We start from the raw sequence: 72089 nt of genomic DNA, 5'->3' as shown, positions 1-72089 counted from the left end.
TCAACAACTAACACAACATAATCTATTAAAATTTCGCAACAAAATAGAAGCAACCTCTTGGTAAAGCTTCTTAGCAAGTGTTGATTTCAATGCAGCCTATTATTCGTTTCATGATACACTGAACCCGATACATGTAGTCAGTTTCCCTGAGGTACATGTCCAACAAAAGAGGAAAATACAGAAACCTTGGGTCACAACCCAAATAGGCAACAAAAATTACCTTTCAAATCTATTTATTAAAACCAATGACCCGAATATCTCTAAAAATATAAGAGAGCACGTTGTTCGGCAAGTCGGTCGAACATACTTAAACAAGGGAATTGCGTTAAAAAAGACACGACGAGAAGAGGAAATGCACGGCCGCAAACTCGCGACTGATTTTATTCAGAAAGAACACAAATATATATACCTTGATGCTTATCCAATCATTGCCTAAGCGCACATGCCAGGAAAGTTTTCTCTTTCTTATACAATTTGATAGTAGAATCGCTTGCGCATTCATCACCTGACTTATCGATGAAAAAAGCCTCTGAGAGTTCACGTGCTATCTGGTTACGACTGCGCCTTAAGATATTGTTTCCAGCCAGCAAAGGCTGGCATGTTTTATCAGGCGTAGCCAAAGGGCATGTGCCGCAATGTAAGGGCAAATTTGACCCTTTTCTGGTATTCACAGAAAGCTGATGTTCCCTTAGTCGTTCATTTATACAAAGGCCCGTTTAGCGGGTCAGTCTGCGTCAGTCATGACGCAGATTTTTAATTTGTCTTAGGCTGCCTTCCCTCGCAAAATTGGGATTTCACGTATAACCGTTGTTTATAAAAAGAAGGACAAAAATGAGATGAATTATCGTCCAATTTCTGTCTTGCCCATTTTGTCTAAGACTTCCGAGATGGTTATATCGAGCAGCTTTAGCTAATTTGAGCAAAAACATATTGATACGTGGCGAGGTTAGTCCACGAAGGTTAGTCCAGGATGACACAGCACAGGGCTCGACACCGCACGCTGTAACATGCTCAACCCTGCTGCTGAACGCCCCTTTCCTCAATCCCCGTCACCCGCTCGCGGTGGGGAGTGCGTGGTCAGTGACCGTGTGCTCGGCGCCGTAGTGGACGACACTCCGAACTTAGCCCGGATACTGTTGCTCCCCTGGCAACATAGCCCTTCATCGACGTCATCAGTCACCGGACCCACCCGCGCAGCATATATACCGCGATCTGCCGCCGATCACCTGGGGCTCGACACCGCACGCTGCAACATGCTCAACCCTCTGCTGACATTACAGGTTGGTTATATGAACAATTGCAGTGAATGTAAAACTAGCAACCGTTGTCTTGTAGCGGTGTCTTGCCCCTATGTGATCAAGTGGCATAGCGCTGTGCGAATATGCTGCGACTCTATATCCTTCCACCTGTTGTCCCAAATATTGCTGTATCTATCAAGGGACGTTGAGCTCAACCCAGGCCCGCCAACATCACTCGGCGATCCATCTGTTCTAAACGCACTCAAACGCCTCGAGGACGCGCAATCCGTCATATCTGCTGAACTAAAGGAACTTATGCTACGCAAGACAACCACTGAAAGCTAATATCGGAGCTAAACAACCGCATTTCTTTGTTGGAATTCGCTCACAAAAATGACCCGAACGATGTGAAAATAGACGAAACCAACAAAATAAAACGAGAGCTTGCAGTTCTTCATGCCGCCAATATCGATGCAAACAATCGCATGCGAAGGAACAACTTACTTTTTTTCAGCCTTAAAGACGTCGAAAAGAAAACTTGGGAACAGTCGGAAACAAAAGTTCGAGACCTGTGCTCCACTGAACTCGATGTTCATCTGGACGCAGGATGTATAGAACACGCACATCGACTAGGATCATTCTGCTCAGACAAACAGCGGCCAATCATCACTAGGCTAGCGCATTTCAAGACCAAGGAAAACATCCTGGCGTGTGGGCCCAAATTTAAAGACATGCCATACGCAATCAGAGAAGATTTTGCCCCTGAAACACGTCTTGCTCGCTCCAAACTTCTGAAGTTTATTCGCCCTCAAAAATGCGCCTTCAAACTGCGACTTGATATATTGTACGCTGGAAAAAAGTGTTATACTTACAACCATGTTACTGACTCGGTTACCGAATGCACTGTACGTGTTTCCAACGCCGATGTTAGCGAATGACGCGCAACAAATCATGCTCCCAACAGACGTCCTTCATCATACCTCGACATCCAAATCGCATTCACCACCCCGCCGGGGTGGCGCAGTGGTTACGACGCTCGACTACTGTTCCCAAGGACGCGGGATCGAATCCCGGCCTCGGCGGCAGCTTTTCGGTGGAGGCGAAAAGCAAGGCGTCCGTGTGCTGTGCGATGTCAGTGCACGTTAAAGAACCCCAGGTGGTCGAAATTTCCGGAGTCCTCCACTACGGCGTCTCTCATAGCCTGAGTTGCTTTGGGACGTTAAACCCCACAAACCAACCAACCAACCAAATCGCATTCACCAACCTAAGAAGCCTTATTCCAAAGTGTGACCAGCTCTTTAGCTTTGTCGACGACATTGAAGCTCACATTATCATTCTAACCGAAACGTGGTTAACTGAAGAAGTCCTTGATAACGAATTGCTTCCCACTAATCTGAACTTCATCATTTATCCTTGAGACCGCAGTGGCCTTCGAGGGGGCGGCGTACTCATAGCTGTAAGAAATACACTATCATCATCCTTAGTTTGCCACGACGACGTACTCGGACTATCGTGGATTTGTGTATATACTTCAACTGCGAAAGCTGTATTTGGCATTTGTTACAGGCCACCCGAACATGGTCCATCTTTTAGCAACTCACTGTACAATAGTCTAACATATATCAGGGACAACTTCCCCAACTCACCTATTTTTCTATTTGGTGACTAATTTTCCCCAGATTAACTGGCCTCTACTCAGCGTACCTGGCAATTCACAATCCAGTGAGCCCAAGCAATATATCGATCTAACTCTTGATTTCAATCTTCATCAGTCCATATCACTTCCGACGAGAGGGAATAACACTCTTGATCGTTTACTGACGAGCAGTCCTGACGACATTAAAAACGTAACGATTCTCCCTGGAATCAGTGACCACGCTCTCCTACACATTTCCATATCACTGCTACTAAAAGTAAGATCAGCATCTCAAAAGATAATCTTCGACTATAAAAAAGGGAACTTTGAAGCTATGAATAACGAACTTCCACAGTTTCACACGTACTTTCTCGAGTCCCACTTGTCGAGAACGGTTAATCACAACGGGGAAATATATAAAACAACATTAATAAACATAAGAAACAAATAAATACCTAAAATAAATATATACGATCCGATCATACCAATTACTGGTTTACCGTAAGTATAAAATGTCTCCTAAACAGGAAAAAACGCCTTTATCGATCAGCAAAGTCATCTAACAGCCGTGCTACGTGGGACCGATATCACTAGTCTGCAAAAACATATATTGAAAGCGTAGCTGCCGCAAAGCATAAATTCTTTTCAGTCGATCTACTTGGAACCTTGCAATCGAACCCCAACCAATTCGGGCGTATTCTATCCCCCAGGTCTCGGCCGAACCAAATAGCCCTCATGGGAACGGATGGTGAACCAGTGGAAACAGAACAGTGTGCCGCCGTCTTGAACCGTTATTTCATTTCGGGTTTCACCCTCGCACACAACTGTTCGACCCAGCCTCCATCAGAGTCACCACCAGTCACGATGCCTGAGGTACAGATTAATGCAGACGGTATCCGTAACCTATTGATACTCTAAAATTGTCTTCATCGGCAGGCTCTGACCATTTCAATAGCAAACTACTGAAAAACACATCGGAAACCTCGTCACAAATATTACAATTAATCTTCATCCAGTCTTTCCAATCGGAGTAAATACCGGACGATTGGAACATCGCTAAAATCGTTCCAGTCTTCAAAACAGGTGACCGCAAATCAGAATCCAACTACCGTCCTATCTCTCTAACCAGTGTCCCATCCAAAATTCTCGAACACATTATATCCACGAACCTAATGGCACACCTCGAATCTAACGACTTCTTTTATCCTCAACACCATGGTTTTAGAAAACATCTCTCATGTGAAACACAGCTTGCTGAGTTCATACATGACTTACTAGAATCCATGGACAATAACCTTCAAATAGATGCTATATTCCTCGATTACTCCAAAGCATTTTATCGCGTTCCCCACAGTCATTTACTTCAGAAACTCTCATCCTTAGGAATTCCCGCCAACCTAATCCGCTGGATTGAAAATTTTCTTTCAGGACGCAAGCAGTTCACTTCCGCAAATGATAGCCACTCACTTCTCACCAATGTAACATCGGGAGTCCCACAAGGCGCCGGACTGTCACCGCTACTATTCCTAATTTACATTAATGATCTCCCTTGTAATATAAAATCAAATTTACAACTTTTTGCGGATGACTTCGTTATATACAGAGAGATTAGGGCGACCAACGACTCATGTTAGCTTCAATCTGATCTTAATACACTCGCCTCTTGGTCTGATAAAATCCTCCTTCCCTTAAACGTTAGCAAGTGCAAATCCATGACTTTCACGAGGAAACGCACTGTGAATCAGCATCAACATAGTATTGGCTCGCTTTTCATTACCCCCGCATTATCCTACAAATATTTTTGCCTCCACCTAACACCATCACTATTATGGGTAACCCACATTCAAAACATTTGCGCTGAAGCCTCACGCACACTCGGTTATCTGCGACGTAACTTGAAGGCCGCATCCCCGGAAATAAAGCAACTAGCCTATATAACTTTCATTCGCCCCAAACTAGAATATGCGTTTGACACCCATCACAAGCGTATCTCGCCACCGACCTTGAAGCCGTACAGAATCGCGCCATCCGATTTATAACATCTTGCTATTGAAAGAAAACCAGTATCACAGCACTGAGACAATCTATCGCCATTCCATCGCTCATGTCACGCCGTATCCTATCTCGCTTATGTCTTCTACATCACTTCTATTATCATCCCCGTACGAGACATGCAAAGCTACAGCCCCCCCCCCCCCCCCCCCCACAGGACATCTAGCCGCCTAAGCCATAATCATGGCATTGCACGTATCAACTGTCGCACCTTAGCATTAAATTCTTTATTTTTTCCGGACGCAATAGTACTGTGGAACGCCCTGTCAAATACCATCGTATCATGCACTGATCGCAAATCATTCAGGATAAAATTAAACGACCATCTTTCGTGAAGAAATCGCTGATGACGTCCGCAGAATTGTGGGCGCGCTAGGGAGGCAGCGCTTACCTTGTCTTGACTTCTTTTACGTGTGTTTGTAGTTCTGCTGACGTTGCCATCGATGACGTACCAACCGGCTCAAGTTTCACCAGTTTCGTGAAAGCGTTTTTCTCATGCAAATTTGTATAACATTTTCGGCGTCATTTACTTATGGTATATTGTTATTTTTGTTTTTAATATTATTTCGTCTAACCCTTGCATTATCTTTCTTGTTTCTGTTTTCTTTTCTTGTTGTTTTAATGTTTTCCTGTTCTTGTTCGCATTGTATATTGAGTTTGCTCCCCCCTTATGTAATGCCCTCGGGCCTTTAAGGGAAAAATAAATGAAATGAAAAACAAAAGCACAGCAGCGTAAACCTTCTTCTAGCACCAACCGTTACTACCACTTTGTCTTCGTTTGTGTCACTGTTGCTGATCGTTGTCTTCTTCAACGTCCAGTGATGCAGGGCATATATGTCACATTACCCCCCCCCCCCGCGAAAAGCACAGTCCCAGTGCGCACTAGGACGAACTACGGCAGGGGTAGTACGGCTTCATTCGGGCGACATGAACAATCTTGGTGCGTAGCATAGAGGACTGTTGCGGCGGATGTACAGGGGAGATCTCGTATGTCACAGGAGTGAATGGCCGTAAAACACGGTAGGGTCTTGCGTAGGGTGACAAGAGCTTCTCGCACAGCCCAACTTTACGAGCGGGAGTCCAAAGCAAGACGAGAGAGCCCGGGAGAGTAGTGGACATCCCGGTGGCGAGAATCATGGCGCCGTTTTTGAGAATTTGGGGAAAAAGCCAGTCGGCGGCGAGCAATAACACGGGCGGCGTCAGCTCGAGAGATCGCGTCACGAACGTAGGAACTGGCGTTAGCGGTGGGAGGCAGTACGCTGTCAAACGGAAGACCCGACCAACTACCACCGCCCAGACCCAAGCCCGAACATGAAGAAAGGAGAACAGACAGACCAACTAGAACCGAGACGAAGGACCCGAAAGACCTGAATGACCCGAAGGAATCGACTGACACGAACACGCAACCCCCGCCCAAGCCGCCCGACGTGACTTTGTGCCATCGGTCCCATGGACTCTGGTGACGGATGGCTGACAGCTCCAGGGGAGGCGGATCACCCACACATTAGACATCGTGCCGGCAAGCCAATCTATTCGTACTTCTGCCTCTTCTTAAAGCATCCAGACACGCCCATCATCATGCCATGGAATCATCATCGGTAAAATTCCTCGTCTGCGATCGGGGCGATCGCTTGGTGGCCCGGATCATGTTATGGACGAAGGAGGAAGAAGAGGGCAGTGGTGCGAGCAGGAGCGCGCGCGCTAGGCCCGCTCACAGATTGATTAAACGTCATCTCACGACCATCGAGCATCTCCTATCTATCCTCGGTTCTGCTGTTGTCATCGCTTGCCGCCACGTAACAACATAATACAACATACAACATATCAGCATATAAATAATTCTTAATATGGCTTTCGGAAAGGTTTTAGTACAGAATATAACCTTCTGGCTCTGAAGGAACAGATTTTTAAAGACATTGTGCATGGTAATTTCGTCTTGGGCATGTCGTTAGATTTTACAAAGGCGTTCGACCTTATTAATCATGAAATATTTCGTAAACTTGAGTGGTATGGTTTTCGTGGAAAACCAGAGTATTTAATACGATCCTATTCAGAGCACGGAAAACAAACCAATATCTTTATCTCAGTACAGTTGCAAGTATCTAGTGAGGTGTCACAGGTCAGTATTCTGGGACCTTTTCTGCTTAGCATGTACATAAATGATACTGTAAAACAGACTACAGATGTACAGATATTGTACAGACTAGATGGATGAAGAAGACGAGTTTAGTGTAGGAGGAGTAAGAAGTGTGTGGGCGTTCAGGTGCCATCTAGTCTGTAACATTTACCGCCGTTTCGCAAAAGAAGCCCTCCGGGCGAGTCGGATGTATAACGACTATGACACCTCTTCAGGCGGGCGACTTGCGTAATCTCGGTGTAGTCCTGCGAAGGTGGTGATCTAGTGATGGTGGTCGTCATAGCGAGCACTGCCAGGATGGAAGCTTGGGCGAGTTGGTGGTCTTGCAACATAGCGCTAAACAGATAGCGACACAGCGAGACACAAAGCGCCCGTCTCGTGTGTCTCTCTGCGTCCCTGTCTGTTTAGCGCTATATTGCAAGAAGACCGTCATAGCGAGCTTTTGATCTATCTTGTGATGCAAAAGTCCGCAATCGGGCTATCCGCCGCGCTGCTTGAGCCAGGCAGGCAGTTTCCGCTAAGCATGAGTCGTCGTCAGAGGAAAATGGGAGGGTAGTATCGAGGGTGCGTCGGGGGGAGTGGGCGTACAGGAGGATGAACGGAATGTATAATGTGGTCTCAAACCTGACAGTCTTGAATGCGTATATGATGAATGGGAGAACAGAGCCCCAGTTTTTATGGTCTGAAGCGACGTACAGTGCAAGCATATTGGTTAGAGTTCTTTTGATGCTTTCTGTTAAACCATTTGTCTGAGGGTAGTAAGGGATCGAATAACTTAAATTAGATGCGCATAAACGAAGTTCTTCTATTACATCGGCAGTAAATTGACGGTCTCTGTCACTTACCACAGCTATCGGTGGACCATGTCGCAAGATGACTGAATGCAGCATAAAAAGCTACACTTGGTAGGCAGTAGCGGCGGTAACAGCGGCCGTCTCACAGTAGCGAGGAGGCTGATTCACACATACAACAATCCAACGATTGCCTATTTGCGACTTTGGGAAGTACTCTAACGGTCATTTCCGACTTTCTCAAAAGGAGCCTTGGGCGGCACTATAGGGTGAAGAATTCAGGGGGCTACACGAGTAAGACTTTTGTGACTTCACCGCTCAGAACAACTGGCCACATGGTCAATCGTGTGGCGCATCCGGGGCTAGTAGAATCGCTCCTCAGTACGGTGCAAAGTTCTCGCCGATCCCAGGTGTCCGGAAGCTCCATTGTCATGCATGGCGTAGTCAAATACACAGACGGAGGCTTTCAAGTACTGCCAGCAGGAACCGATGGCCAGTGTCAGAGTAAACCTTCTTGTATAGCAGGCCTTCACGGACACGAAACTGGCTGTTCGAGGTTGGGTCCTGTGCAGCTTTCAAGAACGGCTTCAGGTGCTGGTCGCTGTGTTCCTGTGTTCGGAAGTAGCGAATATTAGGTAAGCTCGTAAATAAAGCAGTGATGCAATGCTCAAATTTGTCCACTTGACATTCTGACGTGGCAAGTGGCAACCGCGAGAGGCAGTCCACATCTGCGTGCCACTCTTGTATCAAATAGTATAGTCGTATTCTTGTAATCGAAGAGCGCAGCGGGCTAGGCGACCAGGGGGATCACAAAGATAGAGTAACCAACATAGGGAATGGTGATGTGTTACCACTATGAAAGGCTGTGCGTACAGGTAGCAGCGAAACCGCTTGCACGGCGAAAACAATCGCGAGACACTCCTGCTCGGTGATGGTGTAGTGGCGCACAGTGTTACCGATGCCTATACCACTTGCGTTAGTATGAACTTCAATTGGAGCCGAAGGGTTGAAGTGTCGTAAAATAGGATGCGATGTTAAGAGGAACTTCAGTTGCCAGAAAGACATGTCACACTCAGATGTCCACTCGAATGGAGCGTCTTTGTGTCGTAGGCAAGTGAGCGGGTAGGCGACGTCTGCACAATGAAGGATGAAGCGTCGGAAATAGGAGCAAAGCCCCAAAAAACTCCGGAGCTTCTTCACATTACGAGGTGGTTGAAACGCGGCAACAGCTACGGTCTTCTGAGAACAGGCCGGACGCCATCACCATCGACGAGCTGACCAAGCACCAACGCCTATCGCTCACCAAAACGGCACTTTTTTGAAATCAGCACGAGGCCAGCTTGGCGCCAGCAATCCAGCACCAGCACTAAGCGGTGGTTGTGCTGTTTTAATGTCCGGGAAAAGATGACTACGTCGTCCAGATAGCACATTCATTCCTCCCATTTCAGTCCACGTAGTATAGAATCCATGAATCTTTCGAACGTCGCAGGTGCATTGCATAAACCGAAGGGCACAAAGTTAAATTGCAACAGTCCATGGGGAGTGATGAATGCGGTCTTCTCTTTATCTGCTGGGTGCATCTGAATCTGCCAGTATCCAGACCGAAGGTCTACGGACGAAAAGTATGAGGCAGAGTACAAGCAGTCAATGGCGTCATCAATGCGGGGAAGCGTGTAGACGTCTTTTTTTGTGACCTAATTCCCCAGGTAGCGCAGAATGTGGGGCCCTAGTAGGTCCGATGTAGGCAAGTGGGGCTGGGGCAACTGTCATAAAACCTGCATCGGTCCCCGATGGGGCAAATGTGGGCAAGCCCCATTTGGGCTTGCCCCTGTTCTTTTCGCATGGGTCCCATAGCGGCGTTACTCGGGCTAATGCAGAGCACATTCCTGCATTCAGACCGCAAGGGTCCTTTGTCGGATATTTAAGGGCAATCCAACCTAAATGTGGGCTCTTTATGGGAAAGCCCTCATAGATCCGAAATGAGGCCGCCCCCATAAAATCTTTGTGGGTCCTACATCGGCCGTAGTGGGGCAAAAAAATGAACATGCCCACATGCTGCCCCAATCGGCCCCTTGTAGGTTACTTGAGAGCAGGTGAAATATGAATAAGAGCTCAATTTGGGCAAGCCCTCGTGAAGCCCAAATGAGGCAGCCTTTGCTAAACCGCTTTAGGTCCCACATAGGCTGTAATGGGGCTGGAAGGCGGGCGTGCCCGCATGGTACCAAAATTGGTCCCTTGTGGGAAATTTGAAGGCACGTGCAACACTGCATACATTATGTCAAAAGATTTGGACAACCCTGCAGTGGCCAAACGATTGGAGGAGGTCAGATTACATCCCCATTCCAAAGAAAGGCAGTGCCAAAGATTGTTCCAACTACCTAACGATCGCGCTTATTTCGCATGCTAGCAAGGTGATGTTAAAAATCCTGCAAGGTAGGCTGCAGCAGTATGTGGATCGGGAGCTTCCGGACGTGCAAGCTGGGTTTCGCAAGGGCAGAGGAACTAGAGATCAAATTGCCAACCTTCGCTGGATCATGGAAAAAGCAAGAGAGTTCCAGAAACCCTTTTACTTCTGCTTTATTGATTATGCGAAAGCGTTTGACTGCGTAGATCACAGCAGATTGTGGCAAGCTCTCCAAGGGATGGGAGTTCCAATTCACCTCATCTGTCTCCTCAGGAACCTTTATGAAGGGCAAGAGGCCACAGTCAGAACTGGGCATGGTCTTACTGATTGGTTTCCGATTGAGAAATGGGTGAGGCAAGGCTGCATACTGTCGCCCTGCCTATTTAACCTATATGCAGAGTGCATCATGAGGAAGGCCGGTCTGGACGAGTGTTCAGCTGGAGTGAAGATTGCTGGAAAACGTATCAACAACCTTAGATATGCGGATGATACCACTTTAATGGCAGAAAGTGAAGTGGAACTCAAGAGACTTCTGATGCGCGTACAAGAAGAGAGTGAGAAGTTTGGGCTTAAACTGAACATTAAAAAGACGAAGATCATGGAGTCTTGCCCTATCAAGTCCTGGAGTATCAATGGACAAGAAGTGGAAGCTGTGACAGATTTTCTGTTCTTGGGCGCCAAGATTACCTCGGAAGGAGACTGCAGCCATGAAATTAGGAGACGCCTGCTTCTGGGAAAGAGAGCAATGGTTAGCCTTGACCACCTAGTAAAGAGCAGAGACATTAGTCTGCCAACCAAGATCCGTATAACCCGTGCTATGGTCTTTCCAGTTGTGATGTATGGATGCGAGAGTTGGACTGTGAAAAAGGCTGACCGCCGAAGAATTGACGCGTTTGAATTGTGGTGCTGGCGAAGACTCTTAAGAGTTCCTTGGACTGCCAGAAGATCAAATCAGTCGATATTGTCGACCATAAACCCTGACTGCTCATTGGAGGGTCAAATTCTAAAGTTAAAGCTCAGCTACTTTGGTCATCTGATGAGAAGAGAGGAGTCGCTGGAGAAAGATTTGATGTTGGGAAAGGTTTAGGGTCGCCGGAGAAGGGGTAGGCAGCGAACGCGATGGTTAGATGGCATTCTCGAGGCATTGCAGATGAAGCTATGTGATGTTAAGAAGATAGTGAGAGACCGGAAAGCGTGGCGTGACATGGTCCATAGGGTCACGAAGAGTCGGACACGACTGAACGCCTGAATTGAACTGAGCAACCGCAGATGGGCTCTAGGTTCAAAAACAACACTAGCCCAATTGGGACTGCCCGCACAAAACTGCTCTATATCCCAGATGGGCCGTAATGGGGCTGGAAGGCGGGCAGGGCTGCATGATACCACAATCGGTCCCTTGTGGGGAATTGGAAGGCACGTTCAATAGCAATTGGGCTTTAGGTTCAAAAACAACACCCAGCCCAATTGGGGCTGCCCACACAGAACCGCTGTAGGTCCCACATCAGCCGCAATGGGGCTAGAAAGCGTGCGTGCCATTGTGTAATGATTCTTTCCAACCTTTATTTGTATTAGATGCTGCCCTATAGTTAGAGTTGATTTGTATAACAGTTGTTGGCATGTTTAGTCGGTTAGAAATATTACGTGGCTCTAGTTCTAGCGCTCATGCAAATTGCGCTAAATATACTAAAACACACTGATTGCTAACTGTTGCTCCTAATGTGGTTGCTGTGGATATCCTGCAACACTCGGCATAAAATTACTCTTCAGAACACGCATCTCCATAGCCTAAACAAGATGTACACGAAGTCATTTAGGCTAGAATAATGTTAAGAATTATTATAAAATGGAATACTGTGGCTGTTTAAAAAGGGCAGACATGCATACAATAATTAAGTATATGCATAAATAATGATTGGGAAAACTTGGACAAGAGCTTCCCATCAATTTCCTGCGTCGGACCCCTATGAGAATAATGTGGGCAAGCCCAAGTGCGGCTTGCGCTATAGAGCCCGCATCGGTCCAATGTCATAATCTGAGGGGCTAACCGAAATGAAAAAAATTAATGTTCATCTAGAGCGGCTGCCCGAATCTGTCCAAAGTAGGACCATCGTGGGGAGTTGGCGGGATGTGCCCTTTTGGCAATGCAGAAAAAATGTGTGCAGCCCCGCAAGCGCAAGCGGTGGAGTCAGACTCCTGTCGGAAGCTGGAGTGTGGTTGCGCACGCCACCGAGCTGAAACTGGCTCTGTGGAGGAGGTGGCCAGTACCCAGGGGAGTCAACTGGATAATCACTCGTCGTGCATGGGTACGTGGGTCTGTCATACAGCGATGGTGGACGACGGCGGCATTGTCTTGAGATATGGCCTGGGATGCCGCACCGGTAACAGACAGGAGCAGGGTGGAGAAGGGTTTGGTCCTGAAAGGCGTCAATGTCAGGATGTCGATAATAGCCAGGGTCTCGCTGATGTGCAAGCCTGAGTGGTCGCCTAGGTCCTCGTGAGCGAAGGTCGTTACGCTGATCATAATGCCTGGAGGACACATGGTTGGCGAAATGTTGGCGCGACCATTCGGTGGAAGTGGGAGGATGTGCTCTTCGAACAGAAGTGTATTCGGGCTGCGATTGGAGCGTGTAGGCAGGATCGATCCGATAAGATGAGCGGCAGGACACTGGTAAGGTGTGCTGGTCGTGGAAATCGAGCCGAAGTAGTTCTTTACGACTGATCTGCCGAATAGTCGATGTTAGGTTCGTGGAGACGTGCTCGTCAACGCTGGCGAGTGTTGTCACATTGGCTAGTCTTCCAGACTTTGGCGTTATTCGACGGGTCTTCAGCGCTTCAGATGTGCGGATGTAACGAAGGACAATAGAGACAGTTGAGATATCATCTTTGGTAATGAAAAAGTTGTAAACATCCTGTGCAATGCCCTTCAAAAGATGTCCTATATTGTCCTCATCCGACATATGAGAGTCGATGGTCTTGCACAATTTGAGATCTTCGGTGTAGGTAGTACACGTCTCGCCAGGTAGTTGGGCACCATGGGCGAGGGTTTTCTCGGCCTGTTTCTTCCGCGCTGACAAGTAGCCGAAACACTGTTTTTAAGTTGAGTGACAAAACGCACCATGTTGTCAGCGTGTCCTAGTGATTTTCAAACCAGATAAGGGCAGTGTCGGTCAGGAAAAGCACTACCTTGTCAAGTTGAATGGCGGAGTCCCAACGGTTGTAACGGCTCACCCGTTGGTAGTAGCGGAGCCAGTCGTCGACGTCTTTTTCCGCCGTGCCAGAGAAAGGGCGGGACTCCCGCTATTGTGGGAAAGGGCCGGAAGTCGCCCCACCTGAAGTGGTGAAAAGCACAGAGCTAGGATTAGTTGGCGGCGGCATGGTAGCGAGCAGTGGCAGAAGTCCAGCAAGGCGGCGGCTAAGATGAGGCTCCAGGGGCACGTCAATGGCGGGGCGGGGCTGAGTTGACAGTTGACTGCCGTGTGTTGCGGACGCGTGTTCCATCGCTCCTTCGATTGCACGTGGCTACCGGAAACGGACGGACTGGCGACAGCGGAAGCTTCCGAAGCGTCAAACAGATGAGTTCTTCTTTTTATTAACTTTATTTCGCTTTCAGCTAGTTGGGTTTGGTGCAGCATAAAGAATATAATTTAGCTCTTTGTCCTAGCGGCCTGGTTTTCCTAGCCGGCAGCTAGGTTTTCTCGGCGTTCATTTTTTAACTATTGTGTTTAGATAAGTAATTTTTTTTCTAGGCTATTGGCTTTCACAGAATTGATTTTAACGCGTGTTTGCTAGTCGTTTCTTGCGTCTTCTTTTGGCTGTTTGTATATTCTGAGAATTCTTAATAGATATAGTTCAGTCAATACATGCTTAAGATGTGCAATCAAAAGAAGGTAACGTGCACTCAGTGTGAGGCGCAGGTTAACCTCAAGGAAGCGCGTTTTGGCCCTGTAGGTGAAGCGGAAGGCAGCGACTTTTTGTGTCGGTGTTGCGTGCTGAGTGCGCGCTTAGATAGATTTGATCAAGAAAGGGGCCGTTTAGTGTCTCGTGTGGATGATTTAGAAAATGAAGTACGTTTGTTAAGGATAGAAAATCAGAAACTGCTAGGACAGCTTCCTCAAATGGAAAAGAAACAGGCCGACTTTATCCCTGGAACCGACGAGCATGAACATTCCAGTGCGGGCCACGTGGCTGGGACCAGCACTGGCATGGAAGGCGTAAGCAAAGTAGGTCAGGCGGATTTTGTCCTTGCAAACAACGAGGACGAACATTCCAGTGCGGGCAACGTGGCTGGGACCAGCACTGGCATGGAAGGCATAAGCAAAGTAGGTCAGGCGGATTCGAATCGACTAAGCTATTTAGAAGCAGCTACTAAGAAGCCGGAAAAAAATAAAGAAGTAAGGAAGAATGAAAATCCCAGAGAGAAGGACACAGATAACCGAAAGCAGGAGCCAACAGTTGGGAGAGCGAGAGAGAAGGCCCAGGTGCTTATCGCCGGAGATTCTAACATTAGCAGGTGCAAGCGAGGTATCTTGGAAAATGCAAAGGGTGATAAGAGAGTGTTAGTTAGAGCCTTCACAGGGAGCACAATGAAGGCAGTGCTGAAAGAAAGTAAACATAGGCTATTGAAAAATTCCGCAGAGCGCAGTATGGTGATAGTAGCCGCGGGGCTAAACGATGTCCTAAATGGTGACGCTGCAGTACTGGTGGAAAGTTTAGTTAGGGGAGTTGACGATTTTAGGGAGATACGGAAAGCTGAAAAGAGGCGTGGTGACAGTGATTCAGGACATAAGAAAGTTAAGCCTGGAGAAGCGTTTGGAAGTGTTTGAAGTAAACAGGGAGGTGCATAAAGCAGGTTTTTGTAGGGCTTTTCAGCGAGATGGCATTCATTTTAACACATGGGTGGGAGCAGAGATCGGCTGGCGCCTGGAAGGCAGGGCTGTAGCTTTTTTAGGGGGTCCGCGAGGACTGCGTGCACAGAGGTAGTTAGAAGTGAAGCAGAAGAAAGTGTAATAACGGAGGCTGAGCCCCCAAAAATGGCAAGGAGGAGGTCGAGAAACAAAAGTACAGAAAAGACATTTAACACTAGGATCAGCTACATAAACATGCAAGGAGGTAGAAAAAGGGCAAAATGACTAGAGATCGAACAGCAGTTGAAGGATGACAAAATAGGTGTGTACGCTCTTTGCGAGACTCGCCTGGAGGATCTAGAAGATCCGCCGTTTATAGAAGGCTACGTCTGGGAAGGGTGCATCAGAACGAGAACGGAAAAAAAGGGTGGAGGGGTAGGCATGTTGATACACCAGGGAACAAATTGGCAAAGAATTAAATCATCTTGTAAAGACCTTATCTGGGTATCAGGAACAATTGCCGGCATAAGGACCTACCCTTGGAGGTATTTTAATATAATATGTTCTAGAATTTTGGAGCAAGTGCATGTCAAAGAAATTGGCCTATAATTAGTTGGCAGTGATTTTATATAACTCGATTGTCCTGCCTATAACGCTATAACTCGACTGTCCTGCCTATATAGTCTGAAAGGGGTCTTAAGAAAGTTGTGTAGGTTTCTGAACGAAACGCTCAATTCGTCAGTATGGCTTGTCTTTTAGACATTTAGGAACAAAAGCGTAATGCCCTTTCTGTTTTCCACTCCAATATGCGCAATCTGCTTAGAAATCTATACGCTTAGGCATCTCATATAGCGCGGCAAAATGTTCTTTTCGATATTGTGAGCGAAACATGGTTAAAAGCTGACGAGACATTCAGCATGCAGGGTTAAGGTGTGTTATTTCAAGCACCCGAGGGGGCGGAGTTCCCTTGTTTATACGAGAAAATATTGTGTATATTGTTGTGTCCGATACATATGTCAATATTGGCGCTACAGAATCACTATTTATCAAGACTGCAGGAGGCCCCATCATATCCGTAGTGTACCGCCCACCAGTTTCTTCGATTACAATATTTTTTAATAAGTTGAAGTTATGTTTTCGAGCGTTTCCTGCATGTACTGTAACAATATTGTAGTTTTTTTGTCGATATTTATTGCCTCAGTGCATCAGTAGGGTATGAGATGAAGGATGAATAAGTGATTAAATGAATGGAAAAAGGTTGGCAGATTTTATGAAGCCCAGAAGTGAGCGATGATGGGGTCCCTGCGTCCAAGTGACGTATGAGGCAGGATTGGTTGCTGAAAGGACAGCTATGCTGAGGTGCCGGATTAGTGTTGGTTTGAGTGCTGGGCAGTCCCACAGCAAGTGGTGGATGTCGGCCTCGACATCTTCGGTTTTACAGATCGGGCATCCTGGGCGAGGATATAAGTGTTGTATGACCACGTCCTAGTGACAGCTGGTGTAAGGGCAACACCGACCCGGATCCTCCTAAGCGCAACCTCCTCTGCACGGGTGAGACCGCGGAGAAGGGATATCGCACATGGAGGGATAAGTGCACGTGTGCGGCGCCGGAGGTGCTCCTTTCTTGACAAAAGGAGGGTAGCGTCGTCCACTTCGAGGAACCGTGGGATTGATGCGTCTTGGTTCACGAGGCGGGATGCTATATCAGCTTGACTTTGGGAAGGCAGCAGATCCCGTGGGACCCACTCAATGCGTACTGATTGTGGGATGCGCGCTGCAAGCTGGTGGATGTCTTGGCAAATTTTGGGGCAGCGGCTGACACATCGGAGCAGACGTACTGCTTGAAGTGCGTCAGTGCGGATAACAACGTGGGCTGTAGGGAGCATGGTTATGGAAGCCACGGAGTAGAGTGCCTCCTGAACTGCCACGAGCTCAGCGCAGAAAGATGTAAGTGGTTCCGAAAGCTGAAACGTAGTTGTCTGATTCAGGCTAGGTCTCCGTGGACAGTAGATTGCCGCTTTGGCTTCACAGCCTTGCAGGCTTCATTCGCGTACACTACTATGGAATCTTGAGGCAGGTGAGTATCTTGCTCTTCAAATTTCTGGCGGAGCAACGATGCCGAGTTGGCAGACGTCGGTCTGCGGATATCAGTTGCTTATTGTCTCCTAACTGTATAAATTTCCAGGTAGGGAGAACTGGCTCAGGTGGCTGAAGAATATTTGACGTTGCATACTCCCTCAGTGCTTGCGTGGAATGTGACAAAGTGGCCTTACGCCTGCGAGGATCACGGCGCTGCTGCACCAGTTCATCGATGGTGTTGAGCTGCGCATTCTCCTGTAACGCTACGACCGGTGTGAATCGTGGAAGGCATGTTATGGTTCTCATAGCTTCTCGATTTACGGCTTCAAGGCGATCCCATTGTGCTCTTGTAAGATTCTGGAACTGGGCCTGATAAACAATACGTGGCTGCAGAACCGCCCTCACTAACTGGCGTGCAACAGGCGAGCCAGCGCCACCCATTTTAGGTGCAATTATTCTTATTAAACACATAGTTGGAAGTGCTTGCTTTTTTGCCTGAGAAAGCCAAGCAGTTGCTGACCCTGATTGGTGCATTGTTAAGCCCAAAATTTTCAGGCTCGAACTTTCTTGTATTGGGGTGCCTGATAGAGAGAGACGAATGGGATTTGAGGTAAAATTACAGCGTCCCCAGCGGTTGGCGACTGACGTGTATGAAGTTTTACACACAGAAAGTTGAAGGCCAATGAAGGATGCGTAATCAGAGGTTACTTCTAGTGCTGACTGAAGGGCGGACTCTTGAGTGAGAAGATTATGGTGAGTGCTCCATACCGTGATATCATCTGCGTATTGCAAAAACTTGGTTTCAGGGATATCATGTAAGCGCCACGCCAATGGGATGAAAGTAATATTGAACAACGTCGGAGACAATACTGATCACTGGGGCACGCCACGTAGTGAAACGAATGAACCAACAGTGTCACCGCTGAGGCGTATTGCAAATTTTCTTCCGTCCAAAAATGATGCGGCAAAAGTGCGTACTCTCGGAGGGAGATGAAGTATGTCAATGGCATTAAGGATGGCAGCATGATTGATATTGTCATATGCCTTTTCAACGTCCATTGCTAATATGGTACGTACATTGCGGCTGCGGGTAGATGATAGAACTTCTGATGACAAGACAGCCAACCCGTCCTCTGTACGTGTAGATGATAGAACTTCTGATGACAAGACAGCCAACCCGTCTTCTGTACCTATGTATGGACGAAATCCAATTTGAGCAGGGTGATAAAACAGTGCTGTTCAAGCCACCAAGGAAGTCGTTTGGCTAGCATTTTCTCTGCGAGCTTGCAAAGCGTTGATGTTAAGGAGATTGGTTGTAAGTTGGCGAGGTCTGTTGGAGGCTTCCCAGGCTTGGGAATAGGAATCACGACAGCGGTTTTCCAGCTCTCGGGTACGAAACCATCAAGCCACACTTTGTTTATGGTGTCTAGTAGTTGAGTAAGTGCAGCAGTACTGAGGTTCTTGTAAACCTCATACTGAATTTTGTCCAGGCCGGGCGCTGTTTTCCGTTTCGCATCGTCAATTGCAGCAGCAGCTCAGACATCGAAAAGGGGCTCGCAATTCCATCTGCGTCGGCAGCAAATAGTAGTTTCCATGCGTCTGCAAGGATACCTGCCAAATTAAGATTTGCAGCTGAAGGAGGCAGTATATCGTAATTTGGGAAACATTTTCGAGCAGCTTCTTTGGCGAAATCGCCCGGCGACAGATTAGCCGCAAAGTATGCTGTTGCTGTTGCGTCAGTAGAACGACGACCGTGTTCCATTGCACGAAATGTTCGCCAGAGTGAGGCATTCGATGATTTATCAGAAAATTGTTCACACCATGCATGCCACTGGCGTCGCGAGAGATCGCGTTCATAACTCCGAGACTTCGCAGTAAGATAATTCAGCCGTGTACGTGCCTGCCCCGAAGTAGGGTCTCGCGTAGCAACCAGCTCAGCTTGACGGCGGGCTGCCCACAAGTTAAGCAGGCCGAGATCTGGTGCCGGTCGACCTACATCAATCCAGGTAGTAGTCGTAGCGCTGTTTAGTGCTCTCTGTATACGGTCAACAAGGAGTGACGGCGAATCTGATGACATACTGTCGAGACATGAGCGAAAGCTGTCCCAGTTGATCACAGAACATTTGCGGCGTAAAGGGTGGAGACGGGAAAGATAGAGACCGATGATGATAGGTTGGTGATCACTTCCACAGCAGTCTGGCTCCATGTGCCATGAAGGAGTTCCCGCGCCCAACCACCACGTCAAGTCTGGAGCATAGGCAGCACTACGTATGTGACGCACAGGCCGTGTTGCTGTCCCAGGGTGATTAAGCAGAACAAACAGGGCAATAGTGAACGTGTCCCGCAAACGCCTACCACGAGGGCTTGCAGTCGGATACGCCCAATCCGGGTGAGGGGCGTTAAAGTCGCCTCCGACTAAAATTGGACACCCGGGGTATTGCTGACGAACACCTAATAACCAGCCAAGATTAATACGGGAAGAGGCGCCTCCAGCTGGTCGAACGTAATATGAAACAATAACAACGTGCATTTCAGAAATTTCGCAGCACCCGCTACTACCTCTTGGTATGATGTGCACCAGTTTTCGAGAGAAAGGTGCACATGAGGAATACGCGTTTCAACATATATCGCCGCCTTTCTCGGGGGACAAGCAGCCTGTACGTGACGGTCGCTCATTGAAGGAGACACGTAGCCACTGAAGCCCGGAATAGATGGCAAGGCATTCGTTTCCTGAAGTAACATAGCCCCCCCCCCGAAGCTTGTTAAATCGCAGTCGGGTCTTGAGCTCGGCCACCTTCGTGGAAATGCCTCTACACTTCCACTGTAGTACACCAGGACGACTGGATTTCGCCATTTTCGTGTGCTAGTCCAAGCGCTGGAGTATCACAGATGTCAGGTTGGACAACTGGTTGACCATATAGCGGAGCAGCGATGTTGCAGAGTTATCATTGGGCGTTGTGGTACACTGGGAAGATGCAGCAAATGGCCCAGTTGCGCGGGATGAAGGCGGCGGTGTTGGGCAATTACAAGATTTGGCGGTTACTTCTGCAGCTCGCCGACGTCGAGCAAGCATTTCGCGGTGTTGTCGGAGCTTAGAGACCTCTGCTAAGAGACGTATAAATTGCTCATCCACTACAGCCATATCGTCGTCTGGTAGATCAGTACGCTGCTGTATTGGCTTTTGTCGACGGCGTTTCTTGAGCACCGTATCGTTAGACTTTGTCTTAGCTGGAGGTGCATTCGAAACGGGCTCAGGAAGCTCTGGCCACTCGTCAGCATCCCACTGGAGAGCTGCAAAGCGATTGGATGTCTGCACTGGTGTCATTTCTTCTATTGGCCAACGCTTAGCGTTCCGAAGACGAGCCTTCTGCGTTGCCTTTTGCTTTGTCGGACAACTTGGAGATGTTATCTCGTGGTCGTCCGATTTGCAGAGGCCGCATCGGTACGTAACTTTTCCTTCAGACGCACCTTCATCGGCAGTAGCAAAAGGGCAATATTTACGCATGTGTCCTGCCCGGAAACAGTTGTAACAGTAAACCGCACTCGGTTTATACGGCCGCGGCCTTAATATGCAGCCGTAGTAGTACAGACAGGCTGGGAGTGTTGGAGGGCCTTGCAAGGTGATCATGCAGGAACGCTCCTATATGTCGGGCCTGTATGACTCGGTGCGTTGGGCAGCACAGCTCACGTTGGAGGATGGTTTGATCTTCGTTTATGTCGACGTTGTAAACGACGCAACGCTGCAAGTCGGAGCCTTCAACTGATACACTTGAACAGGCACTAAGATCTCACTTGTGACTTAAATACAACTAAGTGTTTGGATACGTTCCACCGCAGTTAAGTGTCGGGAGCCACACAGCTATAGTGTTTGACTTCTTCCTTGCCGTGAAGCCCCGTCCAAGTTGGCCTGGATGATTCTGTTTGGTATATCGGTCAGGCTTTTGTTGGCTAGAGTTTCAATCGCCACTTTATAAGAACGATCCCGGTGTAGGTGCAACCTGGTTTTTCGGTAGTTAAACATGAGCGCTTTCCTCGATAGCCACCACTTGCCGAGGACGAATTCGGTTGATTACATTCCGAAGGCTACTTTAATATTGACATGTCTTGCGATACCGGCAATGAATATACGCTACTTTTGCAGCCTTTCATCCTACACAACGTAATTGCCGGGCCTATGCGTATCTATAACGCGTCAAGTACACTCACTGATCTCGCTTTTTGTAAGTTATGTTGTGTGTGCTGATGTACTTATTTTCCGATTGCAGATCATTTTTCTATTTTTGTAGCAATCAGAATTACAGCATGTGAGCAACTTGGCAGCGCGACGAACTCAATCGTATAAAGGCAATTCTGGATAACTACTCGAGCGGTGCATGCTGCTAAAGGCTTGATATGCTGAGCGCTGGCCGTTCGCAACGATAGTCCCGCAATTGGCGTCTCCACTTTCTTTAAAGAGCTACATATTTTTGCGTCCATAACCGAAATCGCAGCACCAGTCTCAATTAGAGCCATGACAGCAACACCCTCGACGAAAACTTCAATAAGGTTGGCCGGCGACAGATGAGGACTTGGGAAGTTAGACGCGATCGCAGTTCTCGCATCAGGAACTCCGGCCTCTAGTTTTCCTCACGTGAAGCGTTCTGTTGACCTCGCATCGGAGAGATAGAGCGGCGTCGCGGCGAAGGTGAACGGCGGTCGGACATGGCTGAGTGGTCTGGGGAGACATGACGGCTGGCTGGAGGCTCAGTAGGCGCGGAATACTGAGGCGTCGAAGACCAGTACCCAGAACCATGAGTAGGTGCTGCCGACGCTGGGAGACGGTTTCGGCAATAACGAAAAATATTGTCACGTAGTGGTGACGCGGTCGACGACACAAATGAAGGGTCGATGATTGCACTAAAGAAACTCTTTATTTGGGCTGACTTGCGCCCGCAAAAGAACTAAGCAACTCGGCCATAGAGAAAGAGATTGGTAAAGAGCGGTCACTCGGCGAAAACTGGCCCCAGGAAATGACGCGCGACTTTTTGCGCTGCCGCCGATTGATGGATGGCGGCACCAACGTGCGCATGCGCGGACGCGCACGCGACGGCACTCGCTGCAGCGGTAGCCCATCCCGCCGGAGCAGACGACAAGTTGTCGAAGGGAGCGGATGTGTGCTCGTGCCTCGCCGCGATTGTGCGGCACAGACCTCTCGTGAGCTGCTGCGCGGAACGACAGCGGTTGGAAACGACGGCAAGGTGAGCAACGTTTTTTGCTTAACTACGCTGCATTTCAAGCAGTTTACGCTGACCATGCCGGCCGGTGCCAATAAGTTTCGCAGCTCGTGAACAGGCGCGCCGGCTGTTCAGGCGCAGTTCGTTATGCCGTAATTCTGGCGGTTCCCAACCACGGCGAGGTGTAATATGTTGTGTTCCCGGGAAGCAGCTTCATTTCGAACAGTTTAGCTCGTCACGCTTGACAAAGTGGCATGTGAAGGCACCAAGGCACGCCGTTGCGCCAAAATGGCGTGTTCGCCGGCCGGTGCGGCCATGCTGACGCAGTTCGCCGAACGGCTAATTTTGCTAAGTGTCGCGTTTAGCAGAGCAACGGTAAAGTGAGAAACGTTTCATTCTTGACTTTCTTGTCAAACTACGCAGTATTTCAGGCAGTTTAGCTCAGTACGGCGGTCTGCGCTTCACAAAGTCGCACGTGAAGGGCAGCCAACAGTCATGACAAGGCGCTCGCCAATATGGCTCGCCGGCCGCGATGACATGTGACATGGCGTGAGGTTTTGCGAACGGCTATTTTTTCGTGGTGTCGCGTTTAACAGGGCAATCGCAAGGTGAGAAATGTTTCATTCTTGTAAAACTGCGAGGCATTTCGGGCAGTTTAGCTCAGCGCGGGGGTCTGCGCTTCACAAAGTCGCGTATGAAAGGTAAGCCAACATGGCGTGCTCGCCGGCCGCGGTGAGGCCAGGCCGCGGTTTTGCGAACGGCTAGTTTTGCGTGGTGTCGCGTTACATTTAACGGGACAACGTTAAAGTGAAAAAGGTTTTATTATGCGGCAAGCTTCATTGCTTCAGCTGTTCAGTGCTCTTGAGGAACATCGTTAGTTTAGTGGTTGTTATTTCACGCTCTGTAGAAATGCATTTTTAGATAGGTTCGGTTAGCCTGCATTATCTCACCTCTACGTTGCAAGAGTAGCTTTTGTATCAATTTTACGAATGACAGCTTTTCTGTTCTGGACCATAACTGCTGCTCACCAAGTTTTCAGTACCCACCCACATGCACAGATGTGTGCGCGGTGCAGTGGCCTTACATTTCATTGCAACCTTCTGCATCATGTTCATTCCTTTTCCAACAGCACTGCATGGACCCACGGGACTGCAGCCGAAGCACGGCAGATGCGACGAGTGAATGGTGTGGCCTTCCCTCAAGCGTCAGTACTCCTCTCTGCCCTGGACAATACAAGTTACCCTTGCTAAGGTAGCCGCGACTGGGACTGTGTAGTTTATGTATAATGCCTGTTTTGTTACATATCATTTGCAATAATTCGGAAATCAGTTATGCTATTTTTTGTCTCACCTGCTGTTTTTCTCCTTGTGTATTTTTATTTTTCTGTATTGTGCACGTCGCCTAATGTGTGTCAAGTATTGTCAATCCATCCGTCTACATCTGTTGCATCTCTTGTCTTTTATATGCAGCAAAATAAAATCATTTCACAAAGCACTTGGCGTCTTTACTGCAATACTGTTTTGCAAAGGCTGTGGCGCAGCTGCGTTAATGGCCAGTTTAGAGTACTGGGAATCTATTTTTCCTGTTGTTACGCATGCTGAAAATAGAAACACTAGCAGACCATTTAAAACCAAAATAATGCGCCAAAAGGGCAGGGGAGGGCGCAGCGCATGGCTAGCAGTCAAATCGCGCGCCTTTCAGCAAGACCGGAAGTAGTTGCCGCCGGCCGCTTGGTGCACTACAGTCAAATGGGCCGCTGGGCCCTATGGGAGTGTCCGCTCTTTACCAATCTCTTTCTCTATGACTCGGCGGGGGCGATAGAAACAAACGTGCTCGTCGATCGTCGGACGAAGAATGCCCGTCACACTCGGCAACGCTCAATTTAAAGGCTGCACCGAACAATCTAGATAACGTCGCAAACAGCTACCAGCACGGGCTGGAACATTGTGGAAAGACACCCAAGTGGCCGGAACCTTCGAGGCAGATCTCGGTGCATCTTGCGCTACAACAAAACTGATAAAGGTGTGACTCGCGACATCGAGCATTAACAAACAAAGATTACGGAACTGATACGCGGTCCAGAATCAGAGTGATAGGCCTGTATGCTGGCGGCTGTTAAAAAACAACAAATACTGTTTTGAAGGTTTCGTGGCATTACTCCCCCCTTAAAAACATCGCCTCGATGTTCCAGAACAGAGAAACTTAAACATAAACACTGCAAAGTTTAAACAACACAGATTCTTTAACGCGCGTAATATGGCTTCAGTCGCACAACATGTACAATTTCTGAGCGTGCGCGTCGCCGTTGTGATGCTGACGTTTCGTCGGGAATGACTTCATAGTCCAGTGGTCCGACGCGGCGAAGGATTTTGTATGGTCCAAAGTATCGACGCAACAACTTTTCACTTAATCCGCGACGGCGAATTGGTGTCCAAACCCACACTTGGTCTCCTGGATTGTACTCTGCGTGGCATCGTCGTAAATTGTATCGTCGGCTCTCCGTGCGCTGTTGGTCTTTAATACGCAGCCGTGCGAGTCGTCGAGCTTCCTCTGCACGCTGCAGGTAGGCGGCGACGTGAAGGTTGTCCTCGTTGGTTACGTGCGGCAGCATTGCGTCGAGCGTCGTCGTGGGCTCCCTGCCGTACACAAGCTTAAACGGGGTCGCTCTGGTCGTCTCCTGGACTGCCGCGTTATACGCGAAGATCACGTACGGCAAGATGGCGTCCCAGGTCTTGTGTTCAGTGTCGACGTACATAGCGATCATGTCCGCGATCGTTTTGTTCAGGCACTCTGTAAGGCCATTGGTCTGGGGATGGTACGCAGTTGTTCGTCGATGGCTTGTGTGACTGTATTCCACGATGGCTTGCGTTAACTCTGTCGTAAACGCCGTTCCCCTGTCCGTGATGAGCACTTCTGGGGCGCCGTGTCGCAAGAGAATTTGTTCGACAAAAAATTTGGCGACTTCTGCCGCGGTACCATTTGGTAGTGCTCTTGCTTCGGCGCAGCGGGTAAGGTAGTCAGTGGCCACGATGATCCACTTGTTACCCATAGACGAAGATGGAAAGGGGCCGAGGAGATCCATCCCAATTTGTTGAAAGGGCAGGAGTGGGGGCGGAATCGGGTTTAGTAGTCCCGCTGGTCTGATCGGCGGCGTCTTGCGTCGTTGGCGCTCACGACACGTGTTCACGTAGTGGGAAACTTCGGCAGGCAGTCTCGGCCAGTAATACTTCTCCTAGATTCGACGCAACGTGCGCGCAAATCCGAGGTGGCCTGCTGTGGGCTCATCGTGCAATGCCTGCAGAATTTCTTGCCGAAGGGTTTTAGGCACTACGAGAAGCTGCGCGGTCTTGTTGGGTGCAAAGTTCTTCACGAGGAGGCCATTGCTTAACGTGAAGGATGATAAATGTCGCCTGAACACACCAGGAGGGGAAGCGGTCTTTCCTTCCAAGTAATCGGCTAGCGCTTTCAGCTCAGTGTCTGATCGCTGTTGTTCTACGAAACTGCTGGCGCTTACCGGTCCCAAAAAGGCGTCGTCGTCATCGTCCTTCGGGGGAGAATCGACGGGAGCGCGGGATAAGCAGTCTGCGTCGGAATGCTTCCTGCCCGACTTATAGACTACAGTCATGTCAAATTCTTGAAGTCGTAGGCTCCATCTGGCAAGGCGGCCGGAAGGATCTTTCAAATTAGCCAGCCAGCAGAGCGCGTGATGGTCGCTTACCACCTTGAATGGTCGGCCGTATAGGTATGGACGAAACTTAGAAGTAGCCCAGATGATCGCAAGGCACTCCTTCTCGGTCGTCGAGTAATTGACTGCGGCTTTTGTGAGAGACCTGCTAGCGTAGGCGATTACTTTTTCCCGTCCGGCAGTCTTCTGGACGAGAATGGCTCCTAGGCCTACACTGCTCGCGTCGGTGTGAATTTCGGTCTCGGCGTTTTCATCAAAGTGGCCAAGTACAGGAGGGCATTGCAGGCGGCGCTTAAGTTCGTCTAAGGCTTCTCCTTGCGGCGCTTCCCATTTAAAAGGTACGTCAGCCTTTGTAAGCTGCGTCAACGGTTCGGCGATCCGCGAAAAGTTTCTGACAAATCGTCGATAATAAGCGCACAGCCCAAGGAATCGGCGCACAGCTTTCTTGTCGGCAGGCGGTGGGAATTGTGCGATTGCAGCTGTTTTCTCCAGGTCTGGGCGAATACCGTCCTTGCTAACGACGTGACCTAGGAATCGGAGTTCTTCGTAGGCGAAGTGACACTTCTCTGCTTTTAGCGTTAGCCCCGATGACTTGATGACTTCCAGCACTGTCTGTAGTCGTTTTAGGTGGTCTTCAAAGTTTGACGAGAAGACAACAACGTCGTCCAAATATACCAAACAAATTTGCCACTTCAAGCCAGCCAGGACTGTGTCCATTACTCGTTGAAACGTGGCTGGTGCGGAGCAGAGGCCAAATGGCATCACCTTAAATTCATAAAGGCCGTCCGGTGTGATGAATGCGGTCTTCTCGCGATCTCTTTCGTCGACCTCAATTTGCCAATATCCGCTCTTCAGGTCCATCGATGAGAAGTACCTTGCACTTCAGAGCCGGTCGAGAGTGTCGTCGATGCGGGGAAGCGGGTAGACATCCTTCTTCGTTATGCTATTCAAGCGGCGGTAATCAACGCAGAAGCGAAGTGTGCTGTCTTTCTTCTTGACCAAAACGACTGGTGCCGCCCAGGGGCTGTTCGATGGCTGGATTACGTCATCACGCAGCATTTCCTCAACTTGATCGCGAATGGCCTGGTGTTCTCGCGGCGGTACACGATAAGGGCTCTGGCGCAGAGGTCGGGTGTGTTCGTCCGTTATTATGCGATGCTTGGGTGTTTGTCGTACCTTCGATGACGATGAGAAGCACTCCCTGTAACTTCGAAGCAGACTGAGCATCTGGTCTTTCCTGTTGTGGGTCAATGCCGGGTTGATGTCAAATGTGGGCTGACGGAATAGGTCCGGTGCGTCTTCCAGCGTTTGGTCGTGGAGGGTGAATACATCTTTGAGGTCCGCTAATTCGTCGAGAAAGGCGATCGTCGTGCCCTTGTTGAGATGCCGGTATTCTTCGGTGAAGTTTGTTACCAGAACCTGAGCTTGACCTCTCCGGAATTTCGTGATGCCTCTTGCGATGCCGACACCTCGTTCTAAGAGCAATGGATATTTCCTTCGACGATGCCTTCAGCGGTTTCGATGTTGGCGCTACCTACGCAGACTGCGATACTTGATCGGGGCGGGACGTTCAATTCTTCTTCGAGGACGTTTAGAGGGATGTGTTGCATCGACGTCGTCGTAGCAGGAATGGCTTTGTCTGCAGAGAGCTTGATGAGCTTGGATCGCAAGTCGATGATAGCCCTATGTTAATTTAGGAAGTCCATGCCTAAAATCACGTCGCGGGAGCACTGCTGCAAGACCACAAAGCTGGTGGGGTAAGTACGCCCATTTACGGTTATTCTTGCAGTGCATCGTCCCGATGGAGTAATCAGGTTGCCACCTGCTGTGCGAATCAGCGGGCCATCCCAAGCGGTGGTAACTTTTCTGAGCTGTGAGGCTAACGGTCCACTAATGACTGAATAGTCAGCTCCGGTGTTCTACTAGGGCAGTGACTCTGCGACCATCGATATCAACTTCAAGGTCACTTGTTCGCGTCCTCGCATTGCACGTGGGCCTTAGTGTCCGATCTCGGCTCCGTCGTTTCTTGAGGTCATGGCCGGGGCATACCGTAGTTACTGCGCTGCGCGGCGTTGTCTGCTTGCAGTATGGTCGCGATGCCGTCGATGACGTCGTGTGGAGCGGCGGTGAAATGGCTGCGTCGTCGTTAGTGGTCATCGGCGGCGGAGGATGTTCGTCTTTTCGCCGTTGAGCAACCTCACCTCCAAAGGTTGCTCTGTTCAGTTTCCCCTGCGCGGGCTTGGGGACCTTCCGCGCATACTCTCATCATAGGTACGGCCTGGCGATTCAAAGCGGGCACTGTACGGCGATGGAGATCTGAACCGACGGCTTGGTGGCGCAATGTCACCGCTACGCAGATAGTTGTCAATTTCTTGTGGTCGTTCACCTGGGCGTGGTCGTGGAGCGTCGACTGCAAATCCGCGGAGACCGATTCGTCGGTACGGGCAGTGTCGCAGAATGTGGCCGGCCTCACCGCAGTGGAAGCATAATGTCCGGTTGTTTGCAGTCCTCCAGGCGTCGCACTTCCTGGGGCTTGGGGGTCGTTGGTAGGCTTGGCGGGCGGGGGCCAAGGGGCGGCTTTCAGGAACAGGACGGTAGCGGCGAGGGCTCGGAAAGCCATCACGTCGGGACGGAGGGCGACATAATGCACCAGCGCAGTTCATCGCTGTTGCCTCTTGTGCTGGAACAGTCGCAGCCGTCGCTTGAGGAACGCCCAGCGCTTGCTGGACTTCTCCACGGTCGACGTCCGCGAGCGTCGGCACCTGCGGTTGTTGCGATAATGGCATCAGTCGGCTGAGCTCCTCTCGCACGATCTCCCGGATGAGGTCCCGAAGGTTCTTTCCGCTTGCAGATGCGCTGGGGTAGTGGCATGAGTTGTCTGGTTGAAGTGGTCGCTCGTAGTGACGCATATGAGTGTCCAACGTCTTCTCGATGGTCGATGCTTCACTTTCAAATTCTTCCACAGTTTTCGGCGGGTTCGGGACAAGCCCCGCAATAAGCGACTCTTTAAATCCTCGCATTAGGAATTTCACTCTCTCACCTTCGGTCATGTTAGTGTCGGCGCGGCGAAACAGGCGTTTCATCTCCTCCACGTAGACCAGGACGGGCTCGTTTGGTAGTTGAATTCTTGATTGGAGGAGGTCCTGAGCTCTTTCTTTTCGGACAGAACTTGTAAAGGCCATCAAGAACTGTGCTTTGAATATCTCCCAATCCTTGAAAGAAGTCTCGTGATTTTCAAACCAAATTCGGGCATGTCCTTGAAGAACAAAGTAGATCTGCCTGAGTTTCGCAGCATCGTTCCAGCCGTTGAAATCTGCCACACGGTCGAAAAGATCCATCCAATCTCCCGCATCTTCATCCGGTAGTCCATGGAAGCAGGGGGGCTCACGGGGTTGGACGAAAACAACCGGTGCTGTAGGCTGGGCCATTGTCAGCGTCGATGCCTTCCGAGATCGAATGGGGTCAGGCAGCAGACCGTGTTCGGGTTGTAGGCGTTGAAGTCGGCGGCTGGCTCGGTGACCTGTAGGCTGGTCTTCCAGGGCGACAGGAACACGGCTTGAGTCCTCGCTTGAAGGATCAAAGGCAGCACCTCCACCAGATGTCACGTAGTGGTGACGCGGTCGACGACACAAATGAAGGGTCGATGATTGCACTAAAGAAACTCTTTATTCGGGCTGACTTGCGCCCGCAAAAGAACTAAGCAACTCGGCGGCGGCGATAGAAACAAACGTGCTCGTCGATCGTCGGACAAAGAATGTCCGTCACACTCGGCAACGCTCAATTTAAAGGCTGCACAGAACAATCTAGATAACGTCGCAAACAGCTACCAGCACGGGCTGGAACATTGTGGAAAGACACCCAAGTGGCCGGAACCTTCGAGACAGATCTCGGTGCGTCTTGCGCTACAACAAAACTGATAAAGGTGTGACTCGCGACATTGAGCATTAACAAACAAAGATTGCGGAACTGATACGCAGTCCAGAATCAGAGTGATAAGCCTGTATGCCGGCGGCTGTTAAAAAACAACAAATACTGTTTTGAAGGTTTCGCGGCAATATGTCCAGCCAACCCGCAAGTGTAACAAATTTGCCGGTTATCTGTCGTGCGCCAGGTATTGCGTGGTCGTGGAGCCGGTCGAATAAACTGCGCAGGTTCTCGGCCAAGGCTAGGAGGTGGCTGAACGTAGGCAGGTTGCGGCGGAGCATAGGTAGCTGGTGGTCGGGAATGCGATAATGGGGCTGCGACAGGCAGGGATTGAGGGGCTGGAGGAAGAGATCAGCTACCTGTTCTTGAATAATTTGGCGCAAACTGGGAGCTAGGTGTGAGGGAGAGCTGTCGAGCAACTACTTCCTGAATGAAGTTCCTGATTTTTGGCAGAAGCGCAGAATGTTCGCCTGCATCTCTCAGGCCAGCAAGCGACTCAGAGTGCATGGTGTTCGCGCGAGTTATGGTCCTTTGTTTGCGCAGTTCATCATAGCTTTGACACAGTGTGACCACTTCCGCGATGGTGCGGATATCTTGAGCCGACAGCATCTGAAAGGCGTCGTCATCGATCCTTTGCAGAATGTGCTTGATCTTGTCGGCCTCTGACATCTGTGCGTTCACGCGCTTGCGCAAGTCGACGACGTCCTCGATATAACTCGTGAAATTCTCGCCAACCTGCTCAGACCGCGCACAAAAGCGCTCGTCAGCGCGGAATTTCCTCACAGCCGGACGGCCGAAAGCTTCAGAGAAGCTGGCTTTGAACACGGACAATTGATGCAATGTCCGCTTCAAGGTTCCGAAACCATAGATTTGCTACGCCGGTGAGAAAGAAAATCACGTTGCTTAACTTCGTTTCCGCGTCCCATTTGTTGTAAGCGCTCACTCACTCATAGGATGTGAGCCCGTACTCGACGTCATGGTCGTCAGTGCCGCTGAAGATGGCGGGGTCTCGCTGGCGGAGGGAGCCGGAACAGATGATGGCCGAGCCAACTTGTACAGCATGGTGGTTAACGTCCTCGGGCATCGCAGGGGGTGGTAATGTGCGGCTGCAGGGTTCCAGGGCGAGAGGATAGATCTTACCCAGCATCTCCACCAAATGTAAGATGGGGGTTTATTGAGCAGATCATCAGGACTCGATCAGCAGGACTGGGCAGATCAGCGGCGAACACAGCGACAGCGAACATAGTCAGGTCCAACACGCGCAGCGATCACGACGCCCCTGCCTGGAGTGTTTCTCGTGCACTACTTCCTCTTCACACTACTCATAATTAAGCATTTTTACTTTTCCAATCAGTTGCGGTCATTACAAGTCATCATTTGTCATATTGGTCGTTTAGTAGCCATTAGCGTTCATGATGAGCCATACCTAGTCATTTTACTCATTTCTAATCAGTTCCGATCATTTCAAGTCGTCGTTTAACATCGTTGTTTGTTCTTAGTCATTATGAGCCATACCTACTAACTGTAGTCATTAGCACTCAAAGCTAAACATTTTTCCTCATTTCCAACCAGCTGTGGTAATTACAAGTTCTCGTTTGACATATTGGGCGTCTTGTAGTCATAGCAGTCATGATGAGTCATGCCTAGTCATTGGAATTCTTACTACTCATCGCTAAGCGTTTTTACTCATTTCCAATTAGTTGTGGTCGTTACAAGTTGTAGTTTGACATACTGGTCATTTCAAGTCATTGTTATACATCATTAACAGTCATTGATATATTGATGCCTATAACTTTTATTCATTACCTATATAATCAACAATCTTTTTCATCCTTAATCTCCCTCCTCACACGTTCGCTATTTGCGAGCGACAATTCAGCGCACGGATGCGACGCACTGATCACGCGCACACATTTTCGCTAAGCGAGCTAGCCTAGACAGGATTTTGCTATAAATATTTTTGCGGATTCATGCAGGTTGCTGCAGCCGCAGCGCCCGGCATTATGCCGCTAAGTACTTCTTACAAGACCAAACACCCGAGCAACGAAACACAGACGCGAAATACGGCACTTTCTGCACACGTACTGCAGTAAAAGACGTGTACGCTGTGACTGCTTGGAAGCTTGATGGCGAAAGCGGAACGCGGCGCACCACTCGACCCATGCTGACCAACGGGGGGCGCAGCGACGCGGAGAAAAGAATTGCGGCGCACTGAAAAGTAACGAGTCACTGTAGAATGAGAATGGTCAACGACGAGAAACCAGGAATAGGTACTCATACGCGAAGTGATACCCCTATGGCATAAATAGAACTGAGACCATAGAGTAAACTTTAAGCCGAACCTCGGCGTATCATGCATGCAGATTGCTCTCGCTTAACTTCAGGTTTAACCACAAGCTAAACCACAACCAATGTTTTTAAAAAGTACTATCAGTGCAGATAACATTATTTACATCCAAGCAGAGTACAATAGATGCCGCGGTGGCGCCGAGGTAGAACATCCGACTCTCGTGAAAAAGGACCGTGGTTCGAATCCTGGTGCCTCGCAGTTCCCATAGGATTAAAAAAATCCGCGTTGCGCTGGCAATGCATAAGGTCTGGGGCATGGCCTATCCCGTGAACAACCCTAGAAACGTACGCCCTCACCAGATCAGGATTTGGCCACCCTGGTGTAGTAATTGGCCACAACCTCATATCCATACACTATCAAACAGTCCCGAGCGGCCCTCTGTCTCCAGCGGCTGCGAACCACCTCACCACGCCGGCGGTCAAACCTGCAACTTAGCAAAGGTTGCTAAGAATCTGGCTCCGGACAAGTCGCCATTCGAAACTGACCGTGGTGAAGTTTAACGCTAGAACACTTGCTAGTGAGGGTAGTTTATCAGTATTGTTAGATGAACTAGAGGGTATGAAATGTGATATTGTAACGAGTACAAGGCAGCGAACACTGATCCGATCAGTTCACACACTGCAATGTTTCGTTCATTCCTTGCTCGGTTCCGAGAGGCACGCGGCATTCCCCCCCTCTTCGAAAGCGGCGACTCGACGCTGGGAGTGTCCTCAAGCTATATGCAAACAGGAGAAGCAGGGAACACTGCACACGCGCAGATAATACAGTTTCATTCGCACTACATGAACAGTTTCAGCACTTGAGCGCCGCCTCGGGGGTTGTTGACCCCGAGGAACAACTTCATAGGTCACGTAACTAAGACGTCGAATGACCTCATATGGCCCAAAGTAACAGCGAAGTAGCTTCTCAGAGAGTCCTCGACGGCGCACTGGTGTCCACACCCATACAAGATCGCCAGGCTGGTAGTGAATGTCTCGGTGTCGGAGGTTGTACCGACTGGCATCGCAGTGTTGTTGATGTTGAATACGGCACCGTGCGAGCTGGCGCGCTTCTTCGGCCCCCTGCAGAAATATGTCAACGTCGGCATAGGCGTTGGTGGCATCGTCGCAGTGACTTATGGGTAGCATAGCATCCAACATTGTGGTGTCGGGACGACCGTAGACTAGCTAGAATGGCGCAAGACGGGTTGTCTCGTGTTCAGCCGTATTGTATGCAAATGTGGCATACGGAAGGACTTCATCCCACGCGCGATGCTCAACTTCGACGTACATGGAAATCATGTCTGCAAGTGTTCTATTGAGGCGTTCATTCAGTCCGTTTGTTTGCGGAAGGTAAGCAGTAGTCCTACGATGATTTGTGCGGTTAAGACTGAAGAGAGCCTGCATTAGTTCAGCCGTAAAGGCTGCACCGCGTTCAGTAATAATAAACGATGAGGCACCATGGCTCAGTACGATGGTCTTAAGAAAACACTGTGCTACTTCTGCAGCAGTTACACAGCAAAGTGCCTGTGTCTCGGCATATTGCATTAAGTAGCCCGTCGCCACTACTATCCATCTGTGCCTTGATGCGGCCGTTGGGAAAGGGCACAGAAGATCCATACCCACTTGCTAGAAAGGGGCTGTTGGCGGAGGTATCGGCTGAAGGAGCCCTGCAGGCTTCAGCGGAGGTGTCTTTCGCCGCTGACAATCTCGGCATGTTCTCACGTAGTGCTGGACTGAAGGCAGCAACTTAGGCCAATAGTACTTTTGTAGAATGCGTGCTAATGTTCGCGTGACTTCTAAATGCCCACCCTAAGGCTCATCGTGGCATGCGTGCAAGATTTCTGGCCGGAGGTTGGACGGCACAACGAGAAGAAAGGTTTCCTTTTTGTGCTGAAAGTTTCTCCTATATAGCACGCGATTGCGAATGCTGTATTAGGATAAACCCTGTGCGAAAACACGTGGGACAGCTACATCAAGCCCTTCGAGGTGCTCAATAAGCGGGCGTAAACCGGGGTCAGCCCGCTGATGCTGGGCCATGTCTGTGGTGGTGACTACAGCAAGAAACGGGAAGTCGTCGTCTTCGCTGTCGGGAGGGGCAGTATCAACTGGTGCACGCGACAAGCAATGGGCGTAGTGCTTACGGCCGCACTTGTACGCAACCGTAATGTCGTACTCTTGGAGACGGAGGCTCCACCTTGCAAGTCGTCCAGAGTGGTCTTTGAGGTTGGCTAGCCAGCAAAACGAATGGTGGTCGCTCACAGCCCTAAAAGGTCGGCCATAAAGATAGTGTCGGAACTTAGTTATCGCCCAAACTACCGCGAGACATAGCTTTTCCGTAGTTGAGTAGTTTGCCTCTGCTTTTGAAAGAGAGCAACTTGCGTAAGCGATAACTTTCTCAGTACCATTTTGCCACAGAATGAGAATGGCAGCGAGTCCAAAACTATTGGCATCGGTATGAATATCCGTAGCAGCGTTTTCGTCAAAACGGGCAAGTATCGGGGCGGCCTGCAAGCGCCAGCGCAACTCGTTGAAAGCATCCTCTTGATCATCTTGCCGCGCAGAAGGAACATTTTGTCGACTAAGACGCGTAAGAGGCTCGGCATTCACCGAAAAATTCTCTACGAAACGCCTGCAATAGGCACAAAGCCCCAAAAACCTTCTAACGGACGTTTTGTCGGTTGGGCGTGGAAAATTTTTCACAGCAGCAGTCTTGTTGTAGATCTGGTTTCACGCCTTCAGAACTAATAACATGGCCAAGAAAGCGGTGCTCCTGGCATCCGAAATGACATTTATGTGATTTTATCGTCAGCTGGGCTGAACGCAGCGCCTGTAGTACCATTCGCAGCCGGTCAAGGTGCTCAAAAAACTAGCCGCGAAAATAACATCGTCGAGATACACTAGGCACGCTTGCCACTTCAGTCCAGAGAGAACGGTGTCCAGCATTCGCTGGAAGGTTGCTGGCGCAGATCAGAGACCGAAAGGAAGCACTTTAAATTCATAAAGGCCGTCGGAGGTGACGAACGCTGTTTTCTCTCCGTCCCTTTTGTCCACTTCTATCTGTCAGTAGCCATTCTTGAGGCCAAGCGACGAGAAATATTTGGCATTGCGTAACCGGTCCAATGCGTCATCGATACGTGGGACCGGGTATACGTCCCGTTTCGTTATCTGATTTAACTTACAATAATCGACGCAGAAGCGCAAGGTGTTATTTTTTACTTCACCAACACTACAGGCGAAACCCAGGGGCTGGTATACGGCTGCACCACGTCGTCGATAAGCATTTACTGGACCTGGCTTTGAATAGCCTCTCGTTCCGTTGACGACACTCGGTATGGGTCTTGGGAAATCGGCATGGTGTCCGCGTCAACCATAATGCGGTGTTTGGCTACTGGGGTACGGCCAACTTTCGAAGACGTTGCAAAGCATCCAGAAAATTCCTGAAAAAGGTCTAGGAGTCGCCGGCGCTCAACCACCGACAGATTGGGATTAATGTCCACAGTTGATAGAATGTCGCGTGCATTACATCTGGCTGGCGGCGGCGGTTCCAGAGTACAGATGTTCGCTGGCTCAATAAAGTCGGCAACATACGCGATGGCCGTTCCTTTCGCAATGTGCTGAAACTCGGTCCCGAAATTCGTAATCCAGAGCTTCGCACAACCGTTCCGCAGGCGAACAAGTCCTCTTGCAGTGCAGATCCTTTTCTCAAGAAGCAGGCCCACGTTCCTCTCTGCCAATACGTCGCGGTCACATGGTGAGTCGCTTTCTACCAAGACCATAATGCTGCACTATGGCGGGACCGTAACGTCAGCAGCTGTAATACGTAAGGCGGGCGTTGATGAACCGTCGACGCTAGATCTCTCAATGGCTTGGCTCGGCGAAAGCGTCACTCGTGATTCTTGCAAATTAATTATCGTACCATTAGCCTGTAAGAAGTCCGAGGCGAATATGACGTCTCGTGAACAGTGGGCAAGAACAACCAAGTCGCAAACATAAATAAATCCGTCAATTGCAACTCTCGCCACTCATCTTCCAGCCCGGGTAATAAGGTATTCCCCTGCAGTGCGGATGTGAGGCCCAGTCCATCCGGTTAAAACTTTCTTCAATTTCCTGGCTAACCCACTGCTCATAACGGAATATTCCGCCCCCGTATCAACTAAAGCTGTAACGAGAAAATCGTCGATAGAAACCGGTATGTCCGAAACTGCGCACTCCGGTTCATAGTTATATGACGCCGTCTGATAGCCGTTATCTTGTACTAAACTTGATGGAGGATGTTCAGCACTTCGCTCGTCAGCGGCCTCACCTCCGCAGGTCGCTGTTCCTAGTTTTCCCGACGGCTCGGGGAGCGGGGGCTCGGCGAACGGCCGGTGCGGTATGTAGAGGGCCGTGGACTTGGTGAACGATAACGGGAAGAGGTAATGACGCGGGACCCGTATTGTGGGAGGTCTGGAAGATTCGTATGCGTCGACAGGTACTCCTCGGTTTCGGGTGGTCGTTCACCACTCCGAGGACATTGTGCGCGCGGATGGAAGCCACGAAGTCCAGCGCGGCGGTACAGAAAAAACCTTAACATGTGACCGGCCTCACCACAGTGGTAACAAAGGGGCCGATTGTCAGGGGCACGCCAGACGTCAGGCCTCCGAAACCGTGCCTCGGCTAGAAGAGGAGGATGGCGTGGGCTTGGATCAAGAGTAGGGGTGTTCACTCTTGCTCTGGGAGAGTCGTACCCACTACGGTGCTGGTTTGTATGAGGCACAGGGGGGTTTACTCTTTGAGGATCACAGAGGTTAGGCTGCTGAAGCACGGACGCGTACGTTGGCACACTCGGTGGCGGTGACTGCACGCCAGGCACAGATGGTTCCGGGACGGCTTGCCTAACTTCTTGGCGAACGACCTCCGCGAGTAATGGAAGCCACGACGACGACGTTAGACCCTGTAGCTGATAGCGTCTCAGCTCTTCTCTGACCACAGATCGAATAAGCTCCTTAAGGCATCATCAGAACCGTTAAAGCCGGAACCATAGACGACCGGTGACATGGCGGACACGTTGCGGTTATAATGCTCAGCCCTGTGTCGAAGTGTTTGTTCTATCGTGGTGGCCTCCGTTAGCAAATCTGATGCTGTGCCAGGTGGATTGCGCACAAGCCCAGCAAATAGTTCTTGTTTCACCCCGCGCATTAGGTGGCGCACTTTCTTCTCCTCTGACATATTTGGATCAGCACGCCTAAAAAGGCGGATCATGTCCTCGTAGTACATTCCAATACTCTCGTTAGGGGCTTGGATGCGAGATTGCAGCGCCGACTCCACACGCTCTCTTCGGTCGTTGGCGGTGTAGGTTGCCAACAGCTGGCGACGAAAGAGGTCCCATGTTCATAGTATCGTTTCGTGGTTCACGAACCACGTCCGCGCTGAATCTTCGAGAGCAAAGTACACATTATAAAGCTTCCTTTGTTCATCCCAGCCGTTGTGATTGGCGACCCGTTCGAATTGGTTCAGCCAGTCTTCAGCGTCCTCATAAAGGTTGCCATGGAAGGACGGTGGCGTTCGAGACTGGAGGACGACGAACTGGGGTGAATACTCTCCGTTAGCCGCAATGTTCGTGTTGGATCTATGCATGTTGGCCACAGGCGTGCAGGAAAGAGGCCCGAACTCTGCCGGCTGACCTCGAAGGCGGCGGTTGCAACTGCGATGGGCCGGTGTCAAATCCGTGGTAGCTCTCGGTTGCCCTTGAACTCAGCAAAAAGGGGAATCTCACCCAGTACCTCCACCAGAAAATGTAACGAGTACAAGGCAGCGAACACTGATCCGATCAGTTCCACACACTGCACTGTTTCGTTCTCTGCTTTCTCGGTTCCGAGAGGCACGCGGCAATATGATAGGGCTTAGTGAGGTTGGGAGGCAAAGAAGGCATATATACTATACTGAAGTGCGAACATGTATTATCGAGCTTTGTCGGTGAGACGATATCTAGGGGTAGGGCTCCCTGTCAGTAAGAAATATAGCTGGTAATATGATGAAATCTATAACTATAATGAGAGTGTGGCAGGCATAGTGATTAAGCCTGATGAGTGGTATAAGCATAACGTTGTACAGACCTACGCGCATACATGTAGTCACGATGATCAGTCAGTCGAAAGCTTCTATGAAGGTGTAGTATTGTCAATGGAGAAAGTAAAACCACAGTATACTTTAGCAATGACGACATCAACGCCAAGGTAGGTAAAATTTAGGCTGGAGACTAGGCACTGGGTCATTAGGAGTTGGTTCTAGGAATGAATGAGGCAAAAACTAGTTGAATTTGCAGAGCGCAGTGGCTTATGAATAATGAATACCTACTTCAGAAAACAGAATAAACGGAAGTGAACAATGGAAAAGCCATAACGGAGAGACCAAAAACGAAATTCACTTTGTACTGTGTTCTAATCCCGGCATTATGCAGGATGTAGAGGTAATCGGAAAGGGGCGATGCAGGACCACAGGATGGTAAGGCCTCGAATTAGTTTAGATCTGAAGGGGGAACGGAAGAGATTATTAATACAGAAGTCCATCAGAGAATTAGCAGTGAGGAAGAGGGCAGAAGCATTCAGGATCTCGCTAATGTATAGATATTCAGCTCTAACCGAGGATGAAGACCTTAGCGTAGAAGCAATGCAAAATAATTTTAGAGCTATCGTTACTGCGTGCGCCGTAGATATAGGCGGTAGGGTAGTCATAGAGGATACCGGCAAACTATAGAAGGAGACGAAATACTTGATCAAGAAACGTCGAAGTCTGAAAGCTCCAACCTAACAGACAGAATGGAACTAGCAGAGATATCAAAGCTGTCAACAAGCATTAGGTGGCCGACATAAGTATAACATGGGGAAAATTGAGCATGCTCTAAGAACGGGGCAGCCTTAAAGCGGCGAAGAGAAAATTGGCCATAGAAAAAATCATATGCATGGGCTAAGATACAAGACGGTCAATGTCATCATAAGTATGGACAGGATAGTCAAAGTAGCCGAGGAGTTCTATACTGATCTATAAAGTAGCCGCAGTAGTCAGGACAATAAATAGTAAGGCAGTTGTGAAAAGCATTCAGACGTTCCACCAATGACCAAGGACGAGCTTCTGAAACTATGAAAAGCGAAAAAAGCAGCGGGAGGGTTCAGGTAACTACAAATTTGTTGAGTGACGTGGGTAATACTGTGCTAGAAAAACTGGTAACCCTATATACGCATGCCTGCTGTCGTCGACAGTACCGGAATCATGGAAGAACGCTGACATGATCCTAATTCATAATAAAGGAGGCGCTAAGGGCTTGAAAATTACAGACCAATCAGCCTACTGTCTGTTACGTATAAGGTATTTACTAAGGTAATCGCTAATAGAATCAGGACAACCTTAGAATTCAATCTAGCAAAAGATCAATCAGGTTTCCGGAAAAGCTGCTCTGCTATAGTAAAATGCCCGGTATATAGACAGCCCTTGAACACAGCATTCATTGATTACGAAAGAGTATTTGACTCATTAGAAATCCCGACAATCATATAGGCGTTCCGGAATAAGGGCTTATACGAACCGATTGCGAAAGTAATAGACGATATCTATATTTATTGCACAGCAACTACAGTTCTGCATAAAGAAAGTAACAAAATTTTCATTAAGAAAAGTGTTAGGCGAGGAGACACGATCTCCCCAGTACAATTCACAGCTTGTTTAGAGGAAGTGTTACCAGATTAGGATTGGGAACAGATGTGGATAAGGGTCGATGCAGAATACCTAAGTAATTTGCAATTCGCTGATTGCATTGTTTTGCTAAGTAACTCAGGGGATCAACTGCAAGGAATGACTGATGAACTAGACAAGAACAGCAGGAAGGTACGCTAGAAAGTCAATATGTAGAAGACTAAGGTAATGTTCAACAGCCACGGAAAGGAACAGCAGTTCACAATAAATGGCGAAGCACTGAAAGGGGTAGACGAATATGTCTGCTTAGTACAGGTAGCCACCGCAGATCCAGATACTGAAAGGGAAATAACATAGAAAATATGATTGCGATGGTGCGCATTTGGCAATTGTTCTCAGATTATGATTATCAGGACCGGTATCGCTATACAGGAAAATATGCAACAGTTGCATCATACCTGTAATCACCTATTGGGATCCTACGTGACGACTACAGAAAACAGCTCTACTTAATTTCAGGACGACGGAGAGGGCTATTGAAAGAAAAATGGTAGGGGTAACATTAAGAGATAGGAAGCGCGCAGAGTGGGGCAGAGAAACAACTCCAGCTACTGACATTATTGTGAAAACCAAGAAGAAATGGGCATGGGCAGGAAACGTACAGTGCGTAGAGAGGACATGTAGTGCGTAGAGAGGAAAAGCGATGGTCGCTTAGGATAACAAATTGGATACCAAATGAAGGAAAGCGTAGCGGGGGGCAGCAGAAAGCTAGATGGACGTATGAGGTTAAGTTCGCAGGGGTCAAGTGCATTCAGCAGCACAACTGGAAGGGATGATTGGAGGAATATGGTAGAGGCCTGCGCCCTGCAACGGGGATAGTCCAGCTGATGATGATAGTATTATTTATCCAAGTCAGCATGGTTTCCTGGAATAAAAAGGTTGCTCAAAAGGACGAGGACAGATGAAGGGGCCGCAAACACCAACGCTACCGCAGCCTTGTTAACAGAAAATGAAATCTCATGACATATCTAATAATCGCTGTAGGAACCGGTAAGAACATAAACAACCGAGAAAAAGCATCAAAAGCAGACACCGAAGAAACCTAAATAAAAACTTAAATGAAAACGAGCACGAGAGCGAAAGACGGTACACATGTTACAGAAGGCGCGCTCGGAGGAGTACAAATAAATTGAAGCACCGCTAACACAGTGATTCGCTGCTTGTGTGCAAAGCCCCCTGCAAAATTCTGGCTTTTGTGCACGAATTTCTTCCCAGAATCTTTACTTGTTTAAAGGGGCGCCGTGACGTTCGTCAGACGACTCATTCCAGCTGGCCACTTTAGTTTTTTACACCTTCCCGATGCCCCAAAGCCCAATCATAACGGCGAAATTGTAGCTCGTAATATTTTAATCCGCTTCAATAATCCGCGTTTTGGCACCGATGTGAGCGGCACATGGCGGCGAAGTTCGTTAACAGATGTGACGTTACCTTCTCTGGGGCGGTGCTTCGATAATTGGTCGAGCACGCACTTTAAATTTTACATTCGAATGTTCTTCAAGCTACTATGCAGAAAACTAATATAAGGTATTTTAATTCCGCGTGTGTTTGTGGAGTTCTTTTAATTATGGGGAGTGTAAATTAAGATAAATGCGGTGTTGTCAAAAAGCGCGATGGAGCGTCTGCTTGCGGTGATGATGGTGATGGTGGCTTTGTCGTTCGTAGCGGGCCGCCGCTGCCTTCTGGCGCGGCGGAGGCAAACATTTAAAAAAAAAAGAAGAGAGAAAGAAAAAACGTCCGCCAATACGCTCTCCAGGCTTTACGGTCACAAGCACAAAGGTCACTCCCACAGGCAGCTGATAGCGTTCGGATCTCGGAGGTCGGCAAAATCGCTGGATAAGCCAAAATCAGGTGGTTGATCGTTTCTACCGACGCCCCACAGATGGCGCTAGTTGTGTCGAAATCGCTCGTGAAGCACGTTCGTTTCTCAGCTATATCTCAGCTGTGTGGCTTCGCCTTAGCTCGTGTGCGCCATTCTACGACGCAGCCTTATACGAAACCAACGCAAAGAGGGCGATAGCCACGGTTACAGACTGCGAAAGCCAGGAGGTAGTTAGCGCCTCGATCCAAAACTGTACAGTCACGGAGGCAGAGGAAGTGGCTATCGCACTGGCAAAGAAAAGAAAGGGGAGAGAGTCTGACGATACTGTCAGACTCTCAATCCGCATGCAGAAATTTTCAACGGGGTAAATTATCTAAGGTAGCGCACCAAATCCTTTCTTCCAGAAGCGAGCCAACAAAACAATACACTCAAACTATACTGTGGATTCCGGGGCATGCAGGGATCACGGGGAATTTGTACGCAGACAGGGTAGCACGAGGACATGCAACCTACCGTGCGCCCAACAGTCTCGCGACAGAGGACCTGATTCCGCTTGACCCTGACTACACCACAATACTACAACACTACAGAGTCTTGCGGAAAGTATATCCAGAGCCGCATAAAAAGCTCAGCAACGAGGAGGCCATAGATCTGAGGCGGCTTCAGACGAGCACCTTCATTAATTTACACATATTACACATGATGCATCCCACGACATTCAGAGACGAGTGCCCGTGTTGCGGGAAGACCCCTGCCCTGTACCACATAACATGGGAATGCAGCTCACATCAACTACAAAAAATTGAAAACCCAAATGAAAGACAGTGGGAGGCTTTGCTGGCCAGCTCTGACCCAGAGGCTCAGCTCTACCTGGTCACAAGAGCTCGCAAACTGGCGAAAGCCAGTGGTGCCCTGGACTGGGGGCGCCAACCGCTCGTTAGCCTCGGTTGAAGAGGCGAAGAAAAAGATCCCCGAGCAGTTAATAAATTTCACTCACTCACTCACTCACTCACTCACTCACTCACTCACTCACTCACTCACTCACTCACTCACTCACTCACTCCCGTCTTTGCCTTTCGCACTCTTTCTTGAACTTTCGCACTAGTAGCGCTCGAGTGATCCGTGACAGCATGCAGTGATGGATGCCGGCGGAACACCAAAACGGTGACGCAGATTTGCTGACCGTCGGGTCCACCTCGTCGACACCCCGCAATTTGTTTGCAAACATTTGTTATCAGTATTGAACCGTGAACGATGTGTGGGCACTACACTTAGATGGAAAAGATGGTTTGGAGCAGCATTTGGTGGGCTAGGCTAACTTTGAGCATACCAAGGGAGCAGACCAAGAAGCCAGTCCTCATAGCTGTGCTTCGCAGCGTCGTTACCATGGCAACTACGCTGCCAAAAAGAGCGGCTGCAGGTCTGCTACGTCAGCAGAAAGCTGCGTTCCTGATAGGTTCCGCCCGAGTCGAGCGCAGGGCGAGCGAAATGGGTGAGGCGCTCCCTCTCGCACCAGCTCAGACGGGCGTTTTTTTTCTCTTGTATTTAGAATTTTATAAACCAAATAATTCTCATTTCCGTGCTCCGATTTTTGTAATTCTTTTTTTTTAATGACATCAGCACGGTGCAAAGAACCAAGATGTTGGCTGGAATTAACGGCCTTACGCACGTCACTGTGCACCTTTCAAGCGACGCTCGCATTTGCACGTCACAACGTGCGAAACCAAATTCGCCCACTTATCTCTTTGTTCTATGTTTAGGGCATGCTCCCTTAAGCGGTCATTAAGACAGCGCCTATGTGACCTCTTCCGCAGGACAACGGAACTAAGTATACCTATCCCAAGGCAAATGTGCTTTTTGAAACAGCGCTCAACATCCCCGCAGATGTGAGGGCACAGTTTCGCCAACTTATTTAGCACCGAGAAAACAAGCGGCGCATTGCAGTACTGCAACAAACGGAACTGCAGTACTGGTACTTACGCAACAAATTATTAAAGCCCTCCACAACAGTAAGATTGCCATCATTATTTTCCTAGATATAAGGAGAGGATGTGATTCCGTTAACTACAACATAATACTATGTAAACTTCATGACAATGGATTCAGGGGCAAAATACACCAGCTTCTTATAATGCTGCCTGTCAGAGAGATATCAACAAGGAATAAAGAATGGTATCGTTTCCTCAACCCAATACTTAGTTTCCGCGGTGCCACAAGGATCAGGTATTGGACCAATACATTTATCACTCTACGTTAATTACCTTTCCTCCATTTTACTGTACTACGAAGTATTACTCTACGGAGACCATACGGCGGTACTCTTTATTGGTGACAGCTTAAATGAGCTCGAATAAAACATTAACGAGGAACTTGAACTAGTTCATTCCTGGTTTGAAATAAATCAAATAAATATAGAAACTAACAAAACCAACCACATTGTTTTTCACTCGAGGAAAAAGAGCTTCATTTTAATATTGTTATTATATTTCTGTGGTCTGCACGTTTACAGCGAGTAGCCTTTTTAGGTATTTAGGGGTCATGTTTGATTTAGATAGGAACTGGCGATCTCATATTAGTAAGACTTGTTCGAAGTTAGCTTATGATTGCCACAGGTTATTTAAAGACGCGTTGGAGCATTACCGCCACCGTTCTACGAATTTTTGTACTTCTTATTTGTGCACAGGTACTTGAGCTATTATATAACATCATAGTGTATCGCATACAAAAGTTACTTCGGATCAATTAGCCGCATACAGAAGGGGCAATAAGAATCATTTTTTCAAACAGAAAAGACACTACAAACCAAGCATAATGCAACCAGCGAACAAAACGGTGTTCCGTTTTGTTCGCTGGTTGCATTATGCTTGATTTAAACCAACTAGCTCGCATGGCCACCCTGTTGCAGGACACTACAAAGCCACTGTTTCACCTGATGCGTGTACCTTCGCAGCAGGCCTTCGTGCATGTATTGAGGGTTGCTGATATGATACATAGAATAACAGCACATGATGACCGCCAATAAACTCATTTACCAAACTGGCAGGCTGTGAAGAGCTGCAACGAATAACTGCCTAAATGCAAGGAATGCTTACTGTCCAAGGTCCAGGGGGCCTTCAAAGGAATTCCACGCCTGCCGACGTGAAAGAGACATGCCATGTTTTGGTCACCCTCCCGCATGTCTTGTTCTGGGATGAAGCAGTATAGTTGAACTGATAACTAATTCACTTTACAAACCGCTGCCAAATTAGTATAATGGATGCTTTTATTTTTGTTTTCCTTTTGTCACTGTGTCCCTGTAATACAAGTAATACAACATACAGGATTTCTTTCTTTAGTACTTGGTCCCGCTACTAGCCAATGCAGCTATGGGATTAAACACCTTCAGCCAAGGTCTATTTAATTCAGAAGAGTGAATTGCTGGGCGAGTTGGTTCATATCTACTAGGAAAAAAAAAACAGCGAACAAAGAAGACGCAGGACAACAAGAAACACCAACGCACACACACAGCTGCAGAACGTACGACCGTTTTTTTTTTCATTACAACTAGTTTATTATTGCCACAACCACGCACTTACAATCAGCTTCCTGCCCAAGCGTGCATGCGAAAATAAAACTAGCAGAATTACAAATCGATATAACTCAAACACACGATAAAAACCGGCACTCTTTCTCGGTGATAACTAGAGATGGATGACTGATGTAAGTCAGCTAATTCTTTTTGAATAGAAATGCCTGGAGAAGCTCGCGTTCGGGCTTAGTCTTTCCCCTGCCAATTATGTGGTGCGGTGAAACAAAGGTGAACAGTTTTTGCCTTTTTTTTACATGCAAGGCGAAGTTGCTTCTCGTACCTGATCGGCAGCAGTTGTAGTGCTCGTTGAGCCGGTCGTGCAAGCCTTGGCCAGTTTTCCTGATGTAAGCGTTTCCATAGGACGTGGGGATAGAGTACACAACGCCGAACACACTTCGTGAACCTCTTTTGGTGCTTGGTGTGCATGCTTGAGATTTTTCACGGTCAAAATCGGGCACAAAGGCCAAAAAGCCTGAAGGGGAGAGGGGGGGAAGGCTGAGAACACCATATTGTCACGTAGTTGTGACAAGGCCGTACACACCAAAAGAAGACACAGGGGGGTAGTACTGAAATTAACTCTTTATTGGGCTGACTTGCGCCCCTAAAAGAAGTAAGCAACTCTGCGGCGGCGATAGTGACAAACGTGTTCGTCGATCGTCGAACTAAGAATGCCTGTCCCACACATCAACGCTCAATTTAAAGGCGGTTCAGAACCCTTTAAATAACGTCGCAAACTGTCACTAGCACAACCTGGAACATTGTAGAAACATACGAGAATGGCAGGAATCTTCCAGACAGATCTCGGTGCATCTTGCCCGACAAAGGAACTGATAAAGGTGCGTCTCGTGACATCGAGCATTAACAAACAAAGAATACAGATTTCATACGCGTGCCAAAATCAGAGTGATAAGGCCGCATGCTGGCAGCTGCTAAAAAACAACAAATACACTCTGGTAGGCTTTGCGGCATTAATCCTCCGATAAACAAACATCTCCTCGATGTTCCAATTTAAACAAGGCAACTTAAACATAAGCATTACAAATTTTAAACACCACGGATTCTTTAACGCGCGGAATACGGCTTCAGACCAACAACATGAACAATTTCTGGGCGGGCGCGTCGCCGTTGTGATGCTGTCGTACCGTCGGGAATGACTTCATAGTTCAATTGACCTAGTCGTCGACGCACCTTGTACGGGCCGAAGTATCAGCGTAAAAGCTTTTCGCTCAGTCCGCGGCGGCGAATCGGCGTCCAAACTCAGAATTGATCTCCGGGTCTGTACTCAGCATCGCGTCGTTGTAAGTTGTAACGTTCGGCGTCGGTTCGTTGCTGATCTTTAATGCGCATTTGGGCAGTCTTCGGTCTGCCTTTGCACCTTGAAGGTAGGCGGCGATGTCCAGGTTCTCCTCGTCGGTTACGTGCGGCAGCATTGCGTCGAGCGTCGTTATGGGCTTTATGCCGTACACAAGGCTGAAAGTGGTCGACGTGCTTGTCTCCTAGACGGCGGTATTATAAGCGAAGATGACGTAGGGTAGAATGGCGTCCGATGAATTGTGTTCGGCGTCGACGTGCATTGCAATCACGTCCGCAATCGTTTCGTTGAGACGCTTCGCGTGTCCATTTGTCTCAGTATGGAACGCAGTAGTTCGTCGATGGCTTGTATGTATTCCATGATGGCTTGCGTCAGCTCTGCCGTAAATGTCGTTCACCTGTCCGTGATGAGGACTTCTGGGACACCCTGTCGCAAGAGAATTTGTTCGACAAAAACTTTGCAACTTCTACCGCAGTACCATTACGCAGTGCTTTTGCTTCGGCGTAGTGGGTAAGGTAGTCGGTGGCCCCGATGATCCACTTGTTACCCATAGAAGAAGATGGAAAGGTACCGAGGAGATCCATCCCAATTTGTTAAAATGGCATGGTTGGAGGCAGAATCGCGTTCAGTAGCCCAGCTGGTCTGATCGGCGGCGTCTTGCGTCGCTGGCACTCACGGTATGTTTTCACGTAATAAGCAACGTCGGCAGGCAGTCGCGCCCAAGTAGTACTTCTGGATTCGTTGCAACGTGCGCGCGAAACCGCGATGCCCTGCTATTGGCTCGTCTTGCAACGAATGAGGAATTTCCTTCCTGGCGCTTTTAGGCACGACAAGAAGCTGCCTTGTCTTTTTGGGAGCGAAGTTCTACTTTATAATGACGTCATTGCTTAAGACGAACGACGACAACTGACGCCTAAACACAGCAGGAGGTGAAGGAGGTGCCTTCCAAGTAATCAGCTAGGTATTTCAGCTGAGGATCTGATGGCTGCTGTTGTGCAAAACTGCTGGCGCTTACTGGTCCCAGAAAGGCGTCATCGTCATCGTTCTTCGGGGGCGCGTCGACGAGAGCGCGGGATTAGCAGTCTTCTTCAGAATGCTTGCGGCCCGTCTTATAGACTACAGCCACGTCAAACTCTTGAAGTCGTAGGCTCCATCGTGCAAGGAGGCCGGAGGGGTCCTTCAAGTTAACCAGCCAGCAGAGCGCGTGATAGCCGCTTATCACTTTGAATGGGCGACCGTATAGGTACGGACGGAAAATAGAAGTGAAAAAAATGATCACGAGGCACTCCTTCTCGGTCGTCGAGTAATTGACTTCGGCTTTTGTGAGGGACCTGCTAGCGTAGCTGTCGTGCACGCTGTGTGTTGCCCCAAGCTCCGCGAGAACGAACGGTAGGATTTTGCCTGTTTGTGTATGCCGTGCGTCCCGCGAAGCGTTGGCGGACTGAACACATTCCTGAAACCAGAGCAGCGAAGCGGCGGTGGGGACCGGAGAACCAGCGCCGGGAGGACGGCAAGGAGGAAAAAATTATGGGCTCCCGCAGACGCACTGCCGTGTCATCCCAGCTGGCCGCTGCACGCGGCTGCGAGCGAGGGCCTGCGACGGCCGCTGGCTTCTGGGAAGTGTTCTAACCTCCGAGGAGTTGGAAGCTTGGCACTACGTGAAGACAGCCGTGAACCTGGCGAGGAGGACTCTCGAAGGGAGAGAGGGGTCGGAGGGACCACGGTGGACGCAGGGACAAAGAGACGATGACAGAGGAGACTGAATTGGAGTGTCGTGCGGAGAGGCCGCGCTCCGAGTGATACGTACGAATTGCGCGCAATTTGTAAAGAAATTCATAATAATCAGGAAATTCCAAGCGTGGTCGAGCTTCGTCGGAGAACGCCAGAGGGGCGGAGCAAGGGACCTGCCTGACTGTAGCCGATTACTTTCTTCAGTCCGGCACTCTTCTGGACGAGAACGGCTCCTAGTCCCATACTGCTCGCGTCGGTATGAATTTCGGTCTCAGCGTTTTCATCAAAGTGGATATGGAATCATCGATAATCGACCCCAGGATTCTGGCTCACGCGCCTCCAAAAACGTCTCGCGCCATCCTGCGGCAGCCAGTGGAGCGATGCCGCGTAACTGAATGACGAGTAAAAAAATTGAAATCGATAGCTCGTCACGCAAAAGAGTTATCAGTTGTTTCCCCCGATTACTTCTTATAAGTTTTGTGGAGTTTCTTCTTGTAATCATTTTATCTACCTAGGTAGAGCACACAGGTTTCCTTGGCTGTCGAAAAATCAATGCATGGCGCCTATGAGAATTTGGTCAAAAACACACCACCTTTTGCTATTCAATCATCGACTACTGCGCCAATTAGCAAGATATAAAATGTTTCCCGGACTTTTAGGTAGGCCACTGTTCTGCCTTCAAAGCAATTTAAATTTGGTTAAAATTCATTGAAGGAGGCAGGTTCCTACTATTGTTTTTCTGATCAGAAAGTTTATTCCTGTCGATCGGGGCCTCGCGGGATTGGTTGCTCCTCGAAGGCGGAGTCATGACGTCCTCGGAGACGTCACGGACCTCACTGCTGGAGCGCGCGAACGTGTTTGGAGGAGACGGCGCCTTTCATTGTTTTTTTTTTCACTGGGGGAAAAGAGAAGGATGTTGAGATGTCTGGCGGAGAGAGGGGGGATACACTCGGCAGCGGATGGCTGTGGTTTAGAGGACGAATGATTGTCGCGCTTGCTTCTTCGCTCTTTCAGTTTGGTGCGTCTTTAACAGCCTCGTTGGCGCCGGTACTCGGCGGAGGCTTTGTGCCGCGGGTTTGTAGCTTCGCTTTGCTGTAAGAGGGGTATGACAGTTGCTCGCGGGTTTGCTTTAGTGCATAGCATTACTTGGCTTATTAATGCGAAAGCATTCGCTATGTTTACAGACTCTTATCCGCATACCGCATCAGCAAAATCGTGTCCAGAGCAGTTGTGAGGAATTGAGAAGTAGCAGCAGTTAATGAGGAGTGTCAATAGATAGAAGGTGACGTAATGTTGTGACCGAGAAATAATTAGGCCAATAAGTTAATTAGAAAATTATTTACAGGAAAAAAATGTAAAAGTCGACTGCAACAGTTCTCAGTAATTGCGAAGCGGTAGAAGTTAATGAGCGGCGTCAATCGATAGAGGGGGACGTAATGTTGTGTCCAAAATTAGGTAATCAATTAAAGGCAAAAGACGCAAAATCATGTCCGCAGACGTTGTGAGTAATTGGGAAGTGGTACAGGTTAATGAGTGGTGTCAATCAATAGAGGGAGACGTAACGTAGTTGCCGAAAAAATAATAAGCCAATACGTTAATTAAGTAATTTATCAAAGGAAAAAATCTAAAAGTTGTCTGTATGCAGTTGTGTGTTTTTGAGAAGTGGTTTAGGTAAATGAGTGCTGTCAATCGATTGAGGGTCACGTAGTACAGTGTCCGAAAATTATTTAAGGTGAATAAGTTAATTAGGTAATCAATTAGAGGCAAACACGCAAAATCGTGTCCGCAGCAGTTGTGAGTAATTGAGAAGTGATAGAGGTTAATGAGTGGTGTCAATCGATAGGTGTGACGTAATGCTTGGTCCAAAAAATAATTAGGCAAGTAATTTAGGTAGGTAATTATTTAAAGGTAAAATTGTAAAAATAAAGGCGAAAATGGTCTCATTAGCCAATGGTTTGGGGCCACGTTTGAATGTATCAAATAGTAAAATAATTAATTAAACCATTCAATTAAGGTGACGTCAGGGATGATGCCACACAACCTGAAGTCGTGCCAAAAAAAGGGCGTAGGAAGAGATTAGGGCGCTATTTTAAAGTATCAAACACTAAAGTAGTTAATTAAGGCAGTCAATTAGGGTGACGTTAAGGATGTGACGTCACGCAACCGGAAATAAAGCCGAGAAAGGACATAGGAAGGGATTGGCGCGCAATTTGAAAGTATCAAAGACTAAAATAGGTTAACAAGAAGGGAATCAAGCAACTAGCAGAAATCAGAAGCAGCCAACCGAAGCATCCGTGCTTTCGCATTACTCCAATGCAGATTCCGCAGTGCTCTTTAATTTTATCCTAGCGGTGTAGATTGTGCATATGGCATATGTGTACACTGTCTTAAGCGGCGGTGTAGCTCATGTCAAGTAAATGGCCACGCGTCTTCTGTTGTTGGACAGTCTGCCAAGTACAAATTTCACTGAACTAATAGTACGTCCTAATTATGTATAGTTAATTAGCTAATTGTGATTAATGATACACTTTACACTACGACTGCAGTAATATATCGTTGGATAACTTACGTAGGGTATAATTGCACTGTACCATTTGCACAACCTTTTATGCCACCTTTTATTAGTTATTACTGATTAAAAATTGAAATTTACACTAAGACATGTTTTTGAGATATCGTTGGATAGCTTATGTCTACTATAATCACATTGAACTAAATGCAGGTTTCAATTGTTTGCCGTTCCTCATATAAGGAAATAAAGAAATGAAATTTATGTTATAACATCAAGTCATATCATTGGATAGCTTATATCCTTAGCTTACTACCCTGATTGCCGGTCTTATTTAATAGTCATTATTTATTTAAATGTGATAAATAATATATTTTTAAATTACAAATTCAAGTCATATCGTTGAAAAGGTCTCGACGCGTAAATCCAAAATGAAACGCTAAATCACGCAAAACTCTGTAGTAGAACCGAGCATTAACCGAGTTCAACTCGGTCCGAAAATGCATCACAGGAACGAACCAACAGCAGCGAAAGTGCGTACTGTTGTTTTCGGTCCCCCCCCCCCCCCCCCCCCTCCGCCGCCGCTTATGCTGTGTGCCGCGCGCGTGTTTAATTACCAATGTGACGCTGCGCGACCGCAGGTTGTATATACAGTGTATTTTATTATAATTTTATAGTTGCTGTGGCGGCTCAAGCACAGTTATTTTTGCAGACAGTGCCGGTGAACTTTCACGCGACCGGCGTGAACTTGTTTACCTTTATGTTTTATAAATAGTGGAGATAGCTCTCTCTGCAAGCTTCTCGTGTCGCCCCCGCTTTAGTGCACATCTTTTAACCCACTCCATGTCTTTTTTGTGCTCGCCGGCCGTAGGTAGGGTTTGATTATTAAATAGCTATTATTGAGGCCAACAGCATGTTTTCCTTCCTTTTTTATTTCGGTTAGGTTTGCAGGCCGCTGGGCGGTGGGCACACACGGAGGTCGTGCTCGTCTGTGACTTGAATCTTTTTTTTTCTAAAGGGCTCCTCGCGTCCCCCCATCCAAATTGTCCTGTCCTCCCTAAACTAATGGCGATTTCCACTGGTCGATCGGAGCTGGGCGCCCGAGTCGACCTAAAGCGCTACAGAGCGAATCAGCCTTGGTCGACCAGCGGAACGTGTAGAGCGCGCGGCGGAAGTAAAGCTGAGCCGGTTTCGAAAGTTGTAGCCGCATCCCAGCGCCAAAATGTTTGTGGTTGATAAATAGGCAGGAGTGCGGCCCTCAAAAACTTGCTTTCTCATTTTTTAACGCTGCACACGTTTTTCGATAGACGCACTTCGACATATTCGCGCAAAAAAATGGTGATGCCCAGTGTCCTCTGCCGATGTCGCTGAAACGGTCAAAAAACAGCCAAAAGAAACTATCAGCGTCCGGAAGTGACCGCGTCAGTGACTAGGACTTCCGGCGAGATCCGACTTCGGTCGGCGGATTGAGCTGGAGCGTCCCGAGCTGCCCCAAACGACCAGCGGAATACGCGCAACCTATCTTGGTCGACCAGTGAATTCGAAATTGTCGTCCCGGAGCGGGAAAACGTGCTCCGTAGCGACCAGTGGAAATCGCCATAAGGGAGTGATCTGCTGCTTGCAGAGGGCCATCGAACGGTAAAGTAAAAACCGTTCCGGCAGGAAGGATTCTAGAAGGAGGCGCGCGCTCGGCGACGGGGACTGTGTGTGGCGCTCCCCGCGCATTGTCCGAATGCAGTGGTTGATGGCCTTTTTCGGAGAAGCTGCCTTGGGACGGTTGTAAAGTGTGATGTAGAGGGCGGCTACGGACGTACATCCCAGTAAAAACACGTGCGAGCCGCCACGCTGAAATGGGGTGCCTAAATGGTTTTTGGTCACGCCTCGTCGATGGCCGGCCAACCAAGTACAGACGCCGTATCCGTATGTATTTGTACAGCGAGCACCGCTGGTGGATGTGGCGTTTGAACGTGACTTTGTTGTTTCAGTGCTGTTTAGGAGATTGGGTCTCTCTGCATAGTATTCAAGGGGAATATATTGCAAGAATTCCTGGAGCACGCTGTGCTCGAAGTAAACCAGTGTGTCATTGCTTTCTTCAAATTTAAAGGACACACTCCGACTGGTTCCAATGAACGCTTTCCCGATCGGTCATTCAAATGGTCCTGAAACTTCTGGGTTAGCTTATGCAATAAAGCGTTTTGTCAGAAAGGAGATCTTGGACAGGGTCGGAGGACTGAGTGTTCGGACCAAGTTAAGGTATGGACTTAGCGCGCTCTGAGGAATGAGGAACCACTACGATTAGCGCGATGATCTTTACAGATTCATTGCGATCGCACTGGCCGTCGTGTAAAAAGTGTGTATATAGTGTAAATAAATTAATTTGCATATCTGTACCGGGAAGAAACGTCCAACCATGTCATCCTTCTGCAACATGTACTCAACGAACCACATCTCCACCTAGGACCTGACATTGCAACAACAGAAGAAAAGAAATCTAACTCATTACAAATATTGCCTTTGGCGGGCTGCCAAGTATTTTTGCGTGTTATAAATAACATACCACTCGATGCATGTGCGTCAATGGAAGTGTGGCAGATGAAGTCGGCGAAAGAACCGTGGTTTTCAGCATGGGCACTGGACGCCTCGTTAGATATGAAAATCAAGTTCCAGCTCGGACAGAAAAATGAACATTTTATGGTGTTCCAAGCCAACGCTACCACGGCCACAATTTCCTGTAGAATTATGAATCCGCGTAAAATTCTCAGGTTAAGTGGCAAGGCATTTCTTAAGGATGTGGACGAAATTTGAGGGATCGGCTTAGCGTAATTAATACGTGGTGTAAATAACATATGGCGAAACACAGTGATGATACTCTTCAGAAGATACGACTGTTCTGTAATGTAGTGTGATGTCCTGCTGCAGATATGATTAAATAAAAAAATTTCCTGGATTTTTCTGCACTTCTAAAACCGATGAAAAAGCGTTGGCCAGCATAACACTTGTTTTAAACGGTTTAAGGTCAGTATTTTAACATGATACTGTTAGAGGCCCCGTTCAACGAATACCCGATGCGGCGGTCGTCCGCATCAATATATATATATATATATATATATATATATATATATATATATATATATATATATATATATATATATATATATATATGTGTGTGTGTGTGGTGAGTGAACAGTCACGATCATGAAGCTGGCAGGCGGTAGCTTGCAGCGGACATGACCGAGCACTAACTGGATGTAGGGTTGGCTGACATTACGCTTGGCAGGAATTTCCAATTCGGGTCTCTCCTTTCATATGGGAAGGTGATATCACAATCAACCTGCCAACTGTTGCGTTCACAATACCAATAAGTAAAGTGTTTCTCTCTCTCTCTCTCCTTAGCCATGCAAGCACTTCATACGGCATGGTTAAAGCGGGATTTTATACTTGGAATCAGTCAGGTCTCTTGATCCGTCCTTCTTTGAAAATCCAAGTTACGAGAAATTTATTTACACAACTGTGAAGACTTCATTTCACTCAGAGTGCGGCCTTTCGTCTAAACACTCGAGTTGAGTTAGTCCACATCGCCGCCTTGTTCAGAGCCACCGCTGCCCTCCTCATTTCCCTTCTCTCCTTTCACTTTTGTCTACGGCCTCCCGAGCTCCGCCGATTCCTTCTTTCCAGCCGTCCTTTCTTCGTCGCCGTTACCGCAGTTGGCCGCGAGCGCAATTCTCGGAAAGCCCTGGCGTGGTCGCCTTGTCTCATTTCGAAGGCGATCATTGGCTGCTGTCAGCATCTTTCTTCTTGCTCTGGCCGTTCGAGAGGTATCAGCCACCAGACCTCTTTAAAGGTTCGAGCGGTTTGAGCCGTTCAGCGGAAAGGCGCGTCTAAAATGGCCGTTCGCGCGCACTAACACGCACACATCCCCATATGGCAGTCGTTTTTTCCCGCTCGTGCTCCAGGGCAATGCAACCGCGCACTTGACACGTGGCCTGGTAGCTTACGCTATCGTTTCATGCACCTAAAGGCGCAGCTTCAGTGTCCCCCATAATGTTCCAGACTGCCTGACTTTGAACAGATGCAGGAGTGAAAAAACGAGCAGCAAAATGCGGCTGACATGGTATGACGGGCGAGCTGTTATACTGACCTCAAACGCAGTTTCCTTTAATGTTAGATATGTTTTGTTCAAAACTTTCATTTGAGTCTATGAGAACCCCCCCCCCTCCCCCCTTCACAGGACGAGCTTGCTGGTATACAGTTACTTCCTGAAGAGATGAACGATGCGATTGAATGCAGTGTTTGATTTCACTCAGTGAGTCAATCAATCAATCAGTCATTCAAAGAACCAATCTAACTTTATTTACCTGACTAAAAGACGTAGAAAATGCGGTTTGAAGAAGATTGGAGAGCTAATCGACCGAGCGGAAAGACATTTAAATCCTTAGAAAGCTCTAAAAAATTACGAACTTTCTATACGGAAGTGGTGTGGCTGAAGTAAATCTGTAGTCATCAGAAAGTCCTGACGAGGTTTGCGCCCTGTTAAGCGGTATTCACACGGGGGCTTCCGACGAGAATGGATGTGAAAAGGAGGTGCACGACGTCACGGGCTGGGCAAACTCGCCCCCGCTCCCGAACGCGCACTTTCACACGGGCGATGAAGAGTCGCCGAAGAGAGACGTCGACTATTTCAAGCCGCACGCAGCAGGACAGGAACGCAGAAGTACACAAGGCAGCCGTCTCTCACCTACTAACGTTTCTTTACCAGTAAGGGAAACAAGTTCAGTGAAAAAAATCACGCAAAATAAAATAAACTCATCAGAAATGGAAGGGGCCTGGCGTAAAAGGGTCGAATATAAAAGGTCCAGGTGGGGTAGATCTTATCTGCTCGCACCCCGCGGTGCGCTTCTTTTTCCCTCTCGCTAGCTACAGGAAGGTGCACTGCGACAACCTCTTGAAGGAATTTTCCTTTGGATGGAGAGCGTAGGCGCGCGGCTTGGACCGAACGCTAATTTGACTGGTGTAACCCGCATAAATAAAAAAAAAATGCAGTCCAGTTTCTGCCCTTTCAGTGCTGTTGTGAATTGCAAAGCGCATATACTGTCGAAAGTGCGCTCTTCTTTAGTTGTCATGTACCAACTGGCCCGGTTACTCTCCTTGATGCATAATACTCATTTCTATTCTCCATTGGGGCAGCTAGAATCGGTCGTCTGCGGGTCATTACATCTTGGTTTGCCCTTGCTTTTTTTATTGCGTTAGCATTAGAAGGATAAAATGACAGCCTGAGCTGTGCTATTTGTGTATGGCGTCAGCTGCGTATATCAGGGGAGTCCAACTTGGGTTTCAGAAGGCCACCTGACGGGACAAGTGACGCTTAACTGCTGCACCCCTGCCCCAGGAGTGGTATGAGGACTCCTCGTGATTTATGAGCCTGACTACTGGATTATGAGAAAACTGGTCACCGTAGCAAGGGGCAGTTACATTAATGATCGGTAGCGAGAGTTGGCTCGGTGTGAGCAAACTAGGCATCACAATCTCAGTCTCGTAGCTGTGTTTGAAATACCCACCTGTCTGGGCAGGGATGCATGATTTAACTGGTGCACGTGGCATGCCGGTCTGCGAAGTGATACGCCAAGAGGACCAAGAGTAGAGGCCACCATGACAGTCATCACGCCTGCCGTACTTACAGTCATAAGTACAGTTATTGTGTAGCAGACAGAAGAGCTGACTGAACAGTCGACAATTATAAGTACATTCATCAGCACTGTAGAACATTGCTAGCACATTCTGGCCTGCTCTGACAGCGCATATGTCGTCTTTTTTTTTTTTTTTTTTGGGGGGGGGGGGGGGGTGTTGAAAGTAAGTTGTGTACAACTCAGTAAAATTACGCTTTCATTGGACAACGCTTTCAGTACAGTGTTTCCCAAAGACTCGCGAAGTGCGCGACGAGAAATTACAGAATACTGTGGGGAGTTTTTAGAGGAAACTCGGTCACTTGGCAGGTGTAGATGCTTTTCACATATCATTACCGGCTACAGGAGGAGCAATCACCGCAGCTTCTGATGCCAAGACCCGCCAGTTCATCAACACCACTGCGAGTTTGTAACTTTAATCGGTGGGTGTGAACGAAAGGGACCTAAGTTCATAGTATAGGACAGGAAATCACTTTTCCTTTATTTTAAAGCTTCGTTCTTAATTCAAATTTGATTATGTGTACAGAGTACCATCCATTACATGCATGCTATTTTCACGATAAGCGCCGAAGGCGCAAACGTTGGCTTGCGTTGCATTGTGCTGTGTGAGGGCGGAAATCTAGTAGTGAACTGGTTGGTTGGTTTGTGGGGCTTAACCTCCCAAAGCGACTCAGGCTATGAGAGACGCCGTAGTGGAGGACTCCAGAAATTTCGACCACCTGGGGTTCTTTAACGTGCACTGAGTGCCACTGACATCGCACAGCACACGGGCGCGTTGCTTTTCGCCTCCAACGAAAAGCGGCAGCCGAGGCCGGGATTCAATCCTGCGCCCTTGGGAACAGTAGTCGAGCGCCTTAGCCGAGAACTATACCAGATATAATTTGCTGACGCAGCTGGAAACTTCGGGACTTGCCGTGGTGTGTAGTTACAGTTCCTGCTAGAATATAGAGAATATAGCTTCATTCAACTGGGCCCTTTACTTTCAGCGCCCATGGCGATCAGCATGACCGGCCAAAAAGGCACTCGCTGCCACTTTCGAAGTGCTGAGGACCGATCCACAGGCCCTGTTCGGTTAGCCCCATCTAAGATTTATTGCGCGCTGACTACAAGGTCGAGATGGCAGTCCTTCCTTTTGTCTGGCGCATTCCTACTCTTCGGTTATCCGCGTATATTATGCTGCGCTGCCAATTTGATCGCTTACTGTTGTGGGCGTGACAATTGAAAAGTCCATCAATTTCTCATCTTGACGAACGCGACGCATGATGACAGCAAGCGACCACCTTGGGATGACCTGTCAGTACATCCCCACATAATATCCACTGCCGCGTTAACCCTCTCTTAACAACATGTTTGTTCGATTGAGAACGGAGCTCGTTTTGCGGGGCCTTCGTCTAAATGAGCGAGCCACTTCGCGTCGCCTCTAGTCCGATAGGAGAGCAAGTTATTGCGTGTTACGTTTTAAATTACCTTCTACCGTGCACTTTAATGATTCAAAGCATCTTTCCGAATTGCAGTGCTTCAATTATTACAAGATTAGCGCTTTTTTTTTTTTAAACCGCTTCGTCGATAACATACACTGTCGTATCACCCGGCAAAGTGCGCGAAACTTTTTCTCAATCCCGTTATGACATTTCTTTCTTTCGCTGCACGTTGCTAGAAGTACAGGGTGTTCCAAGCATCGACCGCGGATGCCTCTTTTCTGGGAAAAGTTGGCGGACCTACTGAGGTCAGAGTACAAAGCTATTTTCTTCTTCCCTTCTCTGTGCTTGCCTACAGTTCGCGCTTCCTGCCCAGATTGTTTGCAGGTGTTCAGGCCTTGTGTTAGTGGTAGGTGCTCATTAAAATAGTAATCAAAAAGACAGCAAAATAAAAAATAATAAAGTTGTCAGCCGCGGCAACTGCTATTATTTTAAGCACCCGAGTAGTGGCTGGCGGGAAAGAAAAGGGAGAGAGAGAGAAGTGAGGCTAGTGAGGACCATGAAGACATTCGTCGAAGCCTGAGCAGAAAACGAGAGAGAGAAAAAAAATTATCAGCGCAATATTAAGCGCGAGGAGTTATCGTTTTGTAATATGTGTTCGCTGGCAAGTGCAAGTCTGTGTATTCAGACTGACTGGGTGAGGGCCAGTACTTTCTTCGTATTTTTGTTTCTTTTTTAAAGTGAAGTCTCGCTTTTCAGCTGGTTCACAGTGGGCGGTCAATAGGCTGCTATTGGCGATATTTAGAATCTTGTTCGAAGTTTCGTTTTTGAAGGAGCCTTGCTTTAGCGTTGGCGCCCGAACTCGGTGGTGGGCAATGGTGCTGGACGAGTTTGGTAAATGGCTGTTGCGTGGCCTAGAACAATTCCGTCAGATATATCGCAGCCCTTGCGGAGTTTTCACGAACTTTGGCACTCCGAAAGCGTGCAAGCTTGGCTTCAGCGTTGCACGTACGAGTTAGAATATTTAATCCTCGCTTTCAGAGTATGATCCTGTCATTACGTGATTTTGACAATGTTGTACTGCTTGAAGTGCTGGTTGCTTAATATTTTGTAAATGTTAGCTGTAAGCCAAAGTAACTTTCTCAAGCGTTTTCTTACTCACGAAGCATTTAAGAAATCGAGGATGCGGACATTGTCTGTTTGAATGGGAGTGTAGACGCGTGATGACTGTGTGCTTGCTGCGGACCCGATCCATTCTGTGTGCGAAAACCGCACTGACAACTGCGTGCGCCTCGCCATCAATCTGGCTTTTCCTCAATCTAATAGGGCTTTGTTCCTGATCTATGAGACTCGAGCAGTCGGAAAGTAGCGAATGACCGTGCTGCTTTCCTAAATAAGAACGGGAAAAGAAAAGTAAAAAAAAAAAGGAAAGCGAAAGACAACAAAGGACCAGGACAACCAAAGAAGAAACACAACGCAAATGTTTCAGAAGAAAGAAATAAACAGGGAATAAAATGTTGCCGGGAAGGGTTCCAGGCAATGCGGGAAGAGTGGAGGGATTTTAGTGAGACAGCACAGCGGGAAGTTGAGCGTAGAGAAATAGCGTCAGTAAGTTTCTATATTGTAAGCGGATGCTGGGTTTTGCTCGTAATTTTGTGCTCTCTCCAGCGGCAAAGGCAGCGGCGGAAGGCTGCGGCAGAATTGTGACGTGTCACTTGCGATGTGTGCCCCGGTAGCCGCATTTCGACAAAGATGTAGAGTGAAAGAACTGTATCCTGCGTGATTTCTGTGCAGCCCATTACAGAATTGTTGGCTGTTTAGCTCCACGGCAATCGTCCCAGCGACAAACATAGCGCCACGTCTTTCTCCATCTCCCTGTTTTAAAGTATATACGTTAATTGCGACCATGTGTCATTGTGGCGAGCTACTGTTCTTCACGAAAGATACAACCATGCGCGCTTGACAGGATCTGGCAACGGTGGTGTTCGGCTCTGCCTCAGCAGTGAGCATGGTGTAAGATAGCGAGCGAATTATCCATGCACCACGCCCTGATGCTGCACGCGCCACATGGTGTAGCTTTGGAACGCGCAGTCCCAAATATCAATACGTATCATCGTGTCTTGTTCGCTGAAGCGCGAACGAGAATCAAAAGACATAATAAAAGCCTCGATAAAAAAAGGAGTGAACGCTGCAAACAGCTACAAAGGTGAGGAGATTTATACCACGTCCGAGGGATTTCGGAAATGGCGCTGTTTCTGTTCTTGGTTGACGTTCACGCGATAACCTTGTAATCATGCTAGACTACATGTAGAGAACACTAGCTGCGTACGCGCATGACAAGTCCTATCATTCTCTCCCGCGCACAGATCACCGCAAAAATATATATATATATTACAGAACTGCGCTTAAGTCTACTGAAGAGCGGAAATGGAAATATCCACAACAGGGTTATTCTCACTAACTGAACTGCATCGTCATCCCTATTATAATCATCATTATGAACTAAATGCACCACAATGCTCATCGCTACTGCCATCATCACTAAGTGCAGTGTAATTATCCTACTCTGATCATTATCACTAACTGCATTGTCATCGGTATTATAATCTCACGCCTGACAAGGAGAATTTTGACCGTCTTCTCACACTGCCCGACGTGCAGTTTTCGCGCTCTCGGCAAGATATCGGAGGGATAGTGGTTGTATTCCAGGCGGAGACAATTTTTTTCTTTAGTGTCAGTTAGTGCGAACATTTCCTGCCGAAGAGCCAAGAAAGGTTTTCGCCTTAAAAGCAGCCGAGGTAAGGCGCCTGGTCGCTGATCGTCCTAGGACTGCTCGATGGCCAGCGCCGCTAGAGACCAGGGCAGGGTATCCAAGGTCAATGTACAACTGGTCGCGCAACTTGGAAGAAAACGCGTGCAGCTGCCTACTGCCAGCGGCATCAACTCGATGATGAGGGCTCCTGCGAACTGTGAAGCAAATTACTAGCACACACGACTTGCAACTAATGTTCTGGGTGCCTATGCGCGCTATTTTGTGCAATGGAATCATTTTAACATGTGCAGTTTGACATCGCTGGCAAATTTACCAACGGCGGCTCTTGGGTGGGGCTCTGCTACCGTGGGCGTAATTTTCGCTGAACACGGAGCTTTAGTAGAAGCCTTCAAGGAAAAAAGTGCGACCAAGCTTCAATACCGGCAAGCGCCGCAGCGATGGCCCTAATTGCGTATAACTAAACCTTATTTGTATGTAAACATTGCGGGAAGCGTTGCGATGACCGAGGGCTCGGCTGCTTGATACGCAGAGTAAGAAGGAGCGCAAAAGCTTGAGAAACACGCCAAATATTATGTATTACAAGCGCTGTATGTTGTTGCTTTTTCTCTCATGGACCCATCGCTCGGTAAACTACTCTCTTCCTCGTTTTAGTTTTTCTTTCTGCTGTTGATACTGGGCCGTGGTGCAGGCTACGCTCGCCTGCGGTTGAGCCCGCATTGAACATTTTGGCAGTAATCATTGTGTTAGAGTGCCCTTAAGATCAGCTGTGAAGTTGGTTATGCATGGTAGCCCACATTATTCAATTCCAGCTTTAGTAGTGCGTTAATCGTCAGTCTGTCATGAGATCGAGGCGCGGCGATCGTTGTCGCTCTCGAAACGCTTGAAACGACCTATCGAAACATGGAAACTCTAGAAAAAAGATACTGCCTTTGTTTTCTTACAAATGCGCAACGACTTCGCAGCAGAAAGCGCTTGCTTGAACCATATTTTTCATATGCCCCCCGATGGTCGATTGAAAGTACGCTGTTGCCCTGTTGGCCCCTGAGGGATGCTACTCCGGCTGACGCCGCAGGCCGCACCGGCTATACTGGGGCACTGGGACCAGTGCGGCCCCAGCGCACATACAGCGCTTCTCCCAGTGCATCGCGACACACCCAGCGTCAAAAGTCTAATCCCAGCGTTTTTCTCCCATCGCACCAGTGCAGCCAGTGTCTTCCCGTTACTGCTCCAGTGAATATCGCAGACCTCCAGCGTGCCCAGCAGATCCAGTGCAAAACCAGCGCAAAAATCTTACTGGTTTCGCACTGGAGACGCTGGTTTTTGCAATAGGGTAGTATTGTACTTTGATTTTAGTTTCTAATTTTTCCTTGTGTTTCAATGCCTGACAAGATTTCCATCCACTGTCCGTCGCTTGTCTATCTTTTTTTCTGTTAACGTTTTCATAAACACTGTAGCTGTGTACCTATATCATACTGTCCCTCTATGTAGGCATTATGCACACTATAGACCACGTTTTGTTTTGGGTTTAGTTATGAATGCCCACCCCTCATGTAATGCCCCTTCGGGGGTGCTTGAGGCTGCAAACGTAAAAACATTCTAAAAAATATAAAACTAAGATATGGATGCCCTGCTGTCGAGGCTGCACACTCGCCTGAGGGACAAAGTGTGGTCAGTTCGCCAAAATCACTTCGCACCGAGTGTGTTCAGCCGCGAGTGTTTAACTTCATTGAGCGACACGATGCGAATCACACTGCGAAGGCGAATGTCCCTCGTTGACAGCGACACTACTTTGCTCGCCTGTCAGTGGTATTATTTGCGGTACCGGTACTCCGGGCAAACGTAGGGGCCCTGCCGTTTGCTTGCAGGCGACGAGAGAGGCGAAGCCGATGTTTAGACGGCACGCCTCGTGGCTTCGCCAGCGTACAAACGTTCTTGGAGCAGCTCGCATTCCAGCTCGAACGAATAACTTTCGAACAGGAGTGCGAAGAGATGCCACTGGACCTCTCCCGCCGCCTTCTGGAATTTCCCGGCCTCGAGCACGCCGATTCGACCCTGGCTAAAGAAGACGAGCGAAGATGAACGAGCCCTGCCTGCTGCCCTCTATCCTCGGAGCGTTGACTCTGCCTGAAGCGAGAGGCGCAGCACGATTGCAGCCTTCAAACGTATGGCGCATTCGTTTGGGGTGACGAACAGAGGCGCCGAGCAGTACAGAGCAGTACAGGAGCTCGCCGAGCGAGGGTGTAACTGTCCTCCATGGAAACGCTCTCTGCGTGTCGAGAGCAGAGCACCACGACCATGTGACCGCACTTCTCTCCTCAGCATTATCCGCCTGCCCGCAGTGACGGCAGTTGAAAACCGACGAGAGGCCAACGCTCCGTGTAGAACCGCTTGTTTTGTGTGCCTTTGTTCTCACAGCGCGGCGATCTGCCTCCTTTGGCCTTTTCGACGGTGGCAGTGATTCTCAAACATGCTCACAACACCTGAGCAATGCTTTCCACTCGCCGAGCGTCGACGATTGCAGCCGCCATTTTGAGCGTCGCCGACTGAAGGAAAAAAAAAAGAAATGATGGCGCAGATATGACGCTTTATGCCATGCGACTTCCTCTACTCTCGCTTCAGACGAGGGAGCAGCCGGGCGTGCACTCGGGTGCTCTCAGAGGAGGAAAAGCCCTCCTCGTCTACCATTGGAAGCCAGTGATTCTACTCCTGCGTTCCCACTGGAGGGCTCCCGCTTGTCTGAGAGCACTTTCGAAGCGTTCTCGAGTGCGCCTGCTCTCCCACTCGAATTCGTCATTAGTGCCTTCGCCGCGTCCGCGGCTCCAGAGACAGAGCCTACCAACCTGAGTACCGACTCTTGTCCTGCAGCATCGACCTGCTGAGGCACCAGCCGTGCGGCTTCTTAGGAGAAAACGGCGACACGGTGGAGGCCACGATTAAGGGAGAAGGGTGTGCCCTTGACCGCCCGACGCGGCAACGCTCTGTCTCTCTCTTTCACCGGGAGCTCTTAACTTTAGGCTCCTGGCCTCCTTCCCCCGGAGATGACGAAGGTGAGAGAAGTGACGTAGCGCGCCAGGTGGCTCCTCTTTCCCCCTCCTCTTTCATCTCGGGGGACAGCATCAGCTGCCTTTCCCTTCCTGTGAACCAATTATTATTATTATCCTGGGAGAGACGACGCCGCGACGCCGGAGCGCGCGAATGATGCTAAACGACAGAGAAAGAACGCTAGCAGACCACGGACAAGGAAGATAGGACACACACATATGAGCTCTGTTTTTGTTTTTTTTTACTAACAACTTTATTTTGAAGACAGCCGATCCGGGCCTTCTATAAAGACAAATACCAAAAGAAAAGTACGCATCAGGATGGTTATCAGAGCTCGAACCGCAGCAATCATCCAAAGAACGCATCTCATATTCGACACAACGCTGTGACACGGAATGTGTGGGGCGGGGCAGATGCAAAGGAACAGAACGGGGGGTGCATATAAAGCCCAGATAAAACGATATTGAAGGGAGCCAACAAATAACATGGCTAAAAGCGAAAACGAATGCATGAGACCAATAACGAGAACAACAAAACAGCGTGGGCATAAGCTGAGTCTAAAAGGCAAGGCTGTAAAAGTCAGCGAAGCTAAAGGCGCTAAAATAGGAAAAAGGGTGGAAAACATGAACGACTGAAAGACTGAATGAAAACACTGAAATCTGAATGAAAGCGCAAATGTGTGTACCCTTCTCTTCATTGTCCGTCGTCTGCTAGCGTTCTTTCTCTGGCAATGAATGACTAACTCGCCCAGCAACACACTCTGTTCATGCTAAAAGACCAAGGAAGAACGTTTTGGGCACTCCTAATAAACGGCTTGGCCTGCTGGCTGTGCCTCGGTGTGTTGTTCTTCCCCGCCACGGGAGGGCCAGAGCTAGCGACAAGGTGTTTGTCTCTGAGAGAAGAGCCCGAGTGCCGTTATGAATTCCCAGTATGCCAGTGGTATGAAATAAGCTAAAAAAATAAATGTTGACACTTTCCCGCATTCAGATATTGTGATTAAGAGATTTTTACTGGACAAAGTAATGGGATGACATTGCACGTCTTTTTATTTTGGCACTTTTTGCTTCCTTTTCCACCATTTGGTATCTTTATTTTTGCTATAATGCCTAGGGCAGCAATTATTGCCTGAAATGTGTGTGATGAAAGATGCCGCATGCCTGATGCATTGCCAATGTGAAAAGGGGACACAGCACCTCTGACAAGATTGCCAGCTTCTAGTTCTGTCGCCTTCTCTAATTTAGAGAAAATAAAAGGCTGATTGATTGATTGATTGATATTGATCTCTTCTACTCGGTGGTGCACGATAAACTTCATGTTGCTGTTCAAGACAGCATTTACGTTTCCGGTAGTGCCGCCTTTCAGATCGATTGCGGTTGAGAAGGTATGAAACCTCCTTCCTCTGTGGCCTGAAAGCGGTTTCCCTCGTACAGTACATGGTTGTGCTCGTTGGGTTTCGAAGCACTTCTGCCTACACCTACATGTGGCGACCAGGCCCGAAGGATTTCGTGAGTTGTGGCCCCGTTCGCGTCTTCGACGGCGCCACTGAAGCGAGACGCTTTGCGGGGCGACAAGGCGGCCGGCAAGGAGCAGTCGTTGCGCCTTATCCGTTCTTAAGGAACCAAAACACAAGCCGCTGAAGAGGAGTGCGGTGCGCAATACAGGTTTACCAGAGGCGAATCTGGCAACATGCTACCGCCAGCAGGAGGTGGCGACGGACGCTGGTGAGGGGTGCGACGCGGCCGCCTCCGAAGCGCGGGAGAAGACACAAGGGGACTCGAGCAAAGACGGTCGAAGAAGAAAGAAGCAAGATCGCGCTGATCGAGTCAGCGATGCTGGGAGCCGCTGTAGACAGAGTGCCAGCCGACACGTCCGAGAAGTCCGAAGCCCCGACCCGTTATATCGACTCGGGCCCCGAGGAAAAAGGCGCGATCGCCTCAAGCGCTGAGCCCGCGAATAGCGTTGTCCAATTGAACCCCGCCTGACGAGAGCGAGTTCAGGGCCGACACTGCCAACAAGCCAAACGGGGAGCGCACCTTCAGCCTATCTCATCGGGCAGAGAGAAAAAAAAAATATGTTTCGCAGGACTTTGCGTGCTGGCACAAATCCAGACCCAACTCCTTCGCAAGCTCCAGTAATTTCGGTTTGCGCAACGACTTCAAATCCAAATCCATGGCTGTTCCGAGTTCTGCCTTCTCTACTGCCCACTACTGCCTTGCTGCAATTAACCCAGCAACAACGAGAACACAATTACTAGCTCTGTTCTGTACTTAACAAAAGCCTGGCAAAACTCAGTAGAAGAAAGTCCCGCACTCACCAAACCTCGCAGCCAAGAATACAACGCAGGCGTTCCGCTGCAGGCAACCAGTCATCACACAGGGCTCGTTGCACTGCTCCCGGCTTTCCGCTGAGCTGCGTGTTGCACGGGTCACACCTGGGACACCTCTGCTCTTCCCACCAGATGTTGGACCTCGGTCAGGCCCTGCTCATCTCACCGACCACGGTCACGGCTTGGTCGTCCTCGTCTGTCCGCTGTTCACCAGTTGTTGGACGACGGTATCGCCTGGCTCGTCCCTCCGACCACGGTTACGGCTTGGTCGTCCCACCGCTGCCTACAAGTTGTTAGGTTTGGGTAGCGTGGCCTGGGTATCCCACAGCTGCCACCAGTTATTACATGCGGCGCGCGGCCCCTCGGTAGCGTTGGCCTGGCGGCTCCGTGGACGGCGGACGGCATCAATGGTCCCAGCAAAGACGAAGCTTCTTTTAACGAATCAACCTTTCCTACAACATTATGAAGAAACGGGCAGAATAGCTGACCCGGAGAGAATACAGACACTCTCACACAGCTGGTGTCTAGCGCCGTGAACACGGCGCGTCAAAGTAGTCTCTGTCTCAGCGGAGTCTGCCGCTGCTTTTTATAGGCTTGCCAGTTCACAGGGTAAGGGGGAGCCCTCACAGCGAAGAGAGAGCCCAACACGTTTGGACAAGACGGGATGACTCAATCGCAGGTGGCCCGACCGCATCTCCTCCACCTCCTGCAGACTGGCGAGGGCGACGCACTCTCCCTCGAGCTCCGGGCTTAGCCAGCGTTTGCACACACACGCACGCACACACATTTGGCGCGTGGCAGGATCACGTCGAGACTTGCCCGCGGGAGGAAGCGTGGGCGGCCGATGAACGGTGCCGAAATGGCCGATCCGCTCGCGGTTCTGCCTGTTGCTATGCGGTGGCCGCGTCAGCTGTCCCACTTGTCGGTGGCGAAACGTAACACTGGTCGTTTTTAAACTAAGGGATGATAATGATTGATTTTGGTGCTGAATCAGTCCTGAAGCGGTTTTTTGCCATCACCAGTCCATAAATTTTACCTCTAAACTGGCACAAAATACTCGCTTGAGTTTTTAGATTTAAGATTGTGTTTGAACATGACAAGGCACATTGTTGGGCCTATATACCACATACAAACAGCCCCTCTACCATTTTATTCCTGCAGTTCTAAACTTGTGAACTGTGGTATCGTCTCCTTGTCTTTTAAATCCACGCTGTCTGAATCGTGTATTCCCCAATGGAATCGAGTTTGACTTCAAGGATGCTTGCTATCCTGTTTCTGTCCTGCCGCGGAGAGTTCACTTGAGCAGCTCTAGAAGAAGATAGAACCTGCTCTCGGCACTGCCACTGACGTTAGACATTAAATAAAACATGTGCCTTACTTTCACCGCGTATCGCATAACACAAAGAGGACAGCAGGCATTAAGTAAACAATTTAGCGCAAAAAAAGAACACAAAGGATAAAGAAGAACACAGAAGAACACATAAGACGTTTGACGAGCGCTAACTACCAACTCTTTATTCAAGCCGAAGTACACAGCTTGTATATGAAAAAATCGAGCATGCGCAGAAGGGAGCAGATAAAACAGTAGCAGTCAACACAAAAACATGTCTAGAAAGACACATTCCGCCGAGTACATGTGTACAGATGTATCGCTAATACAACGATCGGATAGCTTATCTATATGATATACCTCTAATAGAAGTCTTGCCTTAAAATTCCCACTTTTGTCCAGAATCGTCGTCTTGTCAAATCCTGCCCTACACTTACAAGAAGCAATGTGCCGCACAAGGTTGGCATTTTCATCTTTAATTTCAACGTTTCGAGCATGCTCCCTCAACCGGTCATTGACACAGCGGCCAGTTTGTCCAACATATGAGGCACCATAAGAGAGGGGGATTCGGTAAACCACTCCCACTGCACAGTTCACATAGGGAGACACGTGTTTTTTGCTGCAACCTCCGCCGGCACACCCAGTGATGCGTGGGCAAAGCCTAGAAAGCTTGTTGAGTGCTGTAAACACCAGGGGCACGTTGTGCCTACCCGCAACTTTTCTAAGATTGTGAGACAAACGGTGTCATAGGGCACCGCAACCGGCTTAGAAGAAAGGGGTTCAGCTCTTCTTTTTCGGGTGCCCTTCTTATTTTGCAGGATGGCCTCAGCTACTGCTGATATGACCGGTTTTGGGTAACCTGCTGCTACTAGCCTCAAAACCTGATCATTCAGACTAGCTTGCATTTTGTGAGGGCAAGACTTTTGAAGCGCCGACTCCAGGCAAAGTGAGGCTATGGCTCTTTTAACCACTTTTGAATGCGCCGAATCATAGCTTAATAAATCTTTTCTGGATCGGGGGGAGTAGATCCAGCAAAAATGGTCATCGCCGAACATCAGCTTAAGGTCTAAAAAACGCAAAGTATTATCGGGAAGTTCGTAGGTGAACACTAGCCCTTGTCCGAGTTGATTAAAAGAAGATAAAACTAGATTAATAACATGGTCGGGGGATGTAAAGGTCCCCCTTTCCAAAAGAATTAAAAAGTCATCGACATATCTCAAAGCTTTAAAAACAGGCCCCTCTTGACCAGACTGTGCAAGTAGGCGGTCAATTGAAGATAAAAATATGTCACATAAAATGGGCGCCACGTAAGAGCCGATACAAATGCCTTTTCGCTGCAGAAAAAACTGATTGTCATGAGAGGTAAAAGTAACCTGTTAATATCGTTCTAGTAATGTTAAAAAATTATCAGGAGAAATCCCAGCTGAGTTCTGGAAGGCCACAACCCCCGAAGCTTCAATGCAGTCTCTCACAGAAACTAACAATTCGGCATGCGGCACTGAGTAAAACAAATCTTCTATGTCAATAGAAAAGGCGAAAGCTATCCGATCATTGTTCTCCACGAACTCAACAACTTCTTGCGATTTTTTTATCAGAAAGGGATCATCCACAGGAATGGGCTTAAGCTTGTTCAACAAGAAACTGCTCACGTTGTGCTGCCAAGAGCCCCTCTCGCTAACAATGGTCCTGAAAGGCATTTCCGGTTTCTCGGCCACGTACATGTCCTCGGCGGAATATGCCTTTCTAGACATGTTTTTGTGTTGACTGCTACTGTTTTTATCTGCTCCCTTCTGCGCATGCTCGATTTTTATATATAAGCTGTGTACTTCGGCTTGAATAAAGAGTTGGTAGTTAGCGCTCGTCAAACGTCTTCTGTGTTCTTCTTTGTCCTTTGTGTTCTTTTTTTGCGCTAAATTTTTTACTTAATGGATCACCAACTATCCCGGCAACATGCTCTCCTCAACAGCAGGCATGTTTGCTGCCGACGTCATTTTCACGGAACCTCGAAAACTGCTAAGCCTTTGCGCACTGGCGAGCAAGCGACAACCATACGAAATTGGCATCAAAAAGTATGTTGTCTACGAAGTGCCTGTGACCGGGTCTATATAGGGCCAACTGGCCATTGCCCTAATGAGCACTTTAGGGGCACGTTACATCCTTTAAACCATCCCGATCTAACAGTCGGTCTATGTATTGTTCGAGCTGCAAATTCCATCCACTTTTGGGAAGAACGAAAATTGTTGACTGTGCTAACCCTTACGGAAATGCCATATCTGGAATTATAAAAAAATCAAGATCAGGTATATCAGGAATTGGGCAGATATGGTATATTAGGACAGATCTAGGCCAGATAAAGCATATCTGCCCAATTCCTGATTTCGAGTACCAGATAAGGCATATCTGGTTGTATATGCCTGGTCTACCCAATTCCTGATTTCGAGTACCAGATAAGGCATATCTGGTCAGATATGCCTTATCTACCAATTCCTCATTTAAAATCTAGCCCGCATGGCATGTAGGTTTTGAACTATAGATCTATAATATCCTCATAACACTTAATTACAACACACACAAGACAATTTCAGTATTCCAGCTAAATGCCCGCTCAATCAAGTTTGCCAAGGGAAACCTGTAATTCCCCTTTTATTTCAAGCCTTACAGGAAAATAGCTTATAAACCATAGGTTTTCTTTTTTCCCTGCCTATATGGAATCGATCAAAGACGGGCCTGAATCACGTGTGTATACCGAGGGTCAAAGACATGCTCATCTGTTAAATATTGAGATTCTACTCATTTACGCGCGATACTATAACAAACGAATGAAATATCTGAACAGAATATTGTCTACACGAGAAGCTAAAGTGAAAGACATTACCCATAAAATTAGATATTACATTTTTATTCTACTCTTTTACACAAAGAGCTTTAACCAGTATATGCTTTTTGTTTGAGCTGGTTTATTCGCGAAGCTAAATAAAATAAATGGCGATTAATCTAACTAGACTATTGAAACGGAATTTAAAGGTTTGTAGATACCCGGAAAAGGTACCGCTAAACCGTAGGGCGATAGAACACACACTGCTGGGACTGCTGATAATACCTAAACCTTAGCAAAGTACATATAGGCTGTCAGGAAGTACAGGTGTTACCTTAAGCAGAGACTGCCGTGCAAAATGAGCGAACGCGCCAAACTCGTGGTTGCTTTTGAAATTAAGAGAGAAAACAGAAAAAAGCATGTCGGATGGCATTTATCATGACAGCAACAGCTCTGCCCCTAAACCAAATCAAGCATGAAGCTACTTAGGTAGTACAAACAATAATAATAATAAACAATGAAGGACCCTATCCATCCTCTGAAATTTGTCAAAATTGCTGGAGCGAAAGACAAATTAGCAACGAAATGTACGGAAAAATATCACATACTGGCATTTATCGTCCAATTTACAGATTGGAAAATTAATTTTCCATCAAAATAATAAACTGAACAATATCCTGAGGCTGGCAAATGCTAGTTCCCGACAAGAAGTCTCACGCTCACGGTTTTGGTGATCGGGCGTGAAGATGAGGCGGCATGATCAGGGTGCGATCCGACGCAATGGTGAAGATTTGGCTGGGCCACCTAGGGCAGAAGAGCTGAAAAGCTCAATCGACCATCAGGTTTGCTGCCAAGGCTGGGAGGCAGCTTCCACCCGCAGTGGGACACAATAATTTCCTCTGTGCCGACGGTCAGACTGAAGCTTTTGTAGGTTTGCTGTCGCATATTTGTTACATGCACACAGCTAATAGCGAACAGGCGCTGGCTCAAACACACACACACCAGCATACACAACATGCAGCACGCCCGCCAGCCGCACCAAACTCCAATGTCTGCCACCGAAAAGGAACGAGACAGCAAGTGCTTAGGCGCACGGAGTTGAAAGGGGGAGGGGAAAGAAGCAAGCACACAAAAAACGGAGAGCTCGCGGCCTACGCGGTATAGAGCGTGGCAGCGAGGAGGAGAGATGAAATGCGAGCCCGCGACGCTGGGGCCGCCGCTGTCTGAGAGGGAAGAGGGGAACGTGGGAAAGGAGGAGTCAGCCCTCGACGCCGCAACCGCCAGCTGTCTCTGAGGGTGAGTCACTGTCTAGACAGCGCGGAGGGGGCCGTATACTGAACTGCGATCATTTTCTTGATATTTTGAATCGCTCAACTTAACCGACCATGCTTTTGTTCACCGTACTGCCGCCGCATTTTAAATGAAAATGCGAGTTAGTAGGCGGAACGAGGAGCATGTAGCCATAACCCAGCGCCCTCCTGGATTAAGGAACACATGTTGTAATAATTATAGTGCAGCGAAATCTGCAGAATATTTGAAATATTAGGAGTCGTAGCTATTTTCTAAATTGGATACAATTAACACTAAGCATGCACGCCATGCTGAGTGTAGAAAACTTGAAGCTCGACCACATAATGCCAATATTGGATATTTGCAGAAGGTAGACGAAGGCCATATATTGCTAATATACAATCACTATGGCG

The sequence above is a fragment of the Amblyomma maculatum genome, unplaced genomic scaffold, assembly GCF_055883805.1.
Source record: "Amblyomma maculatum isolate TAMU_Amacu unplaced genomic scaffold, ASM5588380v1 scaffold_15, whole genome shotgun sequence".
Lineage (NCBI taxonomy): Eukaryota > Metazoa > Arthropoda > Arachnida > Ixodida > Ixodidae > Amblyomma > Amblyomma maculatum.
This window is presented reverse-complemented; position numbering follows the sequence as displayed.